This window comes from Pinus tabuliformis, chromosome 6, assembly GCF_031772625.1.
Source record: "Pinus tabuliformis cultivar Carrire ecotype Pingquan chromosome 6, CPIR1, whole genome shotgun sequence".
NCBI classification, from domain to species: Eukaryota; Viridiplantae; Streptophyta; class Pinopsida; order Pinales; family Pinaceae; genus Pinus; species Pinus tabuliformis.
In genome coordinates this window covers 2,073,769,853-2,073,841,941 of record NC_142292.1, presented here as the reverse complement: position 1 = coordinate 2,073,841,941, position 72,089 = coordinate 2,073,769,853, and positions in this window count along the sequence as shown.

The window sequence follows — 72,089 nt, the reverse complement described above, 5'->3', positions numbered from 1 at the left end:
ACCTAAGGTTCCTTACCTTAGCTCTTTCTCATCATCTTCATATTAACTACTGACTCTATTATGTAAATCCCCATCTATTTTCCCCTTCCCCTACTAAATCTATGTTAATAACTCCCCTATGTACATATCCCACCTTGTAGCACTATAGCTATGTATTTTTTTCAGTCCTGGGACTATTATGAACCCATCCGTGTCATGAAACTAGGATTGGTCTAAACCTCTGGTTAGACCAAGAACCTTTATCCACCTCGCTGTCCTCAAAACCCAGTAACTTTACCCCTCCTCAATCATTTGCACAAAGATAGTGTTTAAAGGTTTTAATAAAACATTAAGTTTGGTTCTCCCTGCTTGTACAAACCCATAAAACCCACAAAACCAAACTTTAACCCTCCCCGCGACATTTATGAAGATCCGAATATTCACGCAGATCCCCCGTATAAACCTGCCACCAGCTCCGTCCCCCGTCAACCCTCCGATCCGCCACTCCTAGATCCGACGGCTCTCAGAGATTTCGAAGCCATCCCGCCGCCCGACCTTTAGCGCCCGATGGCTTGGCAGTTTTTCCATCATACAGAAGGACGCGCGTCCGCCTGTGATTGCATCGAAGCTGCTCTAACAGTTACCACCCTCGTACAGAAGGTGATCCGATGAAAACCACAAACCGCCTTCTGTCCCTCCCCTTGAAGACTACATCAGGACACTACCACGTCATCTGCACATGTCGACCTCCTGCCAAGTCACCCTTGCCACGTCGCTGCCACCATGTCCCTGCCACGTCATCCACCATACATGCTGACGTCACCCTGCCGACGTCATGCTGACACGTCATCCACCGTACCATGGTCCCAGCCGCTGACGTCATCATCAATTTTTGGCGCAAGAGGCGAAAATCGTGCTTAGGAAGCCCGAATTCAAATTCTGAGGCAATTTTTCATGCGCGGTAATCGCGCATGGCTACGGGAAATGGGCCGAAGTGGAAAGCCCCTAATTGTGCAGCCCCCAGCAAGCCCAAAAGGCGCTGAATGACCCGTTTTTCTTTGCGAGGCATGCAGAAAGGATCAAAAGACAGTTCTAAAGGAAAAAGAGGGCCGAACAACGGCCATTAAATTTTGGTTTGACCCACAGCGAAGGAGAGAACCGGCCCAATTCATTTGCCAAAGAGTATCAGAGGAAAGATGAAGCGGCAAAGAGTATCAGTTAAATTTTTAATGGAAATCTTCAGTTCCCAAAGCAGGTCAACATTGAATGGCCTCCAGCAAAGTCAAATCAGATGGTGTAAGCCCATCCCAGCTCTCAAATCACAGTTAAAGCACTTAAAGCCACCGAACTACAATGGAGCAGAAGTCCATGCACAGTTATTGCAGAAGCATTGCACCAAGCCACCGAGGACAACGCATTAATTCAGTTTTGATACGGCTGCCCTCAGTACAGCCCATAGATATTTTCTTGCATTTATTCCTGATAGGTTTAGGTTAAAGTAATCTTTTACTTTCAGACCTGTTTAGGTCAAAGCTGTAATAAACAATTTTGGAGAATTTTTTCTATATATACCACCCTCTGTATTGTTTTAAGGGTTGGTCGATTGATAATTTTCACTAGAGACTCGCACTGTATACCTGATATGTTTCACTTGATCAAAGATTGTTGAAGAGATTGGAGGAATGACTGTCTGCTCTGTGTCTAATGATCTGAGGAAGTGAATGTGGAATTCTTGTGCTGAAACATGACTCAATAAGTGCTTCTTACCTCTATTTTCATCGTTTCACCATCTAAATAGCAAAAAGAAAGATTAGTTTAGAACTTGTTTAACTGCACTCTAGGCTCAATTTCTGTTGTTTCTTTATGTTTCTTCATCTGAAACTGAACTAGACATGAATATGAATTCCCTGTGGCTCATATTTACTCTAATTCACATGTGTTTGACAGTTATCTAGGGATTCTTTACTGCCCCTAGATAGAACTCATTCCCCTTTTCTCTGCTAAGCTGAATGAGAGATTCTTAAATGCCTCTCTTTCCTTGGCATTCTTTCCATCCTTTAAACCTGAAAAATTGCTCCATGTGCAGCTACCTTGCTCCTTATTCCTCTTGTGACCAAGAAAACGCACCAGCAGTCCTACTCCTTGACTCCATGCCCAATGGTTTGAAACTTTCACACTATACATACCTCTTTACCTAAAAACATCAATCTTCCCACCAAAACACAAACAAACACCCTGAGCTCAATAACTAGCCTAAAATCCCCCTCAACAAAGCTAAACCATAAAGAGAGAGCCCTCTCTGACTGCAGGTGGGCTAGAATCTGCAGTCCAAAGTTGGTCTGTGGTTACCTCGGCCGTATCCCTTTACTCCAACCTGAGGGACAACCTGAGTGATAACATTAATGGCGACTCCGCTGGGGACCTCCTCAGTTAAATTCACGAAACAGGTTGGAAGAATCCACTGAGAAACCAATTTTCTAATTGCTGTATATTCCTTAAAACTACAGATGAAGCCTGAATGTCAGCCAGGTAGCCTTTGAAACTGTCTTTGCTTTGCATTGACAGAAGTAAACAAAAGCTGCTTCAGTCAATCTTCATGCTAGTTTTAAGCTATAGATAGCGGTTCCAAAATTTAATCAGTTCCTTGCTAATTCTAAAAACATTCCCAGAAAAATACCAAAACAGTTCGGAAGCTGGCTCCCAAGAAGAATCCATGATATACAAGGTCAAATCCTGACCCAAATCCCCCAGCTGCTTTTGAAAATACGAACTTAATCCCAAAGATCCTTAGGAAGCTAGAGCAAAGAGAAGATTTTGCTGAGTTGAGTCCTGAAGCAGCTCTCCCAAGCTGTGTTCCAACTCCTGTGAAGGTTTTATTTCGTTCGACCCCTACTTCCCCTTGTTCATCATCCACATCTCAAAGCACTCCATCCACACCTCCATTCACTGCACATACTACAACTACCACTACTGTTGTTCCAGTTACTTCTGTTATCCCTGTTATCCCTGTTGTTCCATTTATCCCCGTTGTCCCACTTATCCCTGCCAATATGGCTAATAGATATGCACCCCTGCAATTGCCTGCTAATCCTGGGGCTTTACCTCAGGAGTACCAATCTAAAATTACCTATTTTGATAGTACCGGTCCTTTCACAGCCCTTCAGCATACCAAAAAGATGCAAGACTATTTTGAAAACTACGAGATAGACGATGATAGCGTGAGAATGAGAATTTTTGTTCAAAGTTTAACCGGTGATGTAAGAACTTGGTTTAGATCACTTGTTGCAAATTCCATAACTACCCCGGATGAGCTTTACCAATCCTTTACCAACAGATGGGAGAAAAAGAAAGACCCCTTGCACATACTAGCTGAATATGATACAATTAAAAGAGGTCCTCAAGAGACTGTTTTGGAGTACTGTGCAAGATTCAATAATGTCTATAATGCAATACCACAGAACTTAAGACCCCCACCTGACCTTTCCTTGTATAAATTCCCTGATGGATTCGACCTGGATATGGCATACCAGTTAAAAGAAAGAGCTCCTCAGACCCTTGCAGACATGCAAAATGTTGCTGTCAGCGTAGAGGCCAACCTAATTTCCAAAAGAAACAGAGCTAGAATGGAAAGAAGAACCACCTTTAAGGAAGAACCCTCAGCCTTAGAACAAAATCTTGATGCTATTATCAGTGGCATGCAAAGGCTGGGAGATAGAGTAGAAAGTGTTGAGAGGAGATCATCATGGGAAGGACAACAGTCCAATACCATAAGGAACCCAAATTTTAGGAAAACGCAGAACACAAATGCTAGTAGGTCAAGCCTAGATCATGACATAAGACCCCCTTTCCAAGAAAACTATGCTGAGGCATCCACCTCTAGTGAACCCATAGAATACACTCACATGAATGTGATGGATCTAAAGGGTGAGCATCAAACTTTTCTGAGCCAAGAAGACCAAGATAAGCATAACTTTAGTCAATTTCAGACTAAGTCGGGTGAGTCTTTTGATTTTAAACAGGGTTATGATACTGCTATGTATGAAGTACACAAACAATATAAGTTGAGAACTAGGACCATTGACATTTCTGAACCTAGCAAAACAAAGGATGGCAAATAGCCCAACAAGATTAAGAGCAAGGCTGTCATAACTGAACCAGCTGATACAAATGTCCCAAACCCGCATCAAGTGACTGTAGAAGACATAACAGAAGCGCAGCCTTCTGTAGATCAGCTTTTGCCACCTTCTTCCTCTGAGCAAAACTCGAACAGCGTTCCAAAAAGCCCTCCTGAAGTTGAAAAACCGCAAGCAATCAATTCCCATAATGCTGATAAACAAGAGAAAACAACAGATAATTCAAATGAAACAGGAAAAACTGCCATTATCAACACCAAGACTCCATTGGAAAAGCCATTTAATTTAGAGGCAGAAATAGCTAAGTTGAAGATATCCATCCCCCTCTCAGAACTCGCCAAGCACGATGTATATAGGAAAAAAATTCAAAGATCACTTCAAATACCAGAGAATAAGGATGATGTAAATGTTCTGGATGATACCCCTGAACTATTGTTTGGCCCAGAAGTTAATGGAAAATCAACATATGGACCTATTCCACCCTTTTATGTCAGTTTGCATATACATGACAAAGTTTTGCACAATGCTATGTTTGATTCAGGAGCATCACACAATCTGATGCCCAAAGCAGTTATGGAAAAGCTGAACCTTGATATTACAAGACCCTACAAAGATTTGTACTCATTTGACTCAAGTCAAGTCAAGTGTTTAGGCCTCATTAAAGACTTGTGTGTCTCCTTAGTTCAATATCCCAACAAGACCATCCTCATGGATGTGGTGGTGGCTGACATCCCACCAAAGTATGGTATGCTCCTGTCAAGATCATGGGGAGCAAAGCTCCAAGGATCCCTTCAACTAGATCTCTCCTATGCTACTATTTCAGTCTTTGGGCAACCAAAGAGACTGTACAGAGAAACACTTATGAAATATGTGGTAAGTAGTGAGAGCAGGCCTGAAAATTTTCCTATTTATTCAATCCATTCTGATATGGATTCCTTTATTTTGTTTAATGATGATACAAATTCCCCAACTGATGATGAGCCTTTGGCTCTAGAACAACAAGCACACATCAATGAAGAATCGATTGCACATACCCATGAGACTGTCACAACAATTAATGCAACCAGCATGCTAGAAGAACCTCCCCAAACAAAAATTTCAAATCTGCCCACTACAAGAATGACTGAAACTCTCAGTACTGAACACAAGCAAGAAATCACATGGTACTTAGAGTTTGATGGCTCGGTCAACAAGTTAGGAGCAGGGGCAGGTGTATGGATTCACAATACGCATAACAATCATGCAGAAGGCCATGCCTACAGACTGAATTTCAAATGCACAAATAACATGGCAGAGTATGAGGCTCTGCTTTTAGGCCTTAAACTGCTCAAAGCTCTAGGAGCTGCAAAAGTGTCTATTTTAGGGGACTCTGACTTAATCATACAACAGATGAAAGGTAACTTTGTAACCAATGACAATAGAATGAGGGCCTATAGGACTGCTGCCACTAATATACTCAATGCATTCACAGAATTCAAGCTGGCCAAGATTTCAAGAGAGCATAACATTCATGCACACAGCCTAGCCACCTTTGCTAGTACATGCAAGCTTCCCTTTGAGCCAAACCATCACTTTACCGCTGAAATAAAACATAGGCCCGCTGTCCCAAATAATGTTAAAGATTGGCAAGTGTTCGAAAATGATACCCAGATTAATAATTTCCTCACTCTTGAGCATGAATTTACGAATATTAACATTGACATGGATGCTATGAAGGATGCCCAACAACAAACAAATGAAAACCAGCAGGTTGTAACAGCTGCAACAGCCAAACAAATCCTAAACCCGACTGTTTTTGACAAAACAAACATAGAACAGCTGAAACAAATGCATTTGGAAGAAATTGCCAAAATAGAGGCAGAGATCATTGACTTAAAGGACAATTTTCTGCCTACTGGCCTAACCCCATTAGAAGACATGTTTGACGCTAATGATGTTCCTAGAAAGCCAAAATTACAACCATTGAACGTTGCTATAGAAGAACACAACATTGGGACAACAGAGAATCCCAAAATGATCAAATTGTCAAAAAATTTACCACTTGATCAAAAGCCCAAGTACATTGATTTGTTTAAAGAGTTCCAAGATGTATTTTCTTGGAGTTATGAGGACTTGAAGTCCTATGACACTTCAATAATTCAACACACCATTCCCTTAAAACTAAACCAGAAACCTTTCAAACAGAAACTTAGAAGAATTAACCCTATGCTTCTTCCCATGATTGAGAAGGAAGTAAAGAGGATGTTTGAAGCAGGCATAATAGCACCCATCAGATTTTCTGAATGGGTATCCAATCTTGTTCCCACAAGAAAGAAGATAGGTGAGATTAGACTTTGTGTAGATCTGAGAAATTTAAACCAAGTCTCCCTAAAAGACCACTATCCTTTGCCCAAGATGGATCACATCCTACAAAGAGTAGTGGGGTCATCTAGAATCTCTTTGCTAGATGGCTTTTCAGGTTTCAATCAAATACTTGTTCACCCGAATGACCAAGACAAAACAGCCTTTACCACACTGTGGGGAACATTTAAGTATGTTAAGATGCCATTCGGACTTAAAAACGCTGGTGCTACCTTTCAAAGAGCAATGGATATTGCTTTTGCCAAAGAAATACATGACTTCCTAGCTGTCTATCTTGATGATCTTACCCCATTTTCCAAATCTGATGAAGAGCACCTCAAGCACTTGAGGAAAATATTCATAACAAGTAGGAAGTATGGCATTTCCTTAAATCCCAAGAAGTCCCTGTTTGGCCTTGAAGAAGGCAAACTACTTGGCCACATCATATCAAAAGATGGGATTAGAATAGATCCTGAAAGAATCCAAGCCATCCTCCAAATCCCATATCCCAGAAACATAAAAGAGCTGCAAGCATTCCTTGGAAAAATCAACTTCTTAAGAAGATTTATCCCAAACCTAGTTGAACTGATACGACTGTTAAGCAATATGTTAAAAAAGGATGCCAAGGTAAAATGGTCTCTTGAAACCAAGCAAGCATTTGAGAGTATCAAAATGGCCTTAACCCAAACCCCTGTCCTCACCAGCCCACAATTTGACAAATATTTTATCATTTTTTCTTTTGCATCTGATCATACTATAGCTACTGTCCTTTTGCAAAAGGATGAACAGGGAACTGAAAATCCGATTGCATTTTTCAGTCGAGCCTTGAGAGACGCCCCTTTGAAGTACTCGATCATAGAAAAGCAGGCCTATGCACTCGTTAAGGCCATCAAGGATTTCAGAGTGTACATTTTATATTCACATGTGATTGCCTATGTCCCAAATGTTGTTGTAAAAGACATACTAACCCAAGAGGGATTAGAAGGCAAAAGAGGCAAGTGGATAGCAAACATCCTTGAGTATGACATAGAAATAAAACCAACCAAGCTGATAAAGGGACAAGGTTTAGCCAAACTGATGTCCGAAACAAACTTTCAAGCCTTAGACATTAACCAGCTGGACAATGAACAGGAGCTGGCGACTCCACAGATCGGTGAGACCTTTTTGCAATCTCCATGGTATGTTGATATATGTTTTGTACTGTTAAACCTGTTTGCTCCACCAGGATTGTCCAGAACCAAGAAAAGATTTTTGAAAATGAAGGCCTTAAGGTTTTGTGTCATAGATGGTGCATTATTTTGGAGAAATCATGAAGGTATATTGCTTAATTGTTTAACCATGAGTGAAACTAACAATGTCATGAAAGAATTCCATGCAGGTGACTGTGGAGGACATCTATATTGGAAGTCCACTGCTGATAAAATCTTAAGGGCTGGTTTCTATTGGCCCTCTCTTTTTGCAGATGTAAAGAAGTTTGCCATGTCATGTCACAAATGCCAAATCTTTGAGGGCAAAAGAAAGTTGTTGCCCCTGCCCCTGAAACCCATATCAACCGAGAAGCCTTTTCAACAATGGGGTCTTGACTTCATTGGAGAAATCCATCCCTCTTCCTCAGGCCAGCACAAATGGATCCTAACAGCCACCGACTATTTCACTAAGTGGGTTGAAGCCATCCCATGCAGACAAGCCAATGACACCATCATTATCCAATTCCTTGAGTGCAATATCCTTTCTAGATTTGGCTGCCCTGAGAAAATCATCACTGACAATGCCGCTGCCTTCAAATCCAAAAAAATGATCAATTTTTGCCACCAATTTCATATTACCTTGGGCCACTCTACAGCCTATTACCCTCAAGGCAATGGCTTGGCCGAATCCTCCAACAAAAGCCTCATCAACATCATAAAGAAAGTGCTAGAAAAGAACAAGAAGAACTGGCACAAAAAGCTGGTAAATGCCCTATGGGCAGACAGACTTTCAACAAAGAGGTCCATTGGGATGAGCCCTTATGAGCTAGTATATGGCATGGAGGCTAGATTTCCTTCATCCTTGGGCATTCCTACTATTAAGATGTTACAGGAGATTCAGGCTGAACCAAATGATATTCAAAGAAGAATTAATCAGACCATTCATCTTTAGCAAACCAGAGAGCAAGTTTATGACAGAGCTCAAATTTTGCAAGAAAAACTCAAAAATATGTTTGATAAGAGAGTTAAAGCTGAGGATTTCTACATTGGTGACAAAGTTCTAAGGTGGGATTCACGAAGAGAAGACAAGGGCAAACATGCAAAGTTTGATTTTTTATGGAAAGGGCCATTTGTTATTTCTGTTGTTCAGGGAAATAACACTTAGTTTCTCAAATCTGTAGAGGATAGTTCTGCTGAAGAAGGCCCTATCAATGGCCGTATGCTGAAACATTACCATGATCCCTTTTAAGGGATACAGTCCAGCTTTGTATATATCTTCTGTACAGTAATATTTGTATATATCAACGTTTTGTTTTATTTTTCTGAATATTAGAGGAGCAACAATAAATCTTGTGGAGGTACAGCCAATACAAGAGTTCCAGTTTTAAAGCCCTGTCTCTGTACTAATTTCAACAAAACAGCAAGAGTGGCATAGTCACATCACAGCAATTCATAGTAAAGGGGAGCTGTTTGCAGTCTTCAGTCAAAAATATCAAAACAGAGGAGTTTTTTTAGTTTCATATCAGCACCCTTGGTCAAAGCAAAAGTAAAGCAAACACATCAGTTTTGATCCATGATTTGAGAATGTTTCAAAGGCAATGCTCAAGCAGCATTCTACATAATAGCAAGCACGCAGAAGAAAGCAGGAAGTGCTATGCATTTCACAATATTTCAGTTAAGGAGAAGGTTGTTCATATTACAAAGTTTCCATTATCTAACAGCCAGCATAAAGAAGTTCCTTCAATCCACAACAACCACAGAAGATCAAGGCAGTCTGACCTGCTGTTCTTGGCTTTTCACAAGGAAAAGCCATCCCCAAGTGGAGCCACTGTTAGCCTCCTGTTGCGACAGGTGTTCATTTTTCATGATTGACATTTTACATGCCAAATATGTCATACTTTGCATGCTGCAATGTTCCATATTTCCAGAAGAGACCAAAGAAGAAGCCATGAAGTGTGCTAGTCCAAATGCCACTGCTGCATTCCAATTTAGATGACTTAACCATTTTAAAAAGAATTTTCTATAAAGGGAGGGCCAAACGGCTTAACCTTGGTCTCCCTAGGTTTCAATTTCCTGTTTTAGAATATAGAGAATGATATCTGTCCAAACAGCTTAATCTTGGCAGATTTGTAGATAGGTAGAGAATCAAAGGAGCCCAACTGCTTAATCTGGGCCCTTGGCAGAAATAAGTGTAGATTTAGATAGGAAGGCAATCAAAAGAAAAAATTGTAAAGCTGGGTCTGCAAGTCTAAGTGCACCCAAACCAAAGAGAAGAAAAAATGTTAGGAAAGTAGGCTGGGTAGGTAGTTTTTGAGGTTGCAGAATGATGATTCATGATCAATTTTGTGTTTCTAAGTGTTATATATTTTTAGATCACAGTCATGATGCAGTTTTTCATCTAGAGGAACTCAAATTGGACATAACTAACTTCCCTTTCTCCTTATTCCCCAAATCACTCACTAATTTTCCCAAAGAGGTCAAGATCTGCTTGAGCCTCTTAGTCTCATCATGTTCCATAACATTGGCCTTGGTGAAGATCTCCCTCACTCAAGGATTTCCATTCTTCTGTTACAAAGTTCTATTCCCCCAAAATAACCTAAGGTTCCTTACCTTAGCACTTTCTCATCATCTTCATATTAACTACTGACTCTATTATGTAAATCCCCATCTGTTTTCCCCTTCCCCTACTAGATCTATGTTAATAACTCCCCTATGTACATATCCCACCTTGTAGCGCTATAGCTATGTATTTTTTTCAGTCCTGGGACATAGTAGTCCACCTGGGACTATTATGAACCCATCCGTGTCATGAAACTGGGATTGGTCTAAACCTCTGGTTAGACCAAGAACCTTTACCCACCTCGCTGTATTCAAAACCCAGTAACTTTACCCCTCCTCAATCATTTGCACAAAGATAGTGTTTAAAGGTTTTAATAAAACATTAAGTTTGGTTCTCCCCGCTTGTGCAAACCCATAAAACCCACAAAACCAAAGTTTAACCCTCCCCGTGGCATTTATGAAGATCCGAATATTCGTGCAGATCCCCCATATAAACCTGCTGCCAGCTCCGTCCCCCGTCAACCCTCCGATCTGCCACTCCCAGATCCGATGGCTCTCGGCGATTTCGAAGCCATCCCGCCGCCCGACCTTTAGCGCTCGATGGCTTGGTGGTTTTTCTGTCGTACAGAAGGACGCGTGTCTGCCTGTGATTGCATCGGAGCTGCTCTAACAGTTACCGCCCTTGTACAGAAGGCGGTCCAATGAAAACCACAAACCGCCTTCTATCCCTCCCCTTGACAACTGCACCAGGACACTACCACATCATCTGCACACATCGACCTCCTGCCGAGTCACCCTTGCCACGTCGCTACCACCGTGTCCCTGCCACGTCATCCACTGTACATGATGACATCACCCTGCTGACGTCATGCTGACACGTCATCCGCCGTACCATGGTCCCACTCGCTAACGTCATGCTGACGTGATCATCAGTTTTTTACGCAAGAGGCGAAAATTGTGCTTAGGAAGCTCGGATTCAAATTCTGAGGTAGTTTTTCATCGCGCATGGCTATGGGAAATGGGCTGAAGTGGAAAGCCCCTCATTGTGCAGCCCCCAGCAACCCCAAAAGGCGCTGAATGACCTGTTTTTCTTCGCTAGGCATGCAAAAAGGATCAAAAGACAGTTCTAAAGGAAAAAGAGGGCCGAGAAAAGGCCATTAAATTTTGATTTAACCCACAGCGAAGGAGAGAACGACCCGATTCATTTGCCAAAGAGTATCAGAGGAAAGATGAAGCGGCAAAGAGTATCAGTTAAATTTTTAATGGAAATCTTCAGTTCCCAAAGCAGGTCAACATTGAATGGCCTCCAGCAAAGTCAAATCAGATGGTGTAAGCCCATCCTAGCTCTCAAAACACAATTAAAGCACTTAAAGCCACCGAACTACAATGGAGCAGAAGTCCATGCGCAGTTATTGCAGAAGCACTGCACCAAGCCACCGAGGACAACGCATTAATTCAGTTTTGATACGGCTTCCCTTAGTACAGCCCATAGATATTTTCTTGCATTTATTCCTCATAGGTTTAGGTTAAAGTAATCTTTTACTTTCAGACCTGTTTAGGTCAAAGCTATAATAAACAATTTTGGAGAATTTTTTCTATATATACCACCCTCTGTATTGTTTTAAGGGTTGGTCGATTGATAATTTTCACTAGAGACTCGCACTGTATACCTGATATGTTTCACTTGATCAAAGATTGTTGAAGAGATTGGAGGAATGATTATATGCTCTGTGTCTAATGATCTGAGGAAGTGAATGTGGAATTCTTGTGCTACAACATGACTCAATAAGTGCTTCTTACCTCTGTTTTCATCGTTTCACCATCTAAATAGCAAAAAGAAAGATTAGCTTAGAACTTGTTTAATTGCACTCTAGGCTCAATTTCTGTTGTTTCTTTATGTTTCTTCATCTGAAACTGAACTAGACATGAATATGAATTCCCTGTGGCTCATATTTACTCTAATTCACATGTGTTTGACAGTTATCTAGGGATTCTTTACTGCCCCTAGATAGAACTCATTCCCCTTTTCTCTGCTAAGCTGAATGAGAGATTCTTAAATGCCTCTCTTTCCTTGGCATTCTTTCCATCCTTTAAACTTGAAAAATTGCTCCATGTGCAGCTACCTTGCTCCTTATTCCTCTTGTGACCAAGAAAACGCACCAACAGTCCTACTCCTTGACTCCATGCCCAATGGTTTGAAACTTTCACACTATACATACCTCTTTACCTAAAAACATCAATCTTCCCACCAAAACACAAACAAACACCCTAAGCTCAATAACTAGCCTAAAATCCCCCTCAACAAAGCTAAACCATAAAGAGAGAGCCCTCTCTGACTGCAGGTGGGCTAGAATCTGCAGTCCAAAGTTGGTCTGTGGTTGCCTCAGCCGTATCCCTTTACTCCAACCTGAGGGACAACCTGAGTGATAACACTTCCCATACAGACTTCGCAATGAACCAAAACTGGTCTGGATTTTCATCTCGTAGGCTCTTGAACACCGTCATCTTTACTGAATTTTCCATATTGAATGTTGGCGGAGGTGGTAGTGGTGTGGGCGAAGGCGTAAGTGGTGGAGACGGAGATGGAGGCGGTGTGGGTGGATGTGGTATTTGGGGGAACCCCTATGTTATCAAGTGAATAGCACTCTTCAGAGACGCCTGTGCTGCTTCCTCGTCATCACTCAAAGGGGGTTCAATCATCGAGCTATACTGAGGGCATCTTCTTCCTCCGTCCCTGAAAGTTCTTCCACTTCACGTAGCTCCAAACATCAAGGCGACTGCATAACCCTCTTTTCACACAAAAGCATCTTAATCCAAGTATTTAACGATTTCAAATACTTACCTCGTGGCCCCTTGAAGAAGAGGTGCTCTGCTTCACTATAATTGATAGAAGTATCGACCACGAACTCTGTAAAAAATCCTCATATTATGCGATTGAGCCAATGATTGATAGCGCACACGATATTATCTTTAGAGGCTTCCAATCTTCGCACCAACTCCAGTGTCCAGACAATTGGACCGTCAAGCCTCCACCTCCCTTGTGCACCTGCCAACTTTGTAATCCACTCGTACAATTCGACTGGGAAGGAACAAAAGAAGATTTCATGTATCTCTATGTACAGATATATGTCCAACCATTGTTCTTTTGTCAATCGTGGATTCCTGTTCTCTTGCACCGCAAATTCGTGGATCTTCCTATCCAACCAGCCCTCAATCTCTTTCTTAGTTGGATTCCAGTGATATGACATCACACATCTCTCATGCAGATCCCAGTCCTAGAAACAGAGCCATTTTTTGGCTTGGTGGGCCCTAACTGAGGTTCAACATTAGTTAGCCAAGCAAATCCCTACACTACTGGCCCTTTCAGCATCCGTCTATGGAGCGCAGACCGAAGTCTCACCTGAAGCAGTATGGGGGGATTCAGGAACCAAGTTTCTACACCCTGAGATGGTTGTGATGTCGGTTTTATACCTTAAACCCTTCCTTCACGCAAACCAATAAGACTTTAGGGATTATCAATGTACTTTCTAGTCTGTCTCTTAGAACCTCCACAAATGTATATGATTGTCCTTCGTACAACCCTAACCAATGACTCAGGCACTTACATGCCTTTGATATTGCATTATTGTATAATTTCCCAAGTTATCTTAAGTGTTCGCCAATTTTATCATGCAATTAAGATTATTTTCATGTAAACATATATCCTTATTTGCGTTCATATAGTAGATAGAAACATATATATTCACACATCAAATTAGAATTCTAACATAAACCCATAACTTAACATAACACTATCGCATGCAATCCATAGAGGAAAAATACATAGTAATTCCATAATACTTCTCTTTATTGATGATTCAAATTTCCAAAGCAGACTCTATCTGCCCTACACACATAGTTGCAGGGGTCTGCGCACTCAGCTGCAAACTTCTACCCTAGGCCTCTGCGAACTTCTTAGTGTTCATGGGCTTTTGGTTTTGAATTTAAGGTTGGGTGGTGGAATTCTTGGAGCAGGTGGATTGAGATAGGTCTTCAAGCCATTGGGCTATGGAGTCAACAAATGGATAGCATAACTGGATCAAATCATTAAAGGTAATGTTCACAGGGCAGACTAGCAAAGCAACATGCAAATATTTAGGCCTAATGGGTGAAGTAATTCTAACCAGGGCGAAAGAGCACTTAAGAATCCTTGGACCAGGATCAAAATGAAGAAAAAAGGATTATCATGATTAAATGGCAATTAAGAATCCTTTTCTATAGACTAGAGGAGAAACTATGGAAGCTAAGGAGCAGTTAAGAATTCCCTAGCTAAGATAGTTTAGGAGAAAACATCAGAATGTAAAATGGTCAAGACAGAGTGCATTTAAGCAATTTCTGAAATATCATTCCATGATATACATTTAGATTTTAGAGATACAATAAGATTATGGAAAAAACATAAGGAAAGACAATATTGAACATGAGAGAATACTTATTTGTATTTCGCTTTACACCAGAATCCTGTAAAATATCTGATCTTTATTCCTTGATCCAGCAAGACAATCCAATCATTGATATAATAGAATTTTGATTTGAGAGAAAAAGTCTATAAAAATGTCTTGGAATCCACACCCTACATACTTTGAAATGTGAAGTATTTATACAAAAATATTTACAAAATATCTCAAAACAAATTGAGATTTAATCTAGGGAATTAAAATATCTTCTTCCATGAAGATAGAGACAGATGTTAAACTGCTTCATGTTGTCCCTTTTATTAGGGTGTTGCTGGCTGTTTCTGTTGAGTTGAAGCCCTTTAAGCTGGTTGATATTTGTAGAAATTCAGTGCTGGAATCTTCTTTTCTTTCATCTTTCAACTGATACTCTTTGACCCTACTACTATTTCACCCTACTGCTCTTATTTTACCTGTTTCACTGGCTGTCTTCAGATTTACTGTGCAGTAACTTTCTGATGTAAATTTATCATAGTAAATCTATCATTTTTTCCCACCATTCTACATCAGGTAACTTTATTTTTACCATCCTTCTATAGATTTCATCTGCCTCTATGTATTTTTCAAAATTTGGTTTGGTGAGAAACAAATGTTTTACTTCATGCTCTATGAAAAACAAGTTCTCAAACATATCATATAATAATTTTCCTGTTGGAAAAGCTTTAATAGCTGAAGAGTTGGCTTGTTCCTTGGCCAATTTCCTGAGTCTATCACTATAGTCCAATTGGGTCATGATTTTATCATTGATGACCATAGGACTGGGAAGACCTTTGTCCCTTAAAATCTGAAACTTAGCCATGAACTTGTCAATGGCTACCTGCATGTTATGGCACTTCTCTTCTAAGTTATGCATGACATTTCTTTTGGAAGGAACCTTTCTAATCTCCAGAATGGCTTCATTCCTATCTTCTATGTTAAGATATTGGAGCTCATATCGGTTCTTGTTGTTTAGGAAGTGGATGAGTCAATTTGAATCCTCTTGTTTATCTCCCAATTATTCCTTCACTTTTTGGATAACTTTAGTGGCTATCTTCACTAATTATGTCTGCTCAAATATAACCTGAATTGATGGCCAAATATCATTGATGGAGTCAATGATATTGGCCCAAAGCATTTCTTTGGTTTTCCCTAGAAGTTTCTGTAATTTTAAATCCTTCTCCAGGATTTTGATTCTTTCATCCATTCTTTGGGCCTTCTGTGTTGCTTCTTTTTGCTGGAGTTGGGCAAGTTTACAGTCTGTTTCCAGAATTTCCACTTTCTCCTTTAATCTCTTTAGCTCTATAGCCTGGATAGGCATATCTTCCATGGCTTTCATAAGTTCTACTGCTTTATCTGTTTATGTACCTATTGCTATAGTAGATTCTGCTATTACTGGCAATGTTGTGGTAGGTGGAGCTGTGGGTTCCAATGATGCTTCCAACATGGATGGAATTGTTGTAGATACTGTGGGGATGATAGTTCTAGAAGTTGTAGCCAAGTCACTTTTCTTTGACTGAATTAAAGTGTCCAACTCCTTCTCTGTCTCCGTGAGTTGGTCGTTTAGCTTCAGGACCAAGTCCATGATCTCTTCATGTCCTTGTTGTGCTTCTAGGACTATTTGTGTCTATGGATGATGCAGCTGGGGTATCTTTAGCTACTTATTGAGTGTAGAAATGTCATCATTTTTCTTTGTAATCAGCTGCTCTGTAGCTTTTACATCTTTGGGATCTGTTAACACCCAGGTTGTTCCCTATGACTCCCAAGGGAATACGGCTGGGGTAACCACTAACCAAGCTTTGGATTACAGTCTCTAGCCAAACTGTAATCAGAAAGGGCTCTCTCTTTAAGATTTATCTCTGTTTTGTGAGGATTTTAGGCTATTTATGAAGTGAGGGTTTGGTTTGAATATTGGTTGAATGATATCTTTCAATACCTAAGATGTAGTGTTCAGACAGTTGTAATTCATTGGGCAATGGAGTCTAGAGCTGTGAATTGTTTGAAATGCTTAAGTGGGATTGTTCAGACTGCAGGACCTATTGGGTATTCCAACAAACAAACTTAAAACTGTGGTGATGATGTATGATTAGCCAATGGAAAGAAATTAAGAATTTTCCACTAAGCTAGTGGTGTGAAAGTGAAGTATATTGCACAGGAGCAAACTTGAATTCCTGAAACAAGGGTCACTGTGAAAGATATATTCTGAAAGTGCAGCAATTAAGAATTACACTTATCAAGATTATAACTGAAGAAAACATTCATTAACAACATAGATTGAGCTCAGGGTATTTCATGAATAAATCCTGAAGCTATTCTTTTTCTTTGCTGCTAAATACTAGAACTTAGAAACATGTATGGATTGTAAAAGACTGAAACACATAACGAAGAGAGTTACAGAAGACTTATTGTATTGTGAGATGCACAGGGATCCTGCAACTTTTAACAAACACCATGAACGCATTCAAACAACTCAGAACTTGAGAGATTCCATCACTTCTTTTATTAAACTCTGAATAAATTACAGCATAGGATCTCTTCAAGAGGAAATCAACAACCCCTGCAAGCTTATGCGAGGGGGAATTTATACAATCAGTTCCAAAATATCTGAACCGCTGAGTTATCTGATAATTAAATACGTTACCAACTTTTACAAAATATCAGAAAAGCAGTTACTGCTGCTATTAATACAAAATGAATGCCCTTTATATCTGTCAGGAGATACTTTGACCCTTGGAGGCCACTTAGTTGGTCTGAACGTTCTGCTTTAATGCTAGAAATGTGCCTTTATGGCTGTTGTACTGTAGCTTTTCGGCCCTGTTACCTGTTAGCTGTCAATCTTGCTTTTGTTGGCCGAATATGATCTGCTGAGTTGGCTCAGCCCTTCTCTTTTCATGCATGCTGATTTTACTAAGTTTTCTTGTGCATGCCAACTTGTATATTTTTGATGAAAAAACTTAGTGAATGGCTTCCTGGTCTATAAGATCATCTGTATTGCCTTAGTCCACCATTCCTGTGTGGGCAGTTGATGTCTAAGAATTGCATCCAAAGTCTCATCTGCCTCTGTGTATTTATAGAAATTGGGAGGCACTTCAAACAGGTGTTTAATTTCATTCATTATAAAGAATAAATTCTCTACCCTGTTGTAGAGACTTTGTCCTGTAGCTGGCCCTGTTTCCTCTGAGGTGCTGGGCCTTTCAGTGATCTGATTTGTGGCGAATGTGTTGACCCTCTTGGCATACTACTCATGTGTAAGTAGCCTTCCTGCGCTGTTCAGTAAGCCAGGGAGACCTCTGTTTTGCAATGCCACATATTTGTCCATGAATCTATTGACCTCTGTCTGCATGTCCTGGGTCCTTCTCTCTAGTGTCTGCACCAGGTTTCTTAGTGTTAGGACCCTCTTTACTAATAAAATAGTCTCAGTCCTATTGGAGATTCCCATAGTTGCTAACTGAGCACTTGTTCTGTTGTTAAGCACATTGATCATTCTATTGGCAACCTCAGGCATATTGCCTAGAGATGCCCTTGATCTCTGGATTTCCCTCTGTGCTTTTGCAATGAGCTCCAACTGCTCATGAATTGTCTCAATATATTGCCATTGGTCAGTGATGGATTGGCCAATGTTGGCCCATAAGACTGTCTTGAGCTCAGCTGTCACTTTATCCAGTGTGAGCTCCTTCTCCAGCTCCTTTATCCTGTCTTTGAGGGCTTTTATTTCCCTGCCCTTTTCTGCCACAGTCTGCTTGGATTTATCATACCTCTCATTGAGCTTGGCTAGACTCTCCCTGGCCTCATTTAGCTCTGCCATTTGGGCTTCCAGGGCTTGTATTTCATTCTTGAGCTTCTGCATGTCCAGGCTTGGAGCCTGCTCTGTTGTTGTTGGTGCAGTTGCTGATGTAGATGGTGTTGTCTTTTCAGTAGGAGGAGCTGTGGTCTGAGGAGGTTCCTCCAGGTTAATTATTTCTGGAGGAGGCTGAGATGATTGACCTCCTTCCTTTTGCTGTAATGATGCTTGCAATGCTGCCTGGTATACAGAGAACAATGGACACGAATGCAGGTGGAAATGGCGCGCCAGCAGTCTCCAGGTCGAGTTCAGCAGGTTGGTGCGCAGTTGGACGTAAAAACCATGCAGAAAAAACAACAGCGTTTTTGGCAAAAAGTGCAAAAAACGCGAAATTTTGGCCAAAATATGGATTTTTGGAACATTGGCGCCTTTTTGGATGACGTCAGCATGACGTCATCAGGTGGGGTCAAGGTCGGATGACGTCAGCATGATGTCATCGGGTGACGTGGCGGCATAAGAGAGGTCCACGGGGATGGTGAGGTGGCAGACAGGTGGAGCAATGGCGGACGGGGCGTACCGACGCGACGCTGACGTAGCAGTGATGCTGGCAGTGACGTAGGCAGGACGGATTAACCGAAACCGGAAGTGGTTAGCGGTTTCATATCGCACCGCCTTCCATACGGAAGTGGAATTGTCAGAGGTACCTCCGATACGATGTGGGGGTGACGCGTGGCAGAGGCCTGACGTCACCCTCTGACAGATATCGGAAGGTATCTTTTGGACGTCGGGGCCGGTCCGATATGTACAAGGGCCGTCGGATGAAAAGGGCCTGATCCGACGGTCAACGGATCGTTGAGCTGGCCGGACAATACGGATGCGGGCGGGATTAAAATAATATTTCTTTTGAAATTTGCGCTCGGCGGGACCTTTGGGAATTTGGCGATTCATATGGTTTTTTCAATGTTTTTACAAAAATGCGCATAGCGCTAAGACTTTGGGTAAACGGGAAAAAGTGGGTTTTTGTATGCTTTTTGCAAATAAAGCGGGTTATGGGTAAAAAGGGGTTTTTTACAAGGTTTTTTAGCAAATGAAGGGGTTAATGGTTTGGATAACTTCTGAAGGGGGACAAGGGGTAGGGTTTGGGTTCTTAAAGTGACCGGATGTCACTTTAATCCCTGACTGTGAACATATGGCTATAGTGCCAAGGGGAAGGGGTATTTATAGCATGCTTGGGGTTTATACACCATAGTGTTTATAATAGTAGGGAAAAGGGGAACATAGGGGATTTAGATAATAAGAAGTTAGGGGTTAGTAAGAGTGGGGGAAGGGGTGAAACACTAAGTTTTCGTATGAATTTAACTTAGTATAGGAAGTAGATCAAAATGAAAAGAATTTTTAGACAAGAAATGTGGCTCTAAAGGAAACCAGAACCAACATAAAACCTTGAATTCTTTCATGAACACCACTGGTGTAGGGATGTTAGTAATGAATATGAGCAAGGGAAAAAGGAAGTTAGACATGCTCCATTGTGTTACAGCAAAGTGATAGAGAAGAGGAGATTTTCTATCCATTGATGCTTTCCTTGTTTTGACCAGCAAGATTCAGTTGGAAAGGAATGACATTTCTGCAACCCCATCTACCTACCCATCTGCTTGCCTAGCATTTTTTGTTTCTTCTTGGAGGGTGCACTTGGACTTGCAGACCCATATGTGCCTTTTCTTTTCCAATGGCTTTTTCTTTTGATTGTCTATCTAGCACTACCCTTATTGCTTCCAAGGTCCCAGATTAAGCAGTTGGGAACCTTAATTCTCTACCTAAGCTACTGGTCTGCCAAGATTAAACAGCTTGGATAGACTTCTTTCTCTATTCTACAACAGAAAATTGAAACATGGCATGATCCAGATTAGGTTGTTTGGACCATCCATCAAAATTGAGTCAACATAAAGCTATATGCACACATTGTTTTCTCATGGAAATATGGGATCTTTGTATCACCAAAGCAGAGCATATTTGGAACTTTCTTTGCCAATCATGAAATATGAAACCTATTGATATAGGTAGCTAACAGTGGCTCCACATGGGGATGGCTTTTCCATTTGAAAGGCCAAGAACAGCAGGTCAGAATGCCTTGGGCCCTTGACTGCTTTTACCAAAGTTTGAAGTATGTTGCTTTGAAATGCCAAACTTGTGCTCTTCCCATCTTGGTAAATCTCTGAACTTATTTGCCTTATGCTGATACCTTATAAACTTGAGAAACTGCATTTTTACATATTTAACAGAAAGTAATATATACACCTGGATATGTACAAGGGAACCTCAGGTTACACTTATGGATGGTAGTCAAAATAGTGCTTCAACATCCTGCCATTCACAGGACCTTCATCCAAATCAGTTTCATTAAGACTTTTAAGGAAGTAAGTATTGTTTCCTTGTACTACTTGAACAACAAATGGTCCTCTCCAAAGGGAATCAAATTTTCCATGTTTTCCCTTATCTTCTCTTCTTGAATCCCACTTGAGGACTTTGTCTCCAACATTAAAATATTCTGCCTTGGTCCTTCTGTCAAAGGCTTTCTTTAACTTTTCTTGCAAAACTTGAACTCTGCTGTAAACTTGGTCTCTAGTTTGCTGTAAACATATAATTTGATTTACCCTCCTTTGCATATCATTGGGCTCAGCTTGAGTCTCTTGAAGTAGTTTCATAACAGGGATCCCTAGTGATGAAGGGAATTTGGCCTCTAATCCATAGACTAGCTCATATGGGCTGACCCCAATTGATCTTTTGGTTGTTAGTCTATCTGCCCATAAGGCATTCACAAGCTTCTTATGCCAATTCTTCTTATTTTCTTCCAATACCTTCTTTATGATGTTCACAAGGCTTTTGTTTGATGATTCAGCAAGGCCATTTCCTTGGGGATAATATGCAGTAGAATGGCCCAAGGTAATGTGAAATTTGTGACAGAAATTCACCATCTTCTTAGATCTGAAGGCAGTAGCATTGTCTGTTATTATTTTATCAGGACAACCAAATCTAGAAAGAATATTGGTCTCAAGGAACTGAATGATAGTGGAATCATTTGCTTGTCTGCATGGAACAGCTTCAATCCATTTAGTAAAGTAGTCTGTAGCTGTTAGAATCCATCTATGTTGGCCTGAAGATGAAGGGTGAATTTCCCCAATGAAATCCAAGCCCCATTGTTGAAAAGGTCTCTCTGTTGCAATAGGCCTCAAAGGAAGTGGTAGTAACTTTCTCTTTCCCTCAAACACTTGACATTTATGACATGAGGTGGTGAATTTCTTGACATCAGAGAAAACAGTGGGCCAATAGTAACCAGCCCTCAGTATTTTATCCACAGTGGACTTCCAATACAAGTGTCCACCACAGTCACCTGCATGAAATTCTTTGGTGACATTGTTAGTCTCATTCTCAATTAAGCAGCTTAACAGTATACCCTCATGGTTTTTCCAAAGCAAATTGCCATTTATAACACAAAATTTAGAAGCTTTCATTTTTAGGAACCTACACTTAGTTCTGGACAATCCTGGTGGAGCACACAGGTTTTGTAACACATAACATATACCAGAATACCAAGGGGATTGTTCAAAGGCTACATTGATCTTTGGAGTCGCCAGCTCCGGTTCATTGTCCAGCTGGTTTATGTCTAGGGCTTGGAAGTTTGCTTCTGTCATCAGTTTGGCCAAACCTTGCCCTTTTATTAGTTTTGTAGGTTTTATTTCAATGTCAAATTCCAAGATGTTGGCAATCCATTTTCCTCTTCTGCCCTCTAAATTTTCTTGAGTATGTATGTCTTTTACAATGGGACTTGGCACATAAGCTATAACATGGGAATAAAGGATGTAGATCCTAAAGTCTTTAATGGCCTTGACCAAAGCATAAGCTTGTTTCTCCATGATTTGATATTTCAGAGGTGCATCTCTAAGAGCTCTGCTAAAGAAAGCAATGGGTTTCTCATTTCCTTGGTCATCTTTTTGTAATAAAACAACAGCTATAGTATGCTGGGAGGCAAAAGAGAAAATGATAAATTCCCTGTCAAATTGAGGATTTGTTAAAACTGGGGTTTGGGTAAGGGCCAACTTTATGCCTTCAAAGGCTTGATTTGCTTCAACTGTCCATTTCACTTTTGAATCCTTCTTTAGCATGTTGTTTAGTAATCTGATCAATTCTGCTAAGTTTGGGATAAACCTTCTCAAGAAGTTGATCTTACCCAAGAAGGCTTGCAATTCTTTGATGTTTCTTGGGTGAGGCATTTGTAAGATGGCCTGGATTCTATCTGGGTCGATCCTAATGCCATCCTTTGAAATGATGTGACCCAACAGTTTACCTTCTTCCAAACCAAACAGGGATTTCTTGGGATTTAAGGAAATTCCATATTTCCTACAAGTTATGAATATCTGCCTTAGATGTTTCAGATGTTCAGGGTTAGATTTTGAAAATGGTGTAAGGTCATCTAAGTAGACCACAAGGAAATCATGGATCTCTTTGGCAAAAGCAATATCCATTGCTCTTTGAAAGGTAGCCCCTGCATTTTTCAATCCGAAAGGCATTTTCACATATTTGAAGGTTCCCCAAGGGGTTGTAAAGGCTGTTTTGTCCTGATCATCAGGGTGAACTAGGATCTGGTTGAAACCTGAGAATCCATCAAGTAGAGAAATTCTTGAGGCCCCCACTACTCTCTGCAAGATGTGATCCATCTTGGGTAAGGGGTAATTATCTTTCAAGGACACTTGATTTAAGTTCCTTAGATCAACACAGAGCCTTATTTCACCAGTTTTCTTTCTTGTAGGGACTAAGTTTGAAATCTAATCAGAAAATCTGATTGGTGCTATGATGCCAGCCTTAAACATTTTGTGTACCTCTTGTTCCATTGCTGGGAGAAGCATAGGATTGATTCTCCTCAACTTTTGCTTAAAGGGTTTTTGATCTGGCTTAAGAGGGATAGTGTGTTGAATTACAGAGGTGTCATAGGATTTTAAATCCTCATAACTCCATGCAAAGACATCCTGGAACTCCTTGAAGAGGTCAATGTATTTAGGCTTTTGATCAGGAGGTAATGAAGCAGACAGTTTTATTATTTTGGGTTGTTCAGCAGTCCCAATGTTACACTCTTCTATGGCAGTGTTGAGGGGCTGGAATTTTGGTTTGCTGGGAACATCATTGGAGTCGAAAATGTCTTCTAATGGAGCTAAGCCTGTTGGAAGAAAATTGTCTTTCAATTGTATAACTTTGGCTTCATCATCAGCTATCTCTTCACAACTGTTTTGTCCAAGTTCTTGTATGTTTTCTTTGTTAAAAATTGTTGGATGTAACATTTGGTTTGCTGTTTTAGGTGACATTGGCTTGTTATTCTGTTTACTCTGTATTTGTGATTGACTTGCTCTTTCAAGTATTTGTGATTGACTTGCTCTTTCAAGTATTTGTGATTGACTTGCTCCCTCAGTGTCAATATTTAGTCCTGCAAATCCTTGTTGCAAGGTCAAGAAATTATTTATCTGTGCATCATCTTCAAATACTTGCCAGTCTTTGACATTGTTTGGGACAGAAGGTCTGTGTTTTACCTCAGCTGTAAAGCAATGATGGGGCTCAAAAGGTAACTTGCAGGTGCTTGCAAATGTGGCCAAGCTATGAGCATGCAGGTTATGAGTCCTGGGAATCTTGGTAATTTGAAATTCAGTGAAGGACTGCAGTAGTTCAGCAGCAACAGATCTATAAGATCTCAGTCTTTTATCATTAGTAACAAAATTTCCCTTTGCCTGTTGGATAATCAAGTCTGAATCTCCCATAATTGAAACCTTTATGGCTTGTAAGGATTTTACTAGCTTAAGGCCTAACAAGAGAGCTTCATATTCTGCCATATTGTTGGTGCATCTAAAGTTTAACCTATAGGCTCGGCCCTCTGCATGACTGTTTTGTTTATTATGTATCAAAACCCCTGCTCCTGCCCCTAACTTGTTGACTGACCCATCAAATTCAAGGAACCATAAGATTTCTTGTTCTAGGGGAGACTTAATCACTTCTCGGTGATTTGGGATTATGAGTTGAAGCTCTGGTTTTTCATTTGGTTTGTCTTTTAGGACTGTCTCATCTCTTGGTTGGATCAGCTTGATTTTTAGAGCAGCAGCTTGTTCATTAATATCCTGGTCTTGCTCAAGTGTTTTGGTTTCAACATCATTATTTGTAAGACCTGTATTGTCATTGAAAAGAATATATGAGTCTATATCAGAATGAACAGCATATATGGGAAAATTTTGAGGTTTTTCTTCACTGCTGACCATGTATTTCATAAGTGTTTCTCTGTATAGTCTTTTTGGTTTCCCAAAGACAGAGATGGTTGCATATGACATGTCTAGTTGTAGGGAACCTTGGAGTTTAGCTCCCCATGACCTTGATAACAGCATCCCATATTTGGGTGGGATATCAGCAACTACAACATCCATTAAGATTGTTTTATTTGGATATTGGACCAGGGATACACATAAGTCTTTTATCAAGCCTAAACACTTAACTTGGCAGGAGTCAAATGAGAATAGGTCCTTATATGGTCTTGTAATATCTAGATTCAACCTTTCCATGACTGATTTCGGCATCAGGTTATGAGAGGCACCTGAGTCAAACATTGCATTGTGTAGTATCTTATCATGAACATGTAGACTGACATAAAAAGGTAAGATCCCTGTGGCTGCTGTCTTTCCATCAACCTCTGGACCGAACAGCAATTCTGGGGTATCATCCAACACATTGACATTGTCTTTATTACGAGTAAGTTGGAGGGACTTCTTGATTTGTTGTTTGTAGATGTCATGCTTGGCTAGTTCTGAGAGAGGGATGGCTACCTTCAGTTTGCCAATTTCAGCTTCCAAGTCAAAGGGTCTTTCAGATTGAACCTTAGTGTTGTGGGTGACAACCTTTTCTTTGTTTAGTAAGTTTTCTTCTTGATCCTTGTCTTGATCTTGAAGCTTGTCCTTGTTACTGACCTCTTGAGGAATGTTAGTTGGGTTGGGCTGCAAGGGTGATGACTCTACTGGTTGCTGTTTTGAGGGAGAAGTTACAGCTATTTCCTCAACTATTACCTCATCTGTAATTGGGCCAGTTTTGTCACTTGGTTCTGTGACAGTGGCTTTCTTAGGCTGTGGAGTGTCCTTTGTCTTGTCAGGCTGGGTCACATTTATAGTTCTGCTTCTTAGCTTATATTGTTTATGAACTTCATATAACAGCTGTGTCATATCCTTGTTTAAAGTCAAATGACTCACCTTACCTGGTTTGGAATTGCTGAATGTCATCATCTTTATGATACTCTTGACTTAGAAAAACTTGCTGCTCATCATTCAGGCCCATCAGGTTAATGTGGGTGTCATCTGTTTGTTCATCCGAAGTGGATGCCTCAGTATAGTTTTCCTGGAAAGGAGGTCTTATGTCTGGGTCAGAACCGGTCTTGCCAACGTTTGGGTTTTGATTTCTCCTAAAGTTTGGATTCCTGTTAGGGTTATTTTGTGGTGCATCCCATGATGACTTTCTCTCAACTGATTCTACTCTGTCCCCCAATCTCTTCATGCCAGTGAGTATTGCATCCAGTTTTTGATCAAAGGCTGAGGGTTCTTCTTTGAAGGTGGTTTTCTTTTCTAATCTTGCCCTGTTTCTTTTGGCAATTAGGTTAGCCTCTACTGTGACAGCAACCTTTTGGGCTTCTTCAAGGGTTTCAGGTGCCCTTTATTTCAATTGATATGCCATATCAGGGTCAAAACCATCAGGAAATTTGTACAAGGCTAAATCAAGGGGAGGTCTTAAATTCTGTGGTATTGCGTTATATACATTATTGAATCTTGCACAATACTCCAAAACGGTCTCCTGAGGACCTCGTTTGATTGTGTCATATTCACCAAGTATGTGCAGGGGATCTTTCTTCTTCTCCCACCTATTAGTAAAGGCTTGATAAAGGTCATCAGGAGTTGTGATGGTATTTGCAGCTAGTGATCTAAACCAAGTTCTTACATCCCCTGTGAGGCTCTGAACAAAAACTCTCATTCTCACATTGTCATCATCAATTTCATAGTTCTCAAAGTGGTCTTGCATCCTTCTGGCATGCTGAATTGCTGTGAAAGGGCCAGTGGAGTCAAAATATGAGATCTTGGATTGATAGTCCTAAGGTAGAGCTGGAGCATTAGCAGGTAACTGCAGGGGTGCATATCTATTAGCCATATTTGCAGGATTTAGAGGGTTAACAAGGATAGCATAAATGACTGGTATAACAGGGGTAGTGGGAAAGGTGGAAACTAGAGTGTTGGTCAAGGGAATATGTGCAGTGGATGGAGGTGTGAAAGGAGGGCTTTGAGATGTGGATGGTGAACTGGGGGAACCAAAGGTAGACCGAAATAGAACCTTGATTGGAGTTGGAACAGGGTTTGGATGAGCTGTCTCGGGACTTGAGTCAGCAAGGGTCTCCTGTTCCTGCTGCTTCCTAATGATCTTGGGGATTGTATTAGGATTTTCAAAAATAGCTGGTGGATTGGGGTCAGGGTTTGACCTAGTATGTCTAGTTTCCCTTTTAGGAGCCAACTTCGGAACTTGTTTTTGATATTTTAGGATATTTTTAGAACTGTTTCAAGGGATTGCTCAAACTTTTAGAACCACTGTCTATAAACAGAAAACAGTTGAAAAATAAGATGTCCCCAGTGGAGTCGCCAATTATGTTAACACCCAGGTTGTTCCCTATGACTCCCAAGGGAATACGGCTGGGGTAACCACTAACCAAGCTTTGGATTACAGTCTCTAGCCAAACTGTAATCAGAGAGGGCTCTCTCTTTAAGATTTATCTCTGTTTTGTGAGGATTTTAGGCTAGTTATGAAGTGAGGGTTTGGTTTGAATATTGGTTGAATGATATCTTTCAATACCTAATGTAGTGTTCAGACAGTTGTAATTCATTGGGCAATGGAGTCTAGAGCTATGAATTGTTTGAAATGCTTAAGTGGGATTGTTCAGACTGCAGGGCCTATTAGGTATTCCAACAAAGAAACTTAAAACTGTGGTGATGATGTATGATTAGCCAATGGAAAGCAATTAAGAATTTTCCACTAAGCTAGTGGTGTGAAAGTGAAGTATATTACACAGGAGCAAACTTGAATTCCTGAAACAAGGGTCACTGTGAAAGATATATTCTGAAAGTGCAGCAATTAAGAATTACACTTATCAAGATTATAACTGAAGAAAACATTCATTAACAACATAGATTGAGCTCAGGGTATTTCATGAATAAATCCTGAAGCTATTCTTTTTCTTTGCTGCTAAATACTAGAACTTAGAAACATGTATGGATTGTAAAAGACTGAAACACATAACGAAGAGAGTTACAGAAGACTTATTGTATTGTGAGATGCACAGGGATCCTGCAACTTTTAACAAACACCATGAATGCATTCAAACAGCTCAGAACTTGAGAGATTCCATCACTTCTTTTATTAAACTCTGAATAAATTACAACATAGGATCTCTTCAAGAGGAAATCAACAACCCCTGCAAGCTTATGCGAGGGGGAATTTATACAATCGGTTCCAAAATATCTAAACCACTGAGTTATCTGATAATTAAATACGTTACCAAATTTTACAAAATATCAGAAAAGCAGTTACTGTTGCTATTAATACAAAATGAATGCCCTTTATATCTGTCAGGAGATACTTTGACCCTTGGAGGCCACTTAGTCGGTCTGAACGTTCTGCTTTAATGCTGGAAATGTGCCTTTATGGCTGTTGTGCTGTAGCTTTTCGGCCCTGTTACTTGTTAGCTGTCAATCTTGCTTTTGTTGGCCGAATATGATCTGCTGAGTTGGCTCAGCCCTTCTCTTTTCATGCATGCTGATTTTACTAAGTTTTCTTGTGCATGCCAACTTGTATATTTTTTATGAAAAAACTTAGTGAATGGCTTCCTGGTCTATAAGATCATCTGTATTGCCTTAGTCCACCATTCCTGTGTGGGCAGTTGATGTCTAAGAATTGCATCCAAAGTCTCATCTGCCTCTGTGTATTTATAGAAATTGGGAGGCACTTCAAACAGGTGTTTAATTTCATTCATTATAAAGAATAAATTCTCTACCCTGTTGTAGAGACTTTGTCCTGTAGCTGGCCCTGTTTCCTCTGAGGTGCTGGGCCTTTCAGTGATCTGATTTGTGGCGAATGTGTTGACCCTCTTGGCATACTGCTCATGTGTAAGTAGCCTTCCTACGCTGTTCAGTAAGCCAGGGAGACCTCTGTTTTGCAATGCCACATATTTTTCCATGAATCTATTGACCTCTGTCTGCATGTCCTGGGTCCTTCTCTCTAGTGTCTGCACCAGGTTTCTTAGTGTTAGGACCCTCTTTACTAATAAAATAGTCTCAGTCCTATTGGAGATTACCATAGTTGCTAACTGAGCACTTGTTCTATTGTTAAGCACATTGATCATTCTATGGGCAACCTCAGGCATATTGCCTAGAGATGCCCTTGATCTCTGGATTTCCCTCTGTGCTTTTGCAATGAGCTCCAACTGCTCATGAATTGTCTCAATATATTGCCATTGGTCAGTGATGGATTGGCCAATGTTGGCCCATAAGACTGTCTTGAGCTCAGCTGTCACTTTATCCAGTGTGAGCTCCTTCTCCAGCTCCTTTATCCTGTCTTTGAGGGCTTTTATTTCCCTGCCCTTTTCTACCACAGTCTGCTTGGATTTATCATACCTCTCATTGAGCTTGGCTAGACTCTCCCTGGCCTCATTTAGCTCTGCCATTTGGGCTTCCAGGGCTTGTATTTCATTCTTGAGCTTCTGCATGTCCAGGCTTGGAGCCTGCTCTGTTGTTGGTGGTGGTGCAGTTGCTGATGTAGATGGTGTTGTCTTTTCAGTAGGAGGAGCTGTGGTCTGAGGAGGTTCCTCCAGGTTAATTATTTCTGGAGGAGGTTGAGATGATTGACCTCCTTCCTTTTGCTGTAATGATGCTTGCAATGCTGCCTGGTATACAGAGAACAATGGACACGAATGCAGGTGGAAATGGCGCGCCAGCGGTCTCCAGGTCGAGTTCAGTAGGTTGGTGCGCAGTTGGACGTAAAAACCATGCAGAAAAAACAACAGCGTTTTTGGCAAAAAGTGTAAAAAACGCGAAATTTTGGCCAAAATATGGATTTTTGGAACATTGGCGCCTTTTTGGATGACATCAGCATGACGTCATCAGGTGGGGTCAAGGTCGGATGACGTCAGCATGACATCATCGGGTGATGTGGCGGCATAAGAGAGGTCCACGGGGATGGTGAGGTGGCAGACAGGTGGAGCAATGGCGGACGGGGCGTACCGACGCGGCGTTGACGTAGCAGTGATGCTGGCAGTGACGTAGGCAGGACGGATTAACCGAAACCGGAAGTGGTTAGCGGTTTCATATCGCACCGCCTTCCATACAGAAGCGGAATTGTCAGAGGTACCTCCGATACGATGTGGGGGTGACGCGTGGCAGAGGCCTGACGTCACCCTCTGACAGATATCGGAAGGTATCTTTCGGACGTCGGGGCCGGTCCGATATGTATGAGGGTCGTCGGATGAAAAGGGCCTGATCCGATGGTCGACGGATCGTTGAGCTGGCCAGACGATACGGATGCGGGCGAGATTAAAATAATATTTCTTTTGAAATTTGCGCCCGGCGGGACCTTTGGGAATTTGGCGATTCATATTGTTTTTTCAATGTTTTTACAAAAATGCGCATAACGCTAAGACTTTGGGTAAACGGGAAAAAGTGGGTTTTTGTATGCTTTTTGCAAATAAAGTGGGTTATGGGTAAAAAGGGGTTTCTTACAAGGTTTTTTAGCAAATGAAGGGGTTAATGGTTTGGATAACTTCTGAAGGGGGACAAGGGGTAGGGTTTGGGTTCTTAAAGTGACCGGATGTCACTTTAATCCCTGACTGTGAACATATGGCTATAGTGCCAAGGGGAAGGGGTATTTATAGCATGCTTGGGGTTTATACACCATAGTGTTTATAATAGTAGGGAAAAGGGGAACATAGGGGATTTAGATAATAAGAAGTTAGGGGTTAGTAAGAGTGGGGGAAGGGGTGAAACACTAAGTTTTCGTATGAATTTAACTTAGTATAGGAAGTAGATCAAAATGAAAAGAATTTTTAGACAAGAAATGTGGCTCTAAAGGAAACCAGAACCAACATAAAACCTTGAATTCTTTCATGAACACCACTGGTGTAGGGATGTTAGTAATGAATATGAGAAAGGGAAAAAGGAAGTTAGACATGCTCCATTGTGTTACAGCAAAGTGATAGAGAAGAGGAGCTTTTCTATCCATTGATGCTTTCCTTGTTTTGACCAGCAAGATTCAGTTGGAAAGGAATGACATTTCTGCAACCCCATCTACCTACCCATTTGCTTGCCTAGCATTTTTTGTTTCTTCTTGGAGGGTGCACTTGGACTTGCAGACCCATATGTGCCTTTTCTTTTCCATTGGCTTTTTCTTTTGATTGTCTATCTAGCACTACCCTTATTGCTTCCAAGGTCCCAGATTAAGCAATTGGGAACCTTAATTCTCTACCTAAGCTACTGGTCTGCCAAGATTAAACAGTTTGGACAGACTTCTTTCTCTATTCTACAACAGAAAATTGAAACATGGCATGATCCAGATTAGGTTGTTTGGACCATCCATCAAAATTGAGTCAACATAAAGCTATATGCACACATTGTTTTCTCATGGAAATATGGGATCTTTGTATCACCAAAGCAGAGCATATTTGGAACTTTCTTTGCCAATCATGAAATATGAAACCTATTGATATAGGTAGCTAACAGTGGCTCCACATGGGGATGGCTTTTCCATTTGAAAGGCCAAGAACAGCAGGTCAGAATGCCTTGGGCCCTTGACTGCTTTTACCAAAGTTTGAAGTATGTTGCTTTGAAATGCCAAACTTGTGCTCTTCCCATCTTGGTAAATCTCTGAACTTATTTGCCTTATGCTGATACCTTATAAACTTGAGAAACTGCATTTTTACATATTTAACAGAAAGTAATATATACACCTGGATATGTACAAGGGAACCTCAGGTTGCACTTATGGATGGTAGTCAAAATAGTGCTTCAACATCCTACCATTCACAGGACCTTCATCAAAATCAGTTTCATTAAGACTTTTAAGGAAGTAAGTATTATTTCCTTGTACTACTTGAACAGCAAATGGTCCTCTCCAAAGGGAATCAAATTTTCCATGTTTTCCCTTATCTTCTCTTCTTGAATCCCACTTGAGGACTTTGTCTCCAACATTAAAATCTTCTGCCTTGGTCCTTCTGTCAAAGGCTTTCTTTAACTTTTCTTGCAAAACTTGAACTCTGCTGTAAACTTGGTCTCTAGTTTGCTGTAAACATATAATTTGATTTACCCTCCTTTGCATATCATTGGGCTCAGCTTGAGTCTCTTGAAGTAGTTTCATAACAGGGATCCCTAGTGATGAAGGGAATTTGGCCTCTAATCCATAGACTAGCTCATATGGGCTGACCCCAATTGATCTTTTGGTTGTTAGTCTGTCTGCCCATAAGGCATTCACAAGCTTCTTATGCCAATTCTTCTTATTTTCTTCCAATACCTTCTTTATGATGTTCACAAGGCTTTTGTTTGATGATTCAGCAAGGCCATTTCCTTGGGGATAATATGCAGTAGAATGGCCCAAGGTAATGTGAAATTTGTGACAGAAATTCACCATCTTCTTAGATCTGAAGGCAGTAGCATTGTCTATTATTATTTTATCAGGACAACCAAATCTAGAAAGAATATTGGTCTCAAGGAACTGAATGATAGTGGAATCATTTGCTTGTCTGCATGGAACAACTTCAATCCATTTAGTAAAGTAGTCTGTAGCTGTTAGAATCCATCTATGTTGGCCTGAAGATGAAGGGTGAATTTCCCCAATGAAATCCAAGCCCCATTGTTGAAAAGGTCTCTCTGTTGCAATAGGCCTCAAAGGAAGTGGTAGTAACTTTCTCTTTCCCTCAAACACTTGACATTTATGACATGAGGTGGTGAATTTCTTGACATCAGAGAAAACAGTGGGCCAATAGTAACCAGCCCTCAGTATTTTATCCACAGTGGACTTCCAATACAAGTGTCCACCACAGTCACCTGCATGAAATTCTTTGGTGACATTGTTAGTCTCATTCTCAATTAAGCAGCTTAACAGTATACCCTCATGGTTTTTCCAAAGCAAATTGCCATTTATAACACAAAATTTAGAAGCTTTCATTTTTAGGAACCTACACTTAGTTCTGGACAATCCTAGTGGAGCACACAGGTTTTGTAACACATAACATATATCAGAATACCAAGGGGATTGTTCAAAGGCTACATTGATCTTTGGAGTCGCCAGCTCCGGTTCATTGTCCAGCTGGTTTATGTCTAGGGCTTGGAAGTTTGCTTCTGTCATCAGTTTGGCCAAACCTTGACCTTTTATTAGTTTTGTAGGTTTTATTTCAATGTCAAATTCCAAGATGTTGGCAATCCATTTTCCTCTTCTGCCCTCTAAATTTTCTTGAGTAAGTATGTCTTTTACAATGGGACTTGGCACATAAGCTATAACATGGGAATAAAGGATGTAGATCCTAAAGTCTTTAATGGCCTTGACCAAAGCATAAGCTTGTTTCTCCATGATTTGATATTTTAGAGGTGCATCTCTAAGAGCTCTGCTAAAGAAAGCAATGGGTTTCTCATTTCCTTGGTCATCTTTTTGTAATAAAACAACAGCAATAGTATGCTGGGAGGCAAAAGAGAAAATGATAAATTCCCTGTCAAATTGAGGATTTGTTAAAACTGGGGTTTGGGTAAGGGCCAACTTTATGCCTTCAAAGGCTTGATTTGCTTCAACTGTCCATTTCACTTTTGAATCCTTCTTTAGCATGTTGTTTAGTAATCTGATCAATTCTGCTAAGTTTGGGATAAACCTTCTCAAGAAGTTGATCTTACCCAAGAAGGCTTGCAATTCTTTGATGTTTCTTGGGTGAGGCATTTGTAAGATGGCCTGGATTCTGTCTGGGTCGATCCTAATGCCATCCTTTGAAATGATGTGACCCAACAGTTTACCTTCTTCCAAACCAAGCAGGGATTTCTTGGGATTTAAGGAAATTCCATATTTCCTACAAGTTATGAATATCTGCCTTAGATGTTTCAGATGTTCAGGGTTAGATTTTGAAAATGGTGTAAGGTCATCTAAGTAGACCACAAGGAAATCATGGATCTCTTTGGCAAAAGCAATATCCATTGCTCTTTGAAAGGTAGCCCCTGCATTTTTCAATCCGAAAGGCATTTTCACATATTTGAAGGTTCCCCAAGGGGTTGTAAAGGCTGTTTTGTCCTGATCATCAGGGTGAACTAGGATCTGGTTGAAACCTGAGAATCCATCAAGTAGAGAAATTCTTGAGGCCCCCACTACTCTCTGCAAGATGTGATCCATCTTGGGTAAGGGGTAATTATCTTTCAAGGACACTTGATTTAAGTTCCTTAGATCAACACGGAGCCTTATTTCACCAGTTTTCTTTCTTGTAGGGACTAAGTTTGAAATCCAATCAGAAAATCTGATTGGTGCTATGATGCCGGCCTTAAACATTTTTTGTACCTCTTGTTCCATTGCTGGGAGAAGCATAGGATTGATTCTCCTCAATTTTTGCTTAAAGGGTTTTTGATCTGGCTTAAGAGGGATAGTGTGTTGAATTACAGAGGTGTCATAGGATTTTAAATCCTCATAACTCCATGCAAAGACATCCTGGAACTCCTTGAAGAGGTCAATGTATTTAGGCTTTTGATCAGGAGGTAATGAAGCAGACAGTTTTATTATTTTGGGTTGTTCAGTAGTCCCAATGTTACACTCTTCTATGGCAGTGTTGAGGGGCTGGATTTTTGGTTTGCTGGGAACATCATTGGAGTCGAAAATGTCTTCTAATGGAGCTAAGCCTGTTGGAAGAAAATTGTCTTTCAATTGTATAACTTCGGCTTCATCATCAGCTATCTCTTCACAACTGTTTTGTCCAAGTTCTTGTATGTTTTCTTTGTTAAAAATTGTTGGATGTAACATTTGGTTTGTTGTTTTAGGTGACATTGGCTTGTTATTCTGTTTACTCTGTATTTGTGATTGTCTTGCTTATTCAAGTATTTGTGATTGACTTGCTCTTTCAAGTATTTGTGATTGACTTGCTCCCTCAGTGTCAATATTTAGTCCTGCAAATTCTTGTTGCAAGGTCAGGAAATTATTTATCTGTGCATCATCTTCAAATACTTGCCAGTCTTTGACATTGTTTGGGACAGAAGGTCTGTGTTTTACCTCAGCTGTAAAGCAATGATGGGGCTCAAAAGGTAACTTGCAGGTGCTTGCAAATGTGGCCAAGCTATGAGCATGCAGGTTATGCGTCCTGGGAATCTTGGTTATTTCAAATTCAGTGAAGGACTGCAGTAGTTCAGCAGCAACAGATCTATAAGATCTCAGTCTTTTATCATTAGTAACAAAATTTCCCTTTACCTGTTGGATAATCAAGTCTGAATCTCCCATAATTGAAACCTTTATGGCTTGTAAGGATTTTACTAGCTTAAGGCCTAACAAGAGAGCTTCATATTCTGCCATATTGTTGGTGCATCTGAAGTTTAACCTATAGGCTCGGCCCTCTGCATGACTATTTTGATTATTATGTATCAAAACCCCTGCTCCTGCCCCTAACTTGTTGACTGACCCATCAAATTCAAGGAACCATAAGATTTCTTGTTCTAGGGGAGACTTAATCACTTCTTGGTGATTTGGGATTATGAGTTGAAGCTCTGGTTTTTCATTTGGTTTGTCTTTTAGGACTGTCTCATCTCTTGGTTGGATCAGCTTGATTTTTAGAGCAGCAGCTTGTTCATTAATATCCTGGTCTTGCTCAAGTGTTTTGGTTTCAACATCATTATTTGTAAGACCTGTATTGTCATTGAAAAGAATATATGAGTCTATATCAGAATGAACAGCATATATGGGAAAATTTTGAGGTTTTTCTTCACTGCTGACCATGTATTTCATAAGTGTTTCTCTGTATAGTCTTTTTGGTTGCCCAAAGACAGAGATGGTTGCATATGACATGTCTAGTTGTAGGGAACCTTGGAGTTTAGCTCCCCATGACCTTGATAACAGCATCCCATATTTGGGTGGGATATCAGCAACTACAACATCCATTAAGATTGTTTTATTTGGATATTGGACCAGGGATACACATAAGTCTTTTATCAAGCCTAAACACTTAACTTGGCTGGAGTCAAATGAGAATAGGTCCTTATATGGTCTTGTAATATCTAGATTCAACCTTTCCATGACTGATTTCGGCATCAGGTTATGAGAGGCACCTGAGTCAAACATTGCATTGTGTAGTATCTTATCATGAACATGTAGACTGACATAAAAAGGTAAGATCCCTGTGGCTGCTGTCTTTCCATCAACCTCTGGACCGAACAGCAATTCTGGGGTATCATCCAACACATTGACATTGTCTTTATTACGAGTAAGTTGGAGGGACTTCTTGATTTGTTGTTTGTAGATTTCATTCTTGGCTAGTTCTGAGAGAGGGATGGCTACCTTCAGTTTGCCAATTTCAGCTTCCAAGTCAAAGGGTCTTTCAGATTGAACCTTAGTGTTGTGGGTGACAACCTTTTCTTTGTTTAGTAAGTTTTCTTCTTGATCCTTGTCTTGATCTTGAAGCTTGTCCTTGTTACTGACCTCTTGAGGAATGTTAGTTGGGTTGGGCTGCAAGGGTGATGACTCTACTGGTTGCTGTTTTGAGGGAGAAGTTACAGCTATTTCCTCAACTGTTACCTCATCTGTAATTGGGCCAGTTTTGTCACTTGGTTCTGTGACAGTGGCTTTCTTAGGCTGTGGAGTGTCCTTTGTCTTGTCAGGCTGGGTCACATTTATAGTTCTGCTTCTTAGCTTATGAACTTCATAAACAGCTGTGTCATATCCTTGTTTAAAGTCAAATGACTCACCTGACCTGGTTTGGAATTGCTGAATGTCATCATCTTTATGATCCTCTTGACTTAGAAAAGCTTGCTGCTCATCATTCAGGCCCATCAGGTTAATGTGGGTGTCATCTGTTTGTTCATCCGAAATGGATGCCTCAGTATAGTTTTCCTGGAAAGGAGGTCTTATGTCTAGGTCAGAACCGGTCTTGCCAACGTTTGGGTTTTGATTTCTCCTAAAGTTTGGATTCCTGTTAGGGTTATTTTGTGGTGCATCCCATGATGACTTTCTCTCAACTGATTCTACTCTGTCCCCCAATCTCTTCATGCCAGTGAGTATTGCATCCAGTTTTTGATCAAAGGCTGAGGGTTCTTCTTTGAAGGTGGTTTTCTTTTCTAATCTTGCCCTGTTTCTTTTGGCAATTAGGTTAGCCTCTACTGTGACAGCAACCTTTTGGGCTTCTTCAAGGGTTTTAGGTGCCCTTTCTTTCAATTGATATGCCATATCAGGGTCAAAACCATCAGGAAATTTGTACAAGGCTAAATCAGGGGGAGGTCTTAAATTCTGTGGTATTGCGTTATATACATTATTGAATCTTGCACAATACTCCAAAACGGTCTCCTGAGGACCTCGTTTGATTGTGTCATATTCACCAAGTATGTGCAGGGGATCTTTCTTCTTCTCCCACCTATTAGTAAAGGCTTGATAAAGGTCATCAGGAGTTGTGATGGTATTTGCAGCTAGTGATCTAAACCAAGTTCTTACATCCCCTGTGAGGCTCTGAACAAAAACTCTCATTCTCACACTGTCATCATCAATTTCATAGTTCTCAAAGTGGTCTTGCATCCTTCTGGCATGCTGAATTGCTGTGAAAGGGCCAGTGGAGTCAAAATATGAGATCTTGGATTGATAGTCCTAAGGTAGAGCTGGAGCATTAGCAGGTAACTGCAGGGGTGCATATCTATTAGCCATATTTGCAGGATTTAGAGGGTTAACAGGGATAGCATGAATGACTGGTATAACAGGGGTAGTGGGAAAGGTGGAAACTAGAGTGTTGGTCAAGGGAATATGTGCAGTGGATGGAGGTGTGAAAGGAGGGCTTTGAGATGTGGATGGTGAACTGGGGGAACCAAAGGTAGACCGAAATAGAACCTTGATTGGAGTTGGAACAGGGTTTGGATGAGCTGTCTCAGGACTTGAGTCAGCAAGGGTCTCCTGTTCCTGTTGCTTCCTAATGATCTTAGGGATTGTATTAGGATTTTCAAAAATAGCTGGTGGATTGGGGTCAGGGTTTGACCTAGTATGTCTAGTTTCCCTTTTAGGAGCCAGCTTCTGAACTTGTTTTTGATATTTTAGGATATTTTTAGAACTGTTTCAAGGGACTGCTCAAACTTTTAGAACCACTGTCTATAAACAGACAACAGTTGAAAAATAAGATGTCCCCAGTGGAGTCGCCAATTATGTTAACACCCAGGTTGTTCCCTATGACTCCCAAGGGAATACGGCCGGGGTAACCACTAACCAAGCTTTGGATTACAGTCTCTAGCCAAACTGTAATCAGAGAGGGCTCTCTCTTTAAGATTTATCTATGTTTTGTGAGGATTTTAGGCTAGTTATGAAGTGAGGGTTTGGTTTGAATATTGGTTGAATGATATCTTTCAATACCTAAGATGTAGTGTTCAGACAGTTGTAATTCATTGGGCAAGGGAGTCTAGAGCTATGAATTGTTTGAAATGCTTAAGTGGGATTGTTCAGACTGCAGGGCCTATTGGGTATTCCAACAAACAAACTTAAAACTGTGGTGATGATGTATGATTAGCCAATGGAAAGCAATTAAGAATTTTCCACTAAGCTAGTGGTGTGAAAGTGAAGTATATTGCATAGGAGCAAACTTGAATTCCTGAAACAAGGGTCACTGTGAAAGATATATTCTGAAAGTGCAGCAATTAAGAATTACACTTATCAAGATTATAACTGAAGAAAACATTCATTAACAACATAGATTGAGCTCAGGGTATTTCATGAATAAATCCTGAAGCTATTCTTTTTCTTTGCTGCTAAATACTAGAACTTAGAAACATGTATGGATTGTAAGAGACTGAAACACATAACGAAGAGAGTTACAGAAGACTTATTGTATTGTGAGATGCACAAGGATCCTGCAACTTTTAACAAACACCATGAATGCATTCAAACAGCTCAGAACTTGAGAGATTCCATCACTTCTTTTATTAAACTCTGAATAAATTACAGCATAGGATCTCTTCAAGAGGAAATCAACAACCCCTGCAAGCTTATGCGAGGGGGAATTTATACAATCGGTTCCAAAATATCTGAACCGCTGAGTTATCTGATAATTAAATACGTTACCAACTTTTACAAAATATCAGAAAAGCAGTTACTGTTGCTATTAATACAAAATGAATGCCCTTTATATCTGTCAGGAGATACTTTGACCCTTGGAGGCCACTTAGTCGGTCTGAACGTTCTGCTTTAATGCTGGAAATGTGCCTTTATGGCTGTTGTGCTGTAGCTTTTTGGCCCTGTTACCTGTTAGCTGTCAATCTTGCTTTTGTTGGCCGAATATGATCTGCTGAGTTGGCTCAGCCCTTCTCTTTTCATGCATGCTGATTTTACTAAGTTTTCTTGTGCATGCCAACTTGTATATTTTTGATGAAAAAACTTAGTGAATGGCTTCCTAGTCTATAAGATCATCTGTATTGCCTTAGTCCACCATTCCTGTGTGGGCAGTTGATGTCTAAGAATTGCATCCAAAGTCTCATCTGCCTCTGTGTATTTATAGAAATTGGGAGGCACTTCAAACAGGTGTTTAATTTCATTCATTATAAAGAATAAATTCTCTACCCTGTTGTAGAGACTTTGTCCTGTAGCTGGCCCTGTTTCCTCTGAGGTGCTGGGCCTTTCAGTGATCTGATTTGTGGCGAATGTGTTGACCCTCTTGGCATACTGCTCATGTGTAAGTAGCCTTCCTGCGCTGTTCAGTAAGCCAAGGAGACCTCTGTTTTGCAATGCCACATATTTGTCCATGAATCTATTGACCTCTGTCTGCATGTCCTGGGTCCTTCTCTCTAGTGTCTGCACCAGGTTTCTTAGTGTTAGGACCCTCTTCACTAATAAAATAGTCTCAGTCCTATTGGAGATTCCCATAGTTGCTAACTGAGCACTTGTTCTGTTGTTAAGCACATTGATCATTCTATTGGCAACCTCAGGCATATTGCCTAGAGATGCCCTTGATCTCTGGATTTCCCTCTGTGCTTTTGCAATGAGCTCCAACTGCTCATGAATTGTCTCAATATATTGCCATTGGTCAGTGATGGATTGGCCAATGTTGGCCCATAAGACTGTCTTGAGCTCAGCTGTCACTTTATCCAGTGTGAGCTCCTTCTCCAGCTCCTTTATCCTGTCTTTGAGGGCTTTTATTTCCCTGCCCTTTTCTGCCACAGTCTGCTTGGATTTATCATACCTCACATTGAGCTTGGCTAGACTCTCCCTGGCCTCATTTAGCTCTACCATTTGGGCTTCGAGGGCTTGTATTTCATTCTTGAGCTTCTGCATGTCCAGTCTTGGAGCCTGCTCTGTTGTTGGTAGTGGTGCAGTTGCTGATGTAGATGGTGCTGTCTTTTCAGTAGGAGGAGCTGTGGTCTGAGGAGGTTCCTCCAGGTTAATTATTTCTGGAGGAGGCTGAGATGATTGACCTCCTTCCTTTTGCTGTAATGATGCTTGCAATGCTGCCTGGTATACAGAGAACAATGGACACGAATGCAGGTGGAAATGGCGTGCCAGCGGTCTCCAGGTCGAGTTCAGCAGGTTGGTGCGCAGTTGGACGTAAAAACCATGCAGAAAAAACAACAGCGTTTTTGGCAAAAAGTGCAAAAAACGCGAAATTTTGGCCAAAATATGGATTTTTGGAACATTGGCGCCTTTTTGGATGACATCAGCATGACGTCATCAGGTGGGGTCAAGGTCGGATGACGTCAGCATGACATCATCGGGTGACGTGGCAGCATAAGAGAGGTCCACGGGGATGGTGAGGTGGCAGACAGGTGGAGCAATGGCGGACGGGGCGTACCGACGCGGCGCTGACGTAGTAGTGATGCTGGCAGTGACGTAGGCAGGACAGATTAACCGAAACCGGAAGTGGTTAGCGGTTTCATATCGCACCGCCTTCCATACGGAAGCGGAATTGTCAGAGGTACCTCCGATACGATGTGGGGGTGACGCGTGGCAGAGGCCTGACGTCACCCTCTGACAGATATCGGAAGGTATCTTTCGGACGTCAGGGCCGGTTTGATATGTACAAGGGCCGTCGGATGAAAAGGGCCTGATCCTATAGTCGACGGATCGTTGAGCTGGCCGGACGATACGGATGCGGGCGGGATTAAAATAATATTTCTTTTGAAATTTGCGCCCGGCGGGACCTTTGGGAATTTGGCGATTCATATGGTTTTTTCAATGTTTTTACAAAAATGCGCATAGCGCTAAGACTTTGGGTAAACGGGAAAAAGTGGGTTTTTGTATGCTTTTTGCAAATAAAGCGGGTTATGGGTAAAAAGGGGTTTTTTACAAGGTTTTTTAGCAAATGAAGGGGTTAATGGTTTGGATAACTTCTGAAGGGGGACAAGGGGTAGGGTTTGGGTTCTTAAAGTGACCGGATGTCACTTTAATCCCTGACTGTGAACATATGGCTATAGTGCCAAGGGGAATGGGTATTTATAGCATGCTTGGGATTTATACACCATAGTGTTTATAATAGTAGGGAAAAGGGGAACATAGGGGATTTAGATAATAAGAAGTTAGGGGTTAGTAAGAGTGGGGGAAGGGGTGAAACACTAAGTTTTCGTATGAAATCAACTTAGTATAGGAAGTAGATCAAAATGAAAAGAATTTTTAGACAAGAAATGTGGCTCTAAAGGAAACCAGAACCAACATAAAACCTTGAATTCTTTCATGAACACCACTGGTGTAGGGATGTTAGTAATGAATATGAGAAAGGGAAAAAGGAAGTTAGACATGCTCCATTGTGTTACAGCAAAGTGATAGAGAAGAGGAGCTTTTCTATCCATTGATGCTTTCCTTGTTTTGACCAGCAAGATTCAGTTGGAAAGGAATGACATTTCTGCAACCCCATCTACCTACCCATCTGCTTGCCTAGCATTTTTTGTTTCTTCTTGGAGGGTGCACTTGGACTTGCAGACCCATATGTGCCTTTTCTTTTCCATTGGCTTTTTCTTTTGATTGTCTATCTAGCACTACCCTTATTGCTTCCAAGGTCCCAGATTAAGCAGTTGGGAACCTTAATTCTCTACCTAAGCTACTGGTCTGCCAAGATTAAACAGTTTGGACAGACTTCTTTCTCTATTCTACAACAGAAAATTGAAACATGGCATGATCCAGATTAGGCTGTTTGGACCATCCATCAAAATTGAGTCAACATAAAGCTATATGCACACATTATTTTCTCATGGAAATATGGGATCTTTGTATCACCAAAGCAGAGCATATTTGGAACTTTCTTTGCCAATCATGAAATATGAAACCTATTGATATAGGTAGCTAACAGGATCATGTCCCAGTTCAATCACTAAGTCCTCTAAGGACTTGATTCTATTATCTTTAGCCTGTGAGGAGGCTCTCTCCAATTGAAATTAGGCTAATATATTGTTCAGGGAGTTCTTTAATTAGTGGGCATTAATGGCCTTTCCTGTTAATGTGGAGTATATCATCTCCCCTATTTTCTTATGTAGTTCAATCTAGTCAATGGGATGAATATCCCTTACCAGTACTTCAAAGTCCACTTTCTTAAAATCTGATGTTGTCCTTGGCTGCTAAGTGGTTGGCTTGATGAAATTCATCTGCATTTTCCGCTCTTTGACATCAAAGGTTGACATTAGCCTTGTTTGATTAGTGGGAGTCATCTTTAGATACTGTGCATATGTTTGGGCTTTAAGCCTCTCATTCCTAGCCTTGATCTCTTTGTATCTTTCCTTAATATCATGATCTTTATCTGTAGGCATCCTAAAAGAAGATACCTCAATACTTTGTTGCCTTTCCAACATCTGATTTTATGATGTGGAAGGCTCTAGAATGCCTCCAGATGGAGTAGCAGGCCTACTCCTATTTCCTTCTGCACTAATGACCTCTGTTGTTTCCTATGTGTATTCCTGTTTAGAGACAGGATTCACTCTCTGTATTTTAGCTTGGCTTGTTTCTGCATAACTTTATGAAGTTGCTCTTGTTGAAGTGGTAGCCCATTCCCTATTTTTCTTTAGGTTTTTCTCCTTGTTTAGAGGAGTATGTAAAACTAGGGGGGTGCTCATGGTTGTCTCTGGTCTGTCTGGTATGTCTGATTGCTTTGGTATGTCTGATTTTTCTAGTACCTCTAATGGTTCTGTCCTGGTTGACTGATATGGCCTATCTAACCATTCTGGAACATGCAGGAAAGAATCCTCATCAAGTTGTTTTCCCAGATCAATTAACGTGTTTTCCAAGCAACTTTTGCATTATCCCTATCCTCTAAAGTGTTTTCCACCCACTGCAATTGGTTGGCATACTTTTCTATCTTAGGGATGCGGTGATGGATATAGGGGGGCATCTTGTTCTTCTGCCTTCTTTTGTAGATGAAGTCCAAGGGATCATATCTCCATATGAAGCTCTGTTTTAGTTTTAATCTCTGAAGGATTAGGTATGCCTCCTTTCTATCTTCTCTGCTATTACAAATAAAGGGACACAATTGGTCTTTGATTTTGAGTTAGGCTTTCTTTTTGGCTTTAACAAAGTTTACCTCATTTGAATTTATTATTTTCCTGTAGTACTCCAAGGAAAATAACCTCATTGGGAGGTATTTAGGTAGTTTGTATGGGGCTAGTTCACAGCCATAAATCCTAATTTCAGTGTGGTTTTGGTATAAGTACCAATCTCCCACCTGATGATTGATGTTTAGATGAAGGACTCTCCTAATTTTAGGACTGAGTCTTGGTGGAGGGGTTCCAATGAGCATGGTCATCAGAGGGTGGACAAAGTAATCAATGAATTGATTGTATGAATAGGGGAAGGGATGTTGATGAATCAATGGGGTCTAGAAAATAACTAATCTTGGTTGGCCCTTGGTGTCCAATTTTTGCAAGGTAAGTGGGAATTTGTTAGACTGGTAATATAGGAAAAGGTGATGTAAGACCGAGGAGTATTTGAAAACTCTCTTATTACTCATTTCGAGGAACTGTTCATGCATCCTGTCAGCTATGAACTGAGCATAGTCATATATGACTATAGGAGGCTATCCTAGAGTGTATATGGACATGAAAGCTAAAATAATCTCATCAATATATTCACTGGTGGTATAACCCAGGACCCTAGATATCATATCTACAATACTTCTTCCCCAAGGAGAATATAAAGTTGCTACATATGGAGGGGGATCTTTGGGGGTATACTTCTCTTCTAGGATGAAGGTTTTGACTATTTGGGCCAATCTTGCAGGGCTAAGCTTGGAAAATAATTCCAACAGGTCTCCAATGGAGAGGGGAGTCAAGTTTTGTCCAGGTTAGAGTTGTAGCATCTCATTTATAGATTCAGCAGTGATAGTGAAAAGAATGGCCTGTGTCACACGGAATAAGTCGATCTTGTGGACAAGATAGACCTTCCTAGAATCTAAAGAAGACCTAATGACAAGCAAAAAATCACACACTATCATTCTCTAAATATTCTTTTATAAACATGGGCAAACAAGTGTTTTAAGCCTACCTTAGGTCCAACGCAAGTTTGTGGAAGCCTTCGCTCCTTCGATCCAAATGCGCTCCTTTGTCACGAATCTGCAAACACAAACAAGCAAACAAATTAAATAACACCTGAAAAGCCAATATCATAAAACATATTTAACATGAAAGTCAAGGAATTCATGAAACAAATGACATGAGACAATTTGTTGAGAAAAATGAGTTTGATTTTATTAATTCAAATCAAGAAGAACTTTACAACCTGTGCCTTGACGTTGAACAAGCTCCTCCCAGGGTCCAGCAAGAAGTCTCCTCTACTTTGACAAGTTTCACTCTCTTCCCAATGAACCCAAAAAGGTATGTGATCTCTCCTCTTAAGCTCAACTAGGAAGTCTTAATTTCACCAGCATTTACCCTCAAAAATGTTCATCTTCTAACCTCCCTAGCAACCAGCCCAATGCCTGAATTTATAGTGCAATGGAGGGAAGTTACTAGGTCCTCCTTCAAAGGGATAAAGCCCTCCTTCAAAGGGATAGCTCCTCTCATCAAGGGATTAGCTCCTTCTCTTTTGGGATGCATGAACCACCTAAAAGCGGCCAATCCACGTCAAAATTCCTTCTAGAATCATCTAGAATTAACCCAAAGTGAGTTTTTTAGAATAAAATTGCGCCTTTTTAACTTTCACAGGGGTCCGCACCCACACCTTTAGAGACACAGCGGGCAGGTCCGCAGTTTTTGTAAACAGAAGGTGCGGGACCGCAGGCAATAGTGAGAGAACGTGCGAAACCAGAGTTTTATTGATTTTCAATGTCTTTCTCTCATTTTCACAGCTTGACTTGAAGAGCTGAGGTCTGAGACTTGCTTAGGAGGACAGTACAAGTGATGATAGACCCATACTGACTGCAAATAATCATGGTGACGATATTTTTGTGTAACAGATTGCCCCCTAAAGTGCGAAGTCTGTAGTAGATGAGGATTTCATTTATCATTTAGGAAGAGTGAAGTACTTTATCATTTCGAGGATCATCTTGTGGAGAACCCGGTCGGAACCTGTAAAAACATTCAATGCAAGATATATATATGAGATCATATCATCGCTGAGGTAGGCATTCCCATACTCAGAACAAAACTGACTTAGAAAACTAACTACTGCTCTGATACAGGAATGATCTTGTAAAACATCACAAGTATAGAATCATGTGGACACAGTATGGACGTAGCCATCTGTTTATGAATAGTCCATTATATAATGAATACAAAACTCCTCGCAGCCTGGATTGTGGAAACTAGATCCAGGGTCTTCATTTCTACTTCCCGAAACAATACGATTCTATCCATGTGAATAAATGTGTTGAAGTCGAACATGGTAGAAACCACTTGATTACCAGTCAATGATGTAAACTGTTAAAAAGTGTGAGAGAAACCACCAGTGATGTCAATGGCTTTCGAAGTACCCAGTACAATCCATGAGATGTGAATAAATGTGTTGATATCGAACATGTCACGGAATCCTTTGATCGAAGGTCAATGATGCAACCTGTTTTCAAAGGCGAGAAACCTGCCATTGAGGCATGCAGATCCCAAGGTACTGATGATTTCTAGACCATCTTTCTAGATAATGAGCTGAAGTCGATAGAAAGCGATCCGTCGTAGGCAAGCCCACAACACGAAATCATAGATCAAGTTGAAGAAATTTAGTTGCAAGGACTGACTCAGGGATGGTCAAGATGGATGACAGATATTTTGCAGATGAATGGCTTATTGGCAGTGACCTCTTGAACACATAACAACACAACAGATGGCTTGGTGACAATTGACCCAAAGTTAATACCCAGAAACCGGCTGAAGACTTTCAATGTGGTTTGATCAACTGTTAGGCAAAGGATTTCCCAACCCAGGTGAATAAAAGTGTCGTGTTCAAGAGTGGTTACAAAGTATGACACACAAGCTCATTTTTCTCTCTTTCCCCCACCATTTCTGGCAAGTACCTCTTTATTTTTGACAAGCTTGAGGAGGATAACATTTGCTTGATTATAAGCTCATCCTTCGAATGAGTCCAACTTAGTTTAAATTTGAACCCTAAGAAGGAGTGGTTCGTTCCTGTTTGTAATTGAACAGGTCCTTTACTGTAAAATTTTAACGAGTCCAGTATAGGAGAAACTCGGCGTTTTTCAATTTTAGAGAGTCTGAAAAAACTTAAGAAGACTCTGGGGTTGACCTTTTTCGTAAGTTTGTGTCCTCCAAGCCCGAAAAAGTATAAAACAATACTTGAGAGAATCGCTTGATCTTTTACAACCAAGGAGTACTTTTCATAAATAGTGTCCCTGATCCGAAAAAGTAAAAAAAACAATCAACGACTCATCGTTTTATAACCAGTATCGAATTTGAAACGACAAAAATCCGGAAATCTTTTCATGTTTTTACGGTCAGAAAAGAGTTGTAAGTGGACCATATTTTAGTTCTGTTTTAACGAGTTTAAAAGAAAAACTCGGCAATCTTTTCACGTTTCAGGAGTCAGAAAAGAGCTTAAAGGTGACTCTAAATGTTTTTCCGTCGAAAATGATAGATTTTTCCTGAATAATCTGTTATCCTGAACAAAAATGCAAACATTACTCATACCTGTTTGAAATGGATAAAAATGTTGCAAAAATACCTTTCCAAAGTGAAACATAAACAAATTTGGAATTTATTTACTCAAAAAACTTATAAAAAGGGCTTTCGTCAATTCATTTTTACCATTTGAGTTTTGGGTGAGAAAATAGTGCTTTTGTTCAGAAAACTTCCCATGAAGATTGCGGAAAATCCAACCATCGGAATCGAACGTCGTCTTCTCCAGGTAATCCACATCATCCTACTCTTCATTTTTAACCATTTCATTTCTTGTTTTAGGCTTTCATTTCATTTTTTGGAGGGTTTTTAGGGTTAAAACCCGCGCGCGGGGGCCCGCAGGTGTACCACTTCCAGCCCGCGGAACCCGACTTTTTCTCAATTGGGAAAAATTCAGGGGTCTGCACCTTCCATGTAGGCAAAGTGCGGACCTACGCACTGTGTCTAACCAGGAGGGTGTGTTCCCCGCCGCAAGGCTTTTTAACCCAAAAATTCTCAAAATTGACCCAAACAAATTAATTTCTAGCATTCTAATTTGTCTTTTAACTTGATGCAGAGAGTACATCATGCTAGATTGGCATGAATGAGAGCATGAGGACGTGGATGCTGCCGCATTGAATCACCAACCTTCAATCGATGCATTAAAGGCCTGCGACTTGTACAAATTCTGGGCCATTCCTGGCATGAGGGCCCAGGTGGATTTCTTACAGTGGCTGGTTGACAGATGGAGCATACAGGACCAATGCTTCTTCATTAGTGGCCACCAGCTCGAAATAAAGCTGGCAGATATATATTTCTTGACTGGTTTGCCTAAGAGAGGCAAAGACTTGACTCTATTCGAGGCTAGGCCAGGTGGCCAGTATGTCGATAGCCTCCGGTTAGAGTTCTGCAACAGCCAGGCTAGAGACAAAGGGATAGAAATAAAAACCATATCCCTTCCTGAACTCATGGTGATCGTGTTTACTGTCACCAGACTTTGCGGGAGTGTCACCTTACATGTTGCCACTGGATCCCAGATGCGTATGGCAGTTGATTGCTTTCGAGGCACCATCCTCAACTGATGCGATGTTGTGTTGGCCAATGTGAAAGGCCAACTGACCAGAGCCAAGAACGGACAATTAAATACCTTTGGTTATGGGGCTTTGGTTGTGAGCTTTGGTCTGGAGAGGGTTCCCATGTTGATCCCGCAGCACCTTACTGTTGGAGCTGGGCTTCCTCGAGAGCCCAAACTGATGCGATGGGTCGCAGTTATGGCCCGTCATCCGGACGAAGGGACAGAGGTTGTCCGATTCAAACCTGAGTATTTCCAGTGGTTGGAAAACCAGGTTTTTTCTATTCAAGACTTCCCTTACGCTGGGGTAGATTTACGTGGTGACCCAGACATGGCTCTTCCACTAGGAGAGAAATGGGATGACTCAGGTAAAATCATTTTCAACATTTTTCCTATTTAAATTTTCTTTTATTATTTTTCTATCATCTCAAAACTAATAGTAAAAGTTTCAAATGCAGATGTGGGTCCACAGCGACCAGCCGCTCTCCGGCCTTACGAGAGGAAACAACTAGTTGCAGCTGCACCAACCCCACAAGATGAATCAGCAGGGGTTTTGGCCGAGTTGGAGGGTCATCTAGAGCACTTGACAGGAGATATTCCGGAGACCATTATAGACGACATTCCTCGTTGGCTTCAACGCTATGTGATTGGGGTCCCAGGACCTTTTAGGAGGTTCCTTTGCAAGGTGGCCCGTGCAGTGGTTTCTTATCGAGATCATCACCACTGACAGGATGATCGCCTACTGTGGGCACATATGACATTTTTGTTTTTTGTACTTATCATTTTTGCCGATCATAAGGTGTTTTTCAAACTATGATCGAGGACGATGTATTTTTTGACACACTCCTATCTATATATATATATATATATATATATATATATATATATCTCACTATTACCAGCTTATCTTGTAAATCATGTTATGGAATGGTTTTAAATTTATATGTATGATTATTGCAAATGTCTACTTAACATTCGAGAAGCAATAGCATCTTCTAATGTATTTAAAGATCTTGGAATATGCTGATATTCAATATAATCAAATTCACGTTCCAAGAGACGCACTCTCAAAAATAATCTTAATAACACTGGATTTCTAATGGCATACACTCTATTAAGCTGTAATACAATGAGTTCAGAATTTAACCTCACTATCAAACTCTGAATCCCAAATGAAATAGATTCAGATAATAACTCAATCACTACACTATACTCAGCAATGTTGTTCGTTGTTTGACCGAGGCTTACCCCATGCATAGATACTAACTCGTCAGAGGGCGAATAGATAACCCAAGCTGTGGAAGAAATGTTCCGTGTATTACGACAAGCACCATCAGTGAAACCAATGTATGTTTGGAGAGGCATCGACATCTGCAATATCAAGAGTAAAACCAAGATAAGCAGGAATAATGACGAAAAAACACTCTCTAAGCTAAGCACACTGTTTAAAGTAAAACACACCAGCTAGAAAGAAAAGCTATCCTAACTAAAAAATCTCCATACCCATTCTTTAAGCATAATACCTCTTCATGTAAAGACCATTTTTGGGTTTACCCAAAGAGTCCCCGTCAAAGTCTACCAATTCATAGGCCCCTTTTGCTAGCTTTCGCTTGACAACATAGGGACCATGCCACATAGGAACGAATTTTCCAGTGCCTAATTTATCATTAGCTTGATCGTAAACTAATACTAGATCTCCTTCCGAAAAATTTCGAGGGGTCACATTTCGATCATACTGAGCTTCCATACGTTTTGCGTGAGTCTCGATTGCCAATGCAGCATCACGTCGATTCTCATCTAATTGAGCCCAGTATAACAAACACTTTTCCTCTTCGGAAGTGGCTGGAAGTAACTCGATGGCCATTTGCAATGACGGGATTTCGCATTCAATGGGAAACACAACTTCCAGACCATAAACTAGTTGGAAAGGAGTGAACCCTATTGATGCTTTTACTGAAGTTCAATATGCCCAAAGCGTTGAAAATAGCATGTTATGCTAATTGGACTGATGAATCCCAATGATTCGTCGGATCATGATGACTAAAACTTTGTTGATGGATTCAACCAGACCATTAGCTTGTGGAAAATAAGGAGTTGAACTATCGTGATGCAAACCAAGCTGGCCTGTAAGTTCGGTCATCATAACGTTTCAAAAATGATGCCCATGATCAGTGATTATCGCTTGTGGGACACCAAACCTAGCAATTATATGATTGAACATTAAAATTGCAGCTGTCTTGCTGTTTTCCTCAAATGTAGGCATCGCCTCGGCCCACTTGGTAAAATAATCTACCGCAAGGATGATATACGCATGCCCCCCGGCCGAGTGAGGGTTACATGTAATAAAATCAATACCCCATTTGGCAAAAGGACCAACGGCAATTATAGGGTGGAGAGGAGCAGGTGGAGCATGCATCTTTCGATCAAAAATTTGGCAGTTGTGGCATTTTCGGACCGCGGTAAAACAATCTTTAAACAAAGACGGCCAGAAGTAGCCAGCATGCAATATCTTTTGGGCTGTGGAATACCCAGACATATGACCGCCACACGCTCCAGAGTGACAGTCATTTAGAACCCTTTCAGCTTCCTCGTGAGTTAAGCAACGTCGAAAAACAGAGTCCGCCCCACGGCGATAAATAGTATCTCCAATAATCCTGAATTGTTGGGACTCGAAACGTATTTTCTGACGTTTTGACCTTGAAATTTATGGCCGAAAGGATTGGGTCTAGAGATAAACGATGATATCCCCATACCTCGGATCTAAAGTGCTGATTAGAAACAAGGATTCATCTGCAATGGGCTCCTCTGACACAGTTTCCGTGTCAGCACGCGGGAAGTCACACATTAACTCCGCAAAAACTAAAGATTTCTTAGACTTAGATTTTTCAAATTCCAAGTCGAACTCCTGCAGGATAACAATCCATTTAGAGTAGTTGCCCCCTAGCAATTGCTTGGTCAAAATGTAGATCATAGCGTTGCAATCCAAAATTACTGTAGTTTTACATAGTAAAATGTAGTGACGAAAACGTTGGACAACTTGAACAACTGCCAATGCCAATTTCTCCACATGTGAGTATTTTAGCTCAGTTGGATTTAAAGTTCGACTAAGGTAATATATCACATGCTCAGTTCCGAATTCATCTTCCTGAACTAAGACCATTCCAATGGTGGAATGAGAGGCGGCGAGATACAAGAAGTAATCCTGGTTGTAGTTGGGAGGATGCAATAACGGTGCATGGGTCAACGCATGTTTTAGTGCATCAAAATATTTCCGAGCTATCTCATCCCAATGGAATGGAGTATTCTGTTTCAACAACCGGGTAAAACCCTTTGTAACCTCGGCGTAGTTAGGAATGAATCGTCGTAAAAAGTTTGCTTTCCCTTGCAAACATTGAAGTTGGCGAAGACTCGAAGGAGGAGGCAATTTGACAATAGCTTCGACCTTCGAGGGATCAACGCAAATGCCGGCTTTCGAAACTACAAACCCCAGCAATCAACCCGTTTCTATACAGAAGACACATTTGTGTGGGTTCAACTAAATCCGATAATGCCTACACCTCATAAAGATTGCTCATAAATGGACGAGGTGATCAGCTCGATGTAATGAATGAGTGAGAAAATCATCGAGATAGGGTTGCACAATGTGCTTGATGTCATGAAACGCATAAGACATGGCCCTTTGAAAAGTTGCTCCGGCATTCTTGAGCCCAAAAGGTAACTTGCAATAAGCAAATGTCCCCCATGGACAAATGAAAGCCGTTTTTGGTTGATCGGCAGGTAGAATATTGATTTGATTGTATCCGGAAAAACCATCCATGAAGGAAAATATTTCGCTTCTGGCACAATCATCAATGATTTTATCGATATAGGGAGTTGAGTAATTGTCCTTTAGACAGGCTCGATTAATGTCCCTATAATCGATGCATATTCTTATTTTTCCTTGCTTTTTGTTAACCGGAACAATATTCGATACCCAATCTGTTAACGGGATCGGATAAATGAAACCTGCTTTGAGTAATTTTTCAACTTCTGCTTTAATTGCAACAACTTTTCTCGGGTGAATCTGATGCAAACGTTGCCGGACGGGTTTAGCGTCCAGGTAAGTCTTGATCTCATGAACAACAATCGCGGGATCAATTCCTGGCATTTCCTCATAGGACTAGGCAAACACGTGGCGGAATTTTTGAAATAGGGCCTTATATATTTGAATTTCTTCATCTGTACACAAGGCACCTATATGAATGTTCTCAACAATTCCAAGCTTAACCGAAATGTCAATAGGAATAGTTCGAGAGTTGTTTCCCAAATTTAACTCTGAATCGAGATGTTTCATTGGATTCTGAGGTTCCTTGACATATTCAGTCGTAAAAATTGATGAAAAATCATTTTGAAAACGATCATTCTCGGGTAAAAACGAAGATCTGTGATGGAGATCTTCCCATGGTAAATCATCTACACATAGGATTTCACAAATTTGCTCATCAGAGTGAACAAGTTCAGAAAACGTGATTGAATCCGAGCTTGATGTGAAAAGTGATTCTTCACGGACCACATTCATTAAGTCAATTTCGGTTGAAGATGGGTCGGTAAACGATTGCACGGCCTCATACGCAATTTCATATGGACTCAAAGGCATGACATCACCAAATGAGTCTATCTCAGATTCAGAAGGAATGATCCAAGGATCATCATAAACAATGGTGTCTGACGTAATCATATGAATGGTTGCAAATGAAGACGATGCATTGATCGGAGGAAAAGGAAAAGTTCCCAGTAAACCGGCATCTTTAACTAGTCCTACTCCAACATCTTTATACGGGATAGTCGTTTTACCGACATGCTGAATACTTTCAGAAGAGGCTAGGTCGGATGAAAAGTAATCCAGCTGGTCTATTGTTACGATCTTTCCATTATGAAGAAACTTTATAACCCGAAATGCCGATGAAACGACAATTGTCATAGCGTAAGACCAACTTCGACCCAAGAGAAGGTTGTAATCTAGAGGGGCATCAACCACCTCCACATCTAGATTAATGGTTTTTTCCTTCAACCCCTATAGGCAAATCCTGTAGAATGCCAAAAGGATGAAACCCACGGCCATCAAAGGCCTTAAGAATCGTCGGGGATTGATTTAGCGAAGGAGAACCAAGCGATCTCCAACACTGCATCGACATAATACACGTTGAGGCTCCCTCATCAATCACAGTCCGATGAATAGGTCTGTTTTTTACTATCACTGGAATCTGGAAAGCCATTTGATGAGGTAAGCGCGGTGTACTATTTTCTAGATTGAAAATTATGAGGTTCGAGTCCTGAATGTCAACAGCTCGTATAGCCGACAAAAGTAATTTACGCTGTGCCAGACATGATTGCAGCACTTCCAAAGCCGACATTGCTAAGGGTGAAACAGCTAAATCCTCAACAATGTTATAGTTCTGAGCCGCTCTCGCATGTGGATTGTAAGCTGACTTTCAAAGTATACCCTTGGTGGGCAGTTTGATTACCAAGTCTGGATTAGGTTTCGCGATCTATAGTGGATTGGAACCGGGAGCTGAGGTTGATGGATTAGAATGAGAAGATTCTGCTTCTTTACCATCAACAGGACTTTTACTACCATAATCATGCGATCGAGTCACAATCCTAACATGGGACATCATCAGAATGGGTTCTTCATTGGCACTTGAGGAAGAAACTATCATCTCACTGTCTTGAGCTGGAAAATGATCCTTCAAAACAGCAGGCGTTTGGGAACCTTTGACAATCTTCGCAACCTCTGCACGATGAGGGCAGTCTCTTTTAAAATGTTCATCGTCACAAATGAGACAAGGATAACGAGGTTTGCATTTTTCATCATTGGATTCCGATTTTTCAGGTTTCCCCAGTATGGTCGCCATTTTTTCACACGGAATAAGTCAATCTTGCGGACAAGATAGACCTTCCTAGAATCTAAAGAAGACCTAATGACAAGCAAACCAATCACACACTATCTTTCTCTAAATATTCTTTTATAAACAAGGGCAAACAAGTGTTTTAGGCCTACCTTAGGTCCAACACAAGTTTTTGGAATCCTTCGCTCCTTTGATCCAAATGCGCTCCTTTGTTACGAATCTGCAAACACAAACAAGCAAACAAATTAAATAGCACCTGAAAAGCCAATATCATAAAACATATTTAACATGAAAGTCAAGGAATTCATGAAACAAATGACATGAGACAATTTGTTGAGAAAAATGAGTTTGATTGTATTAATTCAAATCAAGAAGAACTTTACAACCTATGCCTTGACACTGTACAAGCTCCTCCCAGGGTCCAGCAAGAATTCTCCTCTACTTTGACAAGTTTCACTCTCTTCCTAATGAAGCCAAAAAGGTATGTGATCTCTCCTCTTAAGCTCAACTAGGAAGTCTTAATTTCACCAGCATTTACCCTAAAAAATGTTCAGCTTCTAACCTCCCTAGCAACCAGCCCAATGCCTGAATTTATAGTGCAATGGAGGGAAGTTACTAGGTCCTCCTTCAAAGGGATAAAGCCCTCCTTCAAAGGGATAGCTCCTCTCATCAAGGGATTAGCTCCTTCTCTTTTGGGATGCATGAACCACCTAAGAGCAGCCAATCCACGTCAAAATTCCTTCTAGAATCATCTAGAATTAACCCAAAGTGAGTTTTTTAGAATAAACTTGTGCCTTTTTAACTTTCACAGGGGTCCGCACCCACACCTTTAGAGACAGAGCGGGCAGGTCCGCAGTTTTTGTAAACAGAAGGTGCGGGACCGCAGGCAATAGTGAGAGAAAGTGCGGAACCAGAGTTTTATTGATTTTCAATGTCTTTCTCTCATTTTCAAAGCTTGACTTGAAGAGCTGAGGTCTGAGACTTGCTTAGGAGGACAGTACAAGTGATGATAGACCCATACTGACTGCAAATAATCATGGTGACGATATTTTTGTGTAACAGATTGCCCCCTAAAGTGCGAAGTCTGTAGTAGATGAGGATTTCATTTATCATTTAGGAAGAGTGAAGTACTTTATCATTTCGAGGATCATCTTGTGGAGAACCCGGTCGGAACCTGTAAAAACATTCAATGCAAGATATATATATGAGATCATATCATCGCTGAGGTAGGCATTCCCATACTCAAATCAAAACTGACTTAGAAAACTAACTACTGCTCTGATACAGGAATGATCTTGTAAAACATCACAAGTATAGACTCATGTGGACACAGTATGGACGCAGCCATCTGTTTATGAATAGTCCATTATATAATGAATACAAAATTCCTCGCAACCTGGATTGTGGAAACTAGATCCAGGGTCTTGATTTCTACTTCCCGAAACAGTACGATTCTATCCATGTGAATAAATGTGTTGAAGTCGAACATGGTAGAAACCACTTGATTACCAGTCAATGATGTAAACTGTTAACAAGTGTGAGAGAAACCACCAGTGATGTCAATGGCTCTCAAAGTACCCAGTACAATCCATGAGATGTGAATAAATGTGTTGATGTCGAACATGTCACGGAATCCTTTGATTGAAGGTCAATGATGCAACCTGTTGTCAAAGGTGAGAAACCTGCCATTGAGGCATGCAGATCCCAAGGTACTGATGATTTATAGATCATCTTTCTAGATAATGAGCTGAAGTCGATAGAAAGCGATCCGTCGTAGGCAAGCCCACAACACGAAATCATAGATAAAGTTGAAGAAATTTAGTTGCAAGAACTAACTCAGGGATGGTCAAGATGGATGACAGATATTTTGCAGATGAATGGCTTATTGGCAGTGACCTCTTGAACACATAATGACACAACAGATGGCTTGGTGACAATTGACCCAAAGTTAATACCCAGAAACCGGCTGAAGACTTTCAATGTGGTTTGATCAACTGTTAGGTAAAGGATTTCCCAACCCAGGTGAATAAAAGTGTCGTGTTCAAGAGTGGTTACAAAGTATGACAAACAAGCTCATTTTTCTCTCTTTTCCCCCACCATTTCTGGCAAATACCTCTTTATTTTTGACAAGCTTGAGGATGATAACATTTGCTTGATTATAAGCTCATCCTTCGGATGAGTCCAACTTAGTTTAAATTCGAACCCTAAGAAGGAGTGGTTCGTTCCTGTTTGTAATTGAACAGGTCCTTTACTGTGAAATTTTAACGAGTCCAGTATAGGAGAAACTCGGAGTTTTTCAATTTTAGAGAGTCTGAAAAAACTTAAGAAGACTCTAGGGTTGATCTTTTTCATAAGTTTGTGTCCCCCAAGCCCGAAAAAGTATAAAACAATACTTGAGAAAACCGCTTGATCTTTTACAACCAAGGAGTACTTTTCATAAATAGTGTCCCTGATCTGAAAAAGTAAAAAAAACGATCAACGACACGTCGTTTTATAACCAGTATCAAATTTGAAAAGACAAAAATCTGGCAATCTTTTCATGTTTTTACAGTCAGAAAAGAGTTGTAAGTGGACCGTCTTTTAGTTCTGTTTTAACGAGTTTAAAAGAAAAACTCGGCAATCTTTTCATGTTTCAGGAGTCAGAAAAGAGCTTAAAGGTGACTCTAAATGTTTTTCCGTCGAAAATGATAGATTTCGCCTGAATAATCTGTTATCCTGAACAAAAATGCAAACATTACTCATACCTGTTTGAAATGGATAAAAATGTTGCAAAAATACCTTTCCAAAGTGAAACATAAACAAATTTGGAATTTATTTACTCAAAAAACTTATAAAAAGGGCTTTCGTCAATTCATTTTTACCGTTTGAGTTTTGGGTGAGAAAATAGTGCTTTTGTTCAGAAAACTTCCTGTGAAGATTGTGGAAAATCAAACCGTCGGAATCGAACGCCGTCTTCTCCAGGTAATCCACATCATCCTACTCTTCATTTTTAACCGTTTCATTTCTTGTTTTAGGCTTTCATTTCATTTTTTGGAGGGTTTTTAGGCTTAAAACCCGCGCGCGGGGGCTGCAGGTGTACCACTACCAGCCCGCGGACCCCAACTTTTTCTCAATTGGGAAAAATTCAGGGGTCCGCACCTTCCATGTAGGAAAGGTGCGGACCTACGCACTGTGTCTAACCCGGAGGGTGCGTTCCCCGCCGCAAGGGTTTTAACCCAAAAATTCTCAAAATTGACCCGAACAAATTAATTTCTAGCATTCTAATTTGTCTTTTAACTTGATGCAGAGAGTACATCATGCTAGATTGGTGTGAATGAGAGCATGAGGATGTGGATGCTGCCGCATTGAATCACCAACCTTCAATCGATGCATTGAAGGCCTGCGACTTGTACAAATTCTGGGCCATTCCTGGCATGAGGGCCCAGGTGGATTTCTTACAGTGGCTGGTTGACAGATGGAGCATACAGGACCAGTGCTTCTTCATTGGTGGCCACCAACTCGAAATCGAGCTGGTGGATATATATTTCTTGACTGGTTTGCCTAAGAGAGGCGAAGACATGACTCTATTCGGGGCTAGGCCAGGTGGCTAGTCTGTTGATAACCTCCGATTAGAGTTCTGCAATAGCCAGGCTAGAGACAAAGGGATAGACATAAAAACCATATCCCTTCCTGAACTCATGGTGATCGCGTTTATTGTCACTAGACTTTGCGGGAGTGTCGCCTTACATGTTGCCACCAGATCCCAGATGCGTATGGCAGTTGATTGCTTTCGAGGCACCATCTTCAACTGGTGCGATGTTGTGTTGGCCAATGTGAAAGGCCAACTGACCAGAGCCAAGAACGGACAATTAAAGACCTTTGGTTATGGGGCTTTGGTTATGAGCTTTGGTCTGGAGAGGGTTCCCATGTTGATCCTGTAGCACCTTACTGTTGGAGCTGGGCTTCCTCGAGAGCCCAAACTAATGCGATGGGTTGTAGTTATGGCCCGTCATCCGAACGAGGGGACAGAGGTTGTTCGATTCAAACCTGAGTATTTCCAGTGGTTGGAAAACCAGGTTTTTTCTATTCAGGACTTCCCTTACGCTGGGGTAGATTTACGTGGTGACCCAGACATGGCTCTTCCACCAGGAGAGCAATGGGATGACTCAGGTAAAATCATTTTCAACATTTTTCCTATTTAAATTTTTTTTTTTTTTTTTTCTATTGTCTCAAAACTGATAGTAAAAGTTTCAAATGCAGATGTGGGTCCACAGCGACCAGCTGCTCTCTGGCCTTATGAGAGGAAACAACCAGTTGCAGCCGCGCTAGCCCCACAAGACGAATCAGCAGAGGTTTTGGCCGAGTTGGAGGGTCATCTAGAGCGCTTGACAGGAGATATTCCGGAGACCACTATAGACGACATTCCTCGTCGGCTTCAGCGCTATGTGATTGGGTCCCAGGACCTTTTAGGAGGTTCCTTTGCAAGGTGGCCCGTGCAGTGGTTTCTTATCGAGATCATCACCAGTGATAGGATGATCGCCTATTGTGGGCACATATGACATTTTTGTTTTTTGTACTTATCATTTTTGCCGATCATAAGGTGTTTTTCAACCTATGATCGAGGACGATGTATTTTTTGACACACTCCTATATATATATATATATATATATATATATATATATATATATATATATATATATCACTATTACTGGCTTATCTTGTAAATCATGTTATGGAATGGTTTTAAATTTATATGTATGATTATTGCAAATGTCTACTTAACATTCGAGAAGCAATTGCATCTGCTAATGTATTTAAAGATCTTGGAATATGCTGATTCAATATAATCAAATTCACGTTCCAAGAGACGCACTCTCAAAAATAATATTAATAACACTGGATTTCTAATGGCATACACTCTATTAAGCTGTAATACAACAAGTTTAGAATTTAACCTCACTATCAAACTCCGAATCCCAAATGAAATAGATTCAGATAATAACTGAATCACTGCACTATACTCAGCAATGTTGTTCGTTGTTTGACCGAGGCTTACCCCATGCATAGATACTAACTCGTCAGAGGGCGAATAGATAACCCAAGCTGCGGAAGAAATGTTCCGTGTATTACGACAAGCACCATCAGCGAAACCAAGTATGTTTGGAGAGGCATCGACATCTGTAATATCAAGAGTAAAACCAAGATAAGCAGGAATAATGACGAAAAAACACTCTCTAAGCTAAGCACACTGTTTAAATTAAAACACACCAGCTAGAAAGAAAAGCTATCCTAACTAAAAAATCTCCATACCCATTCTTTAAGCATAATACCTCTTCAGGTAAAGACCATTTGTGGGTTTACCCAAAGAGTCCCCTTCAAAGTATACCAATTGATAGGCCCCTTTTGCTAGCTTTCGCTTGACAACATAGGGACCATGCCACATAGGAATGAATTTTCTAGCGCCTAATTTATCATTAGCTTGATCGTAAACTAAGACTAGATCTCCTTCCGAAAAATTTCGAGGGGTCACATTTCGATCATACTGAGCTTTCATACGTTTTGCGTGAGTCTCGATTGCCAATGCAGCATCACGTCGATTCTCATCTAATTGAGCCAAGTATAACAAACGCTTTTCCTCTTCGAAAGTGGCTGGAAGTAACTCGATGGCCATTTTCAATGACGGGATTTCGCATTCAATGGGCAACATAGCTTCCATACCATAAACTAGTTGGAAAGGAGTGAACCCTGTTGATGTTTTTACTGAAGTTCGGTATGCCCAAAGCGCTGAAAATAGCATGTTATGCCAATTCGACTGATGAATCCCAATGATTTGTCGGATCATTATGACTAAAACTTTGTTGATGGATTCGACCAGACCATTAGCTTGTGGATAATAAGGAGTTGAATAATCGTGACGCAAACCAAGTTGGCCTGTAAGTTCGGTCATCATAACGTTTCGAAATGATATCCCCATACCACGGATCTATACTGAATCACTGCACGTTGTTCATTGTCACAAATGAGACAAGGATAACGAGGTTTGCGTTTTTCATCATTGGATTCTGATTTTTCAGGTTTCCCCAGTATGGTCGCCATTTTTTCGCACGGAATAAGTCGATCTTGCGGAAAAGATAGACCTTCCTAGAATCTAAAGAAGACCTAATGACAAGCAAACCAATCACACACTATCTTTCTCTAAATATGCTTTTATAAACAAGGGAAAACAAGTGTTTTAGGCCTACCTTAGGTCCAACGCAAGTTTGTGGAATCCTTCACTCCTTCGATCCAAATGCGCTCCTTTGTCGTGAATCTGCAAACACAAACAAGCAAACAAATTAAATAGCACCTGAAAAGCCAATATCATAAAACATATTTAACATGAAAGTCAAGGAATTCATGAAACAAATGACATGAGACAATTTGTTGAGAAAAATGAGTTTGATTGTATTAATTCAAATCAAGAAGAACTTTACAACCTATGCCTTGATGCTGTACAAGCTCCTCCCAGGGTCCAGCAAGAATTCTCCTCTACTTTGACAAGTTTCACTCTCTTCCTAATGAAGCCAAAAAGGTATGTGATCTCTCCTCTTAAGCTCAACTAGGAAGTCTTAATTTCACCAGCATTTACCCTAAAAAATGTTCAGCTTCTAACCTCCCTAGCAACCAGCCCAATGCCTGAATTTATAGTGCAATGGAGGGAAGTTACTAGGTCCTCCTTCAAAGGGATAAAACCCTCCTTCAAAGGGATAAGTCCTCTCATCAAGGGATTAGCTCCTTCTCTTTTGGGATGCATGAACCACCTAAGAGCGGCCAATCCACGTCAAAATTCCTTCTAGAATCATATAGAATTAATCCAAAGTGAGTTTTTTAGAATAAACTTGCGCCTTTTTAACTTTCACAGGGGTCCACACCCACACCTTTAGAGACACAGTGGGCAGGTCCACAGTTTTTGTAAACAGAAGGTGCGGGACCGCAGGCAATAGTGAGAGAATGTGCGGAACCAAAGTTTTATTGATTTTCAATGTCTTTCTCTCATTTTCAAAGCTTGACTTGAAGAGCTGAGGTCTGAGACTTGCTTAGGAGGACAGTACAAGTGATGATAGACCCATACTGACTGCAAATAATCATGGTGACGATATTTTTGTGTAACAGCCTAGTTAGGGGACATGAATGCTTTTTGACTAGGGACACAGTTGGCATGGAAATAATGTACAATTTCTGGGAAAATGTGGACTCTGGGGAACTGGTACTTAGGAAAATTGGACTCCCACAGACCAATTTCATCATCTTGGTTCAAGTATCTAACCCTACTTTGGCAGTATACATTGAGTGGGGGTTCATGGATAGTGGTTTCCTTTATCTGGAAATCCCTATCAGCGAGGGGAAGGTGGTGCAGGTCTAAGTGGGCTGTAGAGATGGGTCTCACATCCATGGTGATTGGGGCAGCCATTCTCAATTCTTGTGGATTTGAGAATGGGGGAGGTAATTTGCAGTGTTTTTAGGGCAATGGTGTTTAACACAGAGTGGGTTTAAGTCCTTGAGCTTCTTTGATTAATTTTTATCTTTTAACTAAGAAAACTCATTAACTAGTTTTGAAATTGACAGGGTTTCTCGATGAATTGTGGCTTAAATACCTAGAATTGAGGTAAAATGGCTCTGAACAGGGTGGCTGGTGACTGCAAATGGTCAAAAAGGGGTCTGTGTAGGCTGCAAGGTTGTCTGAGCGTCTTTGGAGTGCAACTGGGCGTGGGTTGATGGCTTCAAATGTTTGCAGACGACATGCATGTGCACAGAGGTTTTACCATTGAAATTTCAGAAAAACAAATGATTTGGGGCTTTTGGCTTTTATGCACAGAAAAATTAGTTTTGGCGAGTACAGGGGTGAACAGTGATGGTTTTTTCGCGTATTAGGCAGGCGTTAAATGGTTTCTATCACACCTCTTACGGGCGCTCGTTGGTATTGGGGAGAGGCCGCCTGATACCACTCATCAGCGGACATGTAGCATCGAGGGCCGATGGAAAAACCACTTTTTTCGGGTGGGTATAGTTCAGCGGATGGGTTGGCCTGATATTGATAAGGGTTGTCAAATGTGGGGGGAATCAATCGCACGGTGATCAAGCAGGGAAACTGCACGGAGAGTACTGGGGGGCCCGGCGGGCAATTAAGTGCAGCAGTATCGGGTTAATGACGGATTAAGGCAGGATTATGCCATCGAGGTGATTAACGAAGGATTTAATCAGGGTTAACGATTGAGGGTGGGATTTTAATATTTTTGAGGGATAAGGGGTAGTGATATAGTTTATATTTAAACTAAGGGGTGGGGTTATTTTATATATAGGAGCTATATATATACGGGAAAATGGGTTTTCATCAGGATTTAATGTAATAAAATTAGTAATTAATACAAATGGATGGAAAAGGGACACAACAATAAGTAAATTCCCTTTTTGTGAATTTTTATGTTTTCACATATCAACATTAACACTTAGGGTAAGGTGTTTTTGTGGGTTTTTTTTGGGAAAAAGGGGTTTTCCATGGGGGGTGATTATTTTCCCTAGGAAAATAGTGTTTTAACCTTAGGAAAAGGGGTTTTATTAGGGAAATGAGGGGGAATGAATTTTTATGAGGGGAATTTAGTACTTGATATCCATAAATCATTGATATGAGGGTCTGGTCCCTCCAAAAGTCAAATAAATGCTCTGAGCCTCTTTGACTTAAAGGTTTTAAGTACTTTGAACTTTATTATGGGAAATTAGTAAAGTAAAGGGGTAAAATGAATGGGGGAGTTAATTAATTGAATTTGTGAATCATTTTCCTGCTTGATTATTCACTCATATCTGGAACTTTAAGATGAGAATGATAAATATGCTTTTTGTCTAATCAATCATCATACTTCTGCAACCTTTCTTCTACTTACCCATCTACTCATCCTACCATTTTTACTTCTCTTTATTAGGGTGCATTTGAGCTAGCAAACCCTTATCAAATATTTTTCTTTCTCTTTACAATAGTAAATTAACTAAATCTAACCTTCTTACATCCAAGGGCTTAGATTAAACAGTTGACCTCCTTTCATTTACCCTACTTATCTAATAATCTGCCAAGGTTACACTGTTTGGCTAGATTTTTATTCTCTATCAATAGACATGAAATTGAAAACATGAAATAGCCAAGTTTGAACATTTTGACCATCATGGATTGTGGCAAGGATTACTAGCTGCACACAATCATTTATTCTACACAAAAGTAAATAGTAGTGGCATTTTGGCTTGCTCACTTTCATGGTCTTTTTTCTTTTCTTGGGGTTCATATTTTTCATCTTTTTTTACCTTTTTATTATTTTTGTCCTTCAATTATTCTTTTTTGTCCTTTGATTATTATTTTAGGACATACCCTCTTTACATTTTTAAATTTTTCAATATGGAAAACATTTGCAGAAAGAAAAGGTATGTACATATTACAAGTTTTAATCTCATTCATTCAAAAATTATGACTCCTATTTTTATAGGAACCTAACAGAGTCGATACCCATCACTGACATGTTGATCCATAGGATCACGTGGCTATCATACTTAGGAGAAAATTTGGCCATGGCACTCGGTGGAAATGTCGGGGAGCATGCCCTTGCTGAGGTGATGAAGGAAAAATTCAAACTAGTAAAGAAGCCGTGTGGCTATGCCATCACAAGTATCTCTGACCCCGCGGTCAAAGTGGTGACGCAAATCTTGGCAGGAAATGTCATGAGGAAGTATCGCGTAGATGAAGTGTCATCACTAGTGATAGCCTTGGCAGCCCAGTGCATGGAGGGCGTACAATTTAACTGGGTGTGCTACCCCTGCAGTGAGTTCCTCGCAAACTGTTGCGAGGCGCAGGATCATAGTATGAAATTCCACTATGCATGGCTACTACTGTCCATAGTGCTGGTTGTGTGGGAGCTACTTGAGGATAGCCAGTTTCCTCCTGTCGCTCCAGACCTACCAAAAGAAATGATGTTTGCTTCATTGTGGTCTACAAAGGATCTTCAGTGGATCAACAACAACAAGATCTTCTAGATCTTGATGGAGATGAGCATCCATATGACCATCAACCACAAGCCACGGTTGTTACCAACAACTTCATAAGCTGCAAGAGTACATGGAATTCAAGGTCAACTTCCACCATGTATCAATACGTGCATGAAAGGACCTTGAGTAGAAGTGGCATGACCTGCCATACTTGGCCACAAATGACGCAATTGCAACGGTCCTTGACCGCTGGCTGGCATATTGGCACATTGCCACGGACTTGACAGGTGGGGAAGCGGAGGAAGAGGAGTGCAACTCTGACTAGAGTCAGAATTCACCTTTCCCAAAGACAAAAGAAGATGATGAATAGACGAATCAAGGAGGAGTGGACCCAGAGACGACTCTATTCTGCATCAAGCGCAACAAAGATCTAGAAAAAGTAGGAACATGGGAGAAGTCCAAGGCTAGCAAGACGTCTCTCGACCCAATCACCCTAACAAAGGGGGACTTGAATGACATAGGTGATACGATGAGGGATGCCACTGCGGAATTGCTATAGCATCAACAATAGTAGGCTTTGGGTGCTATCTAGACTGGTCTGCATGAGTTGCAGATCCACGAATCACAGGTACAAACCAACATGGCATTAACCAGTTTGGCGCCTGGCACCTCAAAAGCCGCAGGGATGTTGCGCACATGGGATTCCTGAGCAATAGTTCTACTAGATGGAGCATTGACTATAGAGATAGAAGTTGACAGGCTCGCTGTCAGCATCCTTAAGTGATTTGGACTTAACTTGGTCATGCTTCCCAGTGAGGTGCTTCACCTTTTACAAGATGGTGTGATCAAGGAACTGCGGGCCCACAAGCAGTGTGCGTTACAAGTAATCAGTGAGAAGAAGATCAACAACACCCAGATTTTTGTACAGTGAGACTCCGCCATTGACCTCATGAAAGACCTTAAGGACAAGACTTAGAGCATGGTTAAGGTCATGGCTGAGGCATGCAGATCTGTCATAGAGCTAGACATTCTTGAGGCTGAGCCTGTAGATGTGTGAGTTCAAAAGCTCATTGCTGGAGTACGTGATGCACGCACAGAATTGGCAAAGGTCTAGTTGGAACTGAACCTCAAAATCATAGAGTTGCAATTGAAGGCCCAACCTTTGACTCTGCCATAAATCAAAGGATAGTGTGAGTTAGTTGTGAAATATGTCATAGCAGCAGTGGACAGTGTAGTGAAGGACTGCACGACACTCTTCGAGTAGTCTCTCGAGGTGGTCACTAGCCTACAAGAAGACCCCACTATGTAGAGGATGGAAACACAAGCACAGGAGCTGTAGCAACGCTATGATGAAGTTAAAGTGATGGTGTGTACTGTCACCATCACACAGAGGCTGGTAAAGTTGTAGGAGGCCAAGCCTTTGAAAGAGCAGGTAGATGCATCTCAGCACAAGGAAGCAGTGTTGAAGGCTCGCTTAAAGCCTTGTTTGGACGAGACCTATTTGATCACAGCCACTATTGAAGGCAAGTTGGCTAGTCCGCAGGAGACTCAGCAGAAGATTCAATCAAACTGTGCAAGGCCAGCAATAGAGCAGCTAGTTGAGGAGATGAAGCAGGCGGCAACACAGTGTACCGCCAAAGTTGCAGTAGTCCAAGTCGAGCTAGGAGGTCTTCGTGACAAGATCTCCTTATCCAGATTTAAACAAGAATGTAACAAATTATAGATATGAACATAAATACAGAGATGCAACAAAAATAATACTCCATTTCATTGATGTAAAATATTGAAATATGCTTACAAACATAAATGGGAATAAAATAGCTTAGGCAATGGTAGCTTATCTCTGAGCAGAGATGTGGCAGCCACTTTTGAAATATGGAAACAAGAATATTCCAATTCAATTTGTCCTTGAATTATAGTGTGAATTAAAATCGAATTTAGTCTTAACAGCTACTTGGAAACAATTAATTAATTTATTTTAAATTAATTAGTTGGAGAAATTCAAGTTAGAAGTCTTTCTGAAGTCATGCAAGAGTTATCCCTTAAATTAAGGAGATAAGATTGAGTTATATTTGATTTGTAATTAGTTAACTTAGTTTATTGAGTTAAGTCCAGTTAAATTAGTTCCAAACTATTTGAGGAACTAATAGTGAGTTAATAGTTAGTTGATGCATTAATGCACTCAACTAGTGCTACTCCAGTTAACTGAAGATTTCCTCATCAGAAACTCATGTGTGTCTATTCTAAGAAATACCCATTTGAGATTCATGTTCAAGGACAATGTACTATTAGTTGCATGTGTTTTCTCATGAAGAAAACTCATGCATGCAGTCAAGGATTCATCCTTGGGGATTGCATAGTTTTGAAGGCTTGTTTTCCACTTGGTAAGAGGTTAATCATCCACAAGGAACAGCTTAAGGAAATAGGAGCTTGGAGGGCAAAGAGGAAGGTTGGAGAGAAGCCAAGATTGCCTGTGAGCATCTGTGAGGATTGTACTGAGAGCTAGCTAGCTGTGAGAGCTAAGAGCTTTGTATAATTCCTATGTATTTCCACCATGTATGATAATACAATAGTGTGGGGATTTTATCTGAGACTTTCCCCAAAGTATTTTCATGTGTATTGTTCCATTGATTCTTCTTCTTCTGGTTATATTTTTCAGCTCGATCTTTAAGCTTCCAAAAATTGATAGTAGAAGTAGGTTATAGTATTCTACTTTGATTTATATTGCATTATCGGGTTAACCTATCACATATTTTCTACATGGTATTAGAGCTGTGAATAGTATACTGAGAAGATAATTCAAAGTTTGAAGTTCGAGGTTGCAGGTGCAAACTGAATTCATATCATACTACAAGGTTGGCCAATGGCATCCTATGGCTTGAGACTCGAGTATGCCTTAGAAGGTATCTTGAATTACATAGCATGGAAAGATAGAATGGAGGTTGTATTAGAAGACAATAGCTTGAAGGAATTTTATTGATCAAGAAATCCCAAATTCAAATTCAACTAATGCACAAGAGTTGGCTGAGTAGAAGAAGTGTGTGGTGAAGGCGAGATGGATCATCCTTGAGGGAGTTCGAGACCATATTGTCTCGAGTCTCCATGGGAAGGTGATCTGAATTGGATCCTAAAAACACTCTCTAAGTTTTCATGAACTCTATAAAATTCATGCCAAAGTTTCAAAGTCTTACAAAGAACAAGCTTATCAGAAATATCCTTAACAATTGTAATTTGTGAACAACGTGGAGCAACAAGGACCCTTGTTCAAGCGCATAGACTATCGGCCCATGGTAACGCGCGCTATCAAGAATTGGTAAAACGAGAGGTCTTTTTGAGAAATGGGGGTGGTTTCTAATATGCAATTAGTGACAAGTCGCTAATCGCATATCGTCAGGAAAACCCCTCAGAGAAGGAAAAGCCCCGAGTGACCCGGACCCAAAAAGTTATAAAAAGTAACAGATATCGTGCCAATTCCATCAGAGATGGGGTCCCACAAAATTGGTAGGATATCGGAAGGTCTTTGAGCGGTAAGCGGTTTCAGCCGAGTCATATTCGATGCCACACAATGGGTGCCATGCATCTGACAGAAGAGAGAGAAAACCACTCACATCGGATGGGTAAACGTCGTGTTACTTACCCCCCCCATATGAATGATGACCGTAGGATATGGAGGCTCCAAATTGACGGCGGAGATGCAATCCGATGGATGACCAGATTCAATGGGGAAAACAAGCAGGGTTGTATAAGATTTGAAGTCCGACGTGGACGATGTGTTGGCAAAGATTTGTGTTTCACGGGAAATCTTGGAGCAAACAAAAATAACGACCATTCAAACATTTCAAAGAGAACTGACACTCAATTCATTATGAAATAGGTGGCCACCTCCCTATGAGGCATTACATAGTGTTGATTATGCAGAACAGAGGGATTCAAACGGACAGAGACAGGGGAACCAGAAATCTGGGAAGCAGAAATGAACAGTCAAAAAGCAGATTGGCTTTAAAGCCACAAACTAACAGAGAGAGAAGTAAGCAAGTTAGGAGAGTTAGTTAGACACATAAAGCTAAGAGTATAAAGAAGGAGCCGAGTTGACCTGCAGAAGCAAAAGGTAGCATCGAGCCAGACAGAGCCAGAGAGAGTCAGAGAGAGTCAGAGAGAGTCTGTGTACTCCAAAGAAGGCTTGAGAGGTTCAAGCGAACTCTTCTGTATATGCATGTCATGTATGAGTCTCAGATTGGGCTCATACTACTGTGACCAATAGAGGTCAAGTTTCAGTAAGGAGAGTCTGTGTACTCTAGAGACTTAGGGATCCAAGTACAGTCCTGCAAATTTATAGCTATTGATTGAAATGCAAATTGAGCTCACTATTGTAAAAACTCTGCTTTGAAATCATAATAGAGAGGCCACCACTGAAGGCTGGGCCAGGAGACGTAACCTAGGAGTATTGGGTGAACTCCTTATTAAACTTGTTGTCTTTACATGTTCGCCTGTTATGTTTTCTCTAACTGTCTCAGTGTCTGTGTATTTCACAATCTTATCGATCCATTGCACAAAATAACATAGGCACATCTATGCACATGAGTCTGTAATGCCTTAATTGTTTTGTCTTGGATCAATTCCAAATCAAGTGGTATCAAATCATCTAGGTTACTAAGGTTAGACAAGCTTGTGCTGGATTTTGTTGTTGAATGCTAACTAGATCGAAGCTTAAATTAGGAGAAGGAGAGTTGGTTGAAGCTAACCTTGAAATTGGAAGAGTCTATCCTAAGAGGAAAATGTCAGAAGGAAGTCCCTTAGAATCAGACTCCCAATTCATGGACAGTTTCTTGACCATGAAAGCCATGGTAGAGGAAATGTATAGAGAATTTAAGAAAGGTAGAGATGAAGATTCATCAAACTCCAAACAAGATAAAGGAGCAGAAGAATATCTCCTCTATCACCACTCTAAAAGCAAAGGGAAAGAAGAAAAACTTCCCACACCTCCTAGTAGCCCTGAAAATAAAAAGAAAACATCTTTGGTTAAATTAGATGTTAAATTTGATTTGCCGATATATGATGGAGAGTTGAATGCAGAGAAGTTGGATAATTGGGTTAGATAGATTGATGTATATTGCAGGGTGCAGAACATTGATTCAGACAAGAGTAAGATTCAGCTAGCCATCCTACGCCTTAGAGGCACTACCTTGGTATGGTAGGAAGGTAGGACACAAGCTGACATGAAGAAGCGTGGTAAAATTCTTTTTGTCTGGAGTGAATTTGTTTCTGCAATTAAAAATAAATTCTATCCACTAGCCTATATGCAGCAAACCATGATGAGATGGAAAACTCTTCGACAATTAAAAGGGAAAAGTGTACAAGGCTACACTTAAGAAATTAGGAAAAGAGCTTTGATTCTAGGAATTTCTTTAGACTCACCTGAAACTTTGCTGAAGTATATAGGTGGTCTACACACCTATTTAAAGCACACCATTCTCATGTTTAATCCTACTAGCATAGATGAGGTATATGTTTAGGCTACACATCTAGAGGTTAGAGGTAAGAATGTGAACCCAGAAATTGGGGGATCATCAAAGCCCATTGCAAGCAAGAATAAGGGGAAAAGAAAACAAAAATGCAAAGAGAGGAAGACAAATACTGTACAAAATACCAAATATTCATGCACTCACTATAAGAAGGATGGACATGATGATGAACATTGTTGGATTCTGCATCCGGAGCTTAAACCCAAGAAGTACGATGGCAAGAAGAAGAAGATTGCAGCAGCTATTCAAAAATATTTGGGGTCAGACTCAGGGGATGAAACAACAATCGCAGCCATAGGTATAAAAGGTAAAAATTCTAAAGCATCTACTAGTAATTCTGCAGAATCTAATGATAATGAAGAAAATGAGAGGAAAAGACATGAGTTTTTTCATATTAGAGTTATTTCCAAGCATCAAAAGATTGATACTTTGTTTGATAGTGGCTCACAAGTAAATTTAATTTCTGAAGCAATTGTAAAGAAGCTGGGATTACTAACTACACCTCACAAGAATACATATCCATTAGGTTGGTTATGTGATAAAGCAAAGCTACAAGTGACTAGACAATATAAACTTAGGTTTTCTTTTGGGTCATCATTTGTAGATGAGGTTGAGTTAGATATTATTCCCTTGGATATATGTGGAATTGTTTTAGAAAGTCCTTACTTGTATGATAGAAAAGCTATTTTCTATAGAGCAGAAAACAAGTATCAACTCGTTATATGGAATTGAATATATTGTAAGAGGTCAAAAACTCAAGAATAATTATACTCTCATAAACTCAGGGCAGATGAAAACAATTGTAAATTCATGTAAACAATTTTTATTGATGGTTGTAAAGGAAAAGAAACCTAATAAAACCAATGTATTTCAGGGTTGTAATGCTAAACAACAAGCTGATTTAGAAAAAGTTGTTTCATAATATGATATACTATTTCAAGAACCTAAAGGTCTGCCACCCAAAAAGGAAATAGTACATGATATCAATTTGCAGCAGGATGCTCCATTGCCTAAGATTGGAATGTACAGGTTGTCTGCTTTAGAGAATGCAGAAATCAAGAAGTAGGTATAGGAGCTGCTCGAGAAAGGGTTCATAAGACCTAGCACATCACCATGTGGGTCTCCAATTGTCTTGGTGAGAAAGAAAGATGGCTCATGGAGAATGTGCATTGATTACCGAGCACTGAATAAGATAATGATAAAAAATAATTATCCCTTCCTCGCATAGATGATCTATTAGATCAGTTGAAAGAAGCTATTTATTTTTCCAAGTTGGACTTGCCTAGTGATTATCATCAGGTCACAATTGTAGAAAAAGATGCATGGAAGACTGCTTTCAAAATGAAGCAGGGATTGTATGAGTGGTTGGTTATGCCTTTTGGCTTAACTAATGCTCTTGCTACTTTCATGAGAGTAATGAATGATGTACTCAGACCTTTTATTGATGATTTTTTCATTGTATATTTAGATGACATTATTATATTTAGTAAAACATGGGGAGAACATTTGAAGCATGTCAAGCAAACTCTAGATGTTTTGAAAAGAGAAAATATCTATGTTAAGCTATCAAAATGTGAATTTGGCAAAATATTTTTGAATTATTTGGGTCATATTAGATCCCTCTAAGGTTGCAGTTATTGTAAGCTGGCCTAAACCCAAATCTGCTACAGAAGTTAGAAGCTTCCTAGGAGCAGCACAATATTGGAGAAAGTTTATTTCTAACTTTTCCTTGATTGCAGCTCCCTTACATGCTTTAACAAGATTGAACAAGGTGTTTCAGTGGGGAGGCAAACAGCAAAAAGCCTTCAACACCTTGAAAGAAAATATTAGTACAGCACCAATACTAGCACTGCCCGATCTTCAAAGACCATTTCAGATTGAAACAAATGCCAGTGACTATGCCATGGGAGCAGTGTCGATGCAGCACAGTAAACCCATACGTTATCATTCTGAGACATTTAATTCTGCAGTAGTTAATTATCCCACATATGATAAATAATTGTATGCATTAGTAGAGAGTGTGAAAAAGTGGAAACATTATTTAATCGGCAAAGAGACAGTTATACATATGGATCATCAACCACTTCAATATTTGCACTCACAAACTAAGTTGCAGCAATCAAGACACTATAGGTGGATGGATTTTCTACAACAGTTTCATCTTGTTATCAGATATAAAAAGGGCATACACAATAAAGTTGTAGATATGTTGTCCAGACCAATCATAAGTGCATCTACTATACTTAAGCATAATTCAGTATTGCATGAAAGCTACATTGAACAGTATGCTCAAGATATAGATTTTAAAGATGTATATGCAACTTTAAGTCATGGAAAACAAGTAGAAGAATTGGATTATCATGTAAAGGAACAACTCTTAGATCATTTTGGAAAGTTATGCGTTCCACAAACTGAAAGAGTAAAGATAATTCGAGAAACACACACTTCTCTAATATCAAGTCACTTTGGTGTAAGTAAAACAGTTGCACAACTGCAAAATTTTTGTTATTGGCCAAAAATGAATGAGACAATTTCTAGATATGTAAGAGGGTGTACCATGTGTGCTAAAAGCAAGCCCAGCAATAGAAAACTAGGCTTGTACACTCCACTACCAGTTCCTTCTCATCCTTGGGAAAGTGTTTCCATGGACTTCATTGGGGGACCACCTAAATCTAGAAAAGGTCATGACTATTTATATGTTGTTGTGGATAGGTTTAGCAAAATGTGTATTTTAATACCTTGTAACAAACAGATTATAGCTAAACAAACTACAAAGTTGTTCTTTCAACATGTATGGGCTCATTTTAGATTACCCACTTCCATTATATCTGATCGAGACTCCTGATTTAGTGGGAAATTTTGGTCGAGTT